The following is a 72,089-nucleotide window of genomic DNA, read 5'->3' on the forward strand; positions in this document are numbered from 1 at the left end:
TGTATATTGATGTATTCTTGTGGCATTGTATGCCTCTCGTATGTATCCCCAGCTATTATGTAATGTTGATGTAATGATATCCACCTTGCAAAAGCGTGTCAATATGCGGTTCTATCCTTGGTGGGACCTTCGAGTCTCTTTTGGATAGTATCGCATATTGGGCGTGACAGCTCGCCTCACCGGAGATGATCGAGGCCGAGCCTAACCACCTCTGCCGCTGTGTCTAGGACTGGCAAGTGACTCCGACCTCGGACAGCTCCTTCACTGTGGTCTTCCCCGACGCCCTTAGCCTGGGCCTCTGCACCCGTAGCGACGACATCACCCTCGCCCTCAACAAGCTCGTCGTCAACATCTCTGAGCCCCTGATGGACCCCAAGGCTGTGGCCGTGCTGGATACTACTTGGATCCTCATCGCTAGCCTCCCCGACATTGCTCGCTCTGAGAAGGTGATCTGCAGTATGTCCAAGCTCCTGGGTAAGGTGGTGGTGGTGGACGAACTCTCTCTCCGCAAGGAGGAGGAGGTCCGTGTCAAGGTCAAGTGCCTGGACTCCTCCACCCTCCGTGCCACCGTCCGAGTCTTCTTCAACGACCAGGGTTTCGACCTCAAGATCTACCCCGAGCCTCCCAAACACATCGGCCGCCCCCGACGCTTCACTGAGGACCACTTTGCCGGGGGAAGCGCGGACCACCGCGACGACTCCCACTACCGCCGTCCGCGCCCCTCCCGCCACGAGGACCCGGAGGACGACGATGAGCGCTCGGGCTGCAGCCGCTCCCCCTCGCCCATCCCTTCGGACCCCCCTCCGGGGCGCGGGCATTCGGGAGCGGGCCGGTTGCGGGGGTTGGCCTCCGTCGAGGTGGCCCCGGCCGCGCTGCCCGACTCCTCCCCCTCCTCTTCGGCCGAGCTCAGCGACATCTCCAGCGTCAGTCTCATTGTCCTCCCGGCATCTTCGTCGCGCTCGCCGTGCCTCTCCACCGAGGCCGCCCCGCCACCTCCGCCCCCGACGGTGGCCTCTCCGCTGCTGTCGGGCTCGCCGGCGTTGGATCCTGCCCCCCTTGGGTCTGCCCCGGCTGACCCTCCTGGGGAGGATCCTCCGTCGCCTCCCGCCTCTCCACCGGCTTCCGCTCCCGCCCCGGTGGCCGACCTGCCTGCCCCGGACCCGCCCTCCCTCGACTTGGCGGGGTCCGATGCCCTGCTGGCGCCACCGGCTCCAGCGTCCCCGCCGCGCCTGCTCCTGGTGCATTCCGCTGATGTGGCCAGCCCTGTCGCCTCCCACCCGCCTCGGTCGGTTCCGTACGTCCGCCGGGCTCGGGCCTCGTCGACTCCGGTGACTGCCTCCCGCCGCAGTGCCCGACTCGACACGGACCGCCCGGCCGGCCTCCCGGTTCCGTCCATCTCAGAGCGGGCGGAGATCCGGGCTGCGGCCCGGAACCTCGAGACAGGTGCATCCGACACCCCCTCCAGTTCATCCTTCTGCTCATTTTCTGCGCTCGAAGCGATCCCGCAGGGCCGCCTCGCCAAGGTGGCCCTAGACTCGGCTATAGTTTTCGGGGGGGAAGTGGGTCCCCCTTAGAGCAGATTGCGGCTATCCAGGCTCACGAGATCCTTGACAGGAAACTCGCCGAAACCCGGGCCCGCCTCCTCCGCACCCCGGCACCCTAGACCCCTTCTGGGCTGCCGGCCGAGGAAATCCGTGGTCGCAATCGATCCCGCACTGCCGCTCTTAGAGCCCACAGTGCTTCCACCGTCTTGGGGTCAAGCAGCCCCTCAATGGCGGTTTAGATGTGTGCCCTCTTCTGGAACATCCGCGGCTTCGGCCATGACGGCCGCCGCCGCCAGCTAGTTGAGTACATCCGTGACGAGCACATCGACATCATTGCCATCCAATAAACCATGCGCATGATTTCTTTCTTCCCAAGCTTGACAGCCTTAGCTCCCACCTGTTCGCCTGGCATTGGCTCCCTTCTAGTGGGAACAATGGCCACTCGGGTGGCATCCTCTTAGGTGTTAAGGATGCCACCTTTGAGGTGGGAGGTATGGATCGGGGCGAGTTCTTCATTAGTATGGAGATCTTCGAGCGTGCGCTCAACTTTAAATGGGAGGTCATCATCGTCTACGGACCGGCAGACCACAACCGCTCCCCGACATTCCTCGCCGAGCTGCAGCAGAAGATCTCCGCTTCCCCCCTCCCTGTTGTGGTGGGAGGTGACTTTAACCTCTTCCGCTCCCCGGATGAGAAGAACAATGACCGGGTTAATCGCCCCCGGATGCAGATGTTTAACGACTGCATCGCGGAGCTGGGCCTCCGTGAGCTCGAGCGCACGGGGGCCCGGTTCACCTGGACTAACCGCCAGGCGAACCCGACGTAGTCTGTCCTTGACCTCGTCTTAGTTTCCCCAAAATGGGAGCTCAGATGCCCCCTGGCCTTGGTTCAGGCTATTACCAGGATTGGCTCTGATCATGTTCCTCTTCTCCTCTCCTCCGCTGATGAACGCCCCCCCATCGCCCCTCGGTTCCGGTTTGAGCTCTTCTGGCTCAACCAGGCCGGGTTCCGCGAGGCTGTTGCGGCTAAGTGGACCGCCGCGTGCAATTCCCCTCACCGCGCCATGTCTGTGGTGGACTCCTGGCAGTTCTGCGCCAAGCTAGCCCGCCAATTTATGAAGGGATGGGGCGCGAACCTCGGTCGTGATATCCGTGACCGCAAGAAGGCCCTCCTGAGCGACATCCAGGCCCTGGACGCCCGTGCTGACTCGTCCGGGATCTCCCCGGATGAGTGGATGTTGAGATATGATCTCGAGGACCAGCTCTCGGTCATCTATGCTGACGAGGAGGCCTACTGGCGGTTGCGCGGCACCCAACGGTGGGTGCTTCAGGGCGACGCCAACACGGCCTACTTCCAGGCGATTGCCAATGGCCGGCGTCGTCGCAACTCCATTCACTCCCTGTGGGAAGGTGATACTGAGCTTGTTCGACCCTCGGACATCCGTGCCCACGTAGACGGCTTCTATAAAACCCTTTTCACCCCCACCACTCGGGGTGGGGCTGTGCTGGCCCCCGATACCTGGTCGGGTGCCCAGCTTGTCTCCGCCGAGGCCAACGCCGCTTTGGTGGCGCCTTTGTCGGAGGAGGATGTCCTTGCGGCGATCAATGGAATGAACCCCTCCTCGGCTCCGGGCCCGGATGGATTGCCAGTCCTGTTTTTTAAAACATTCTGGCAATCCATTAAACCGGAGGTCATGGCCCTCTTCGACGAGTTCTTCTCTGGGACCATGGACCTGGGGCGCCTGAAGTATGGGACCATTACCCTCATCCCAAAGGTTCCGGGGGCCTCGGACATCCGCCAGTTCCGCCCGATCACCGTGATTAACGTGATCTTTAGGATCCTGGCCAAAGGATACGCCAATAGGGTGACCCTTCTTGCGGACTCTGTCACCCACCCCAACCAATCCGCCTTCATTCAAGGCCGATTTATTTTGGATGGGGTGTTGGTCTTTCACGAAGTCCTCCACGAAGTCCGATCCAAGCACCACCGCACGGTGTTCCTTAAGCTCGACTTCCATAAGGCCTACGACACGGTCCAGTGGCCCTTCCTTCGGGAAGTATTGCTTCAGAAGGGCTTCGACGACCGCTGGGTGACCCGCGTTATGCAACTCGTCACCTGCGGTCGAACGACGGCCAACATTAACGGCGAGATCGGTCCCTACTTCCCCACCCTATGTGGGGTGGTCCGGGGTGACCCGTTCTCCCTGTTCCTTTTTAACATGGTTGTCGATGCCCTTGCGGTCATCCTTGATAAGGCCAAAGCCTGCGGCCATATCCGGGGCGTTGTCCCCCACCTAGTGGACGGAGGAGGGGTTTCCCTCCTCCAATACGCGGACGACACCATAGTCATGGTGGAGGGCTCCGCGTCTGACATCGCCAACCTGAAGTTCCTCCTCCTGTGCTTCCAACAGATGTCCGGCCTCACCATCAAATTCGACAAGAGCGAAGTGATGGTCCTCGGCTACCCCCCGGACGATGCTTTGTCCATTGCGGACCGGCTGAACTGCCGCCTGGGCTCCTTCCCCACGACTTACTTGGCGGTGCCCATTAGTGACGTCTCTAGACTCACCGTCGCGGATCTCCGCCCGACGGTGACTAGGATGCAACACAGGGTTGAACCCTGGAGGGGACGCTGGCTGTCGAAAGCTGCCAGGGTGATTCTAATCAACTCCTCGCTTGCCAGCCTTCTCTGGTTTCTCATGAGCTTCTACAGCCTTCATGAGACCCTCCATCAGGAGGTGGCCAAATACCAGTCGAGGTTCTTCTGGGCTGGTGAGGGCGACAAGCAGAAGTACCATATGGTGAGCTGGCCCGACATCTGCAAACCCAAAGACCAGGGTGGCCTTGTGATCCTGTCATCCCGACGCATGAACATTGCCCTCCTGACTCGATGGCTATGGCGTATTGACAATGGGGAGGGAGGCCTCTGGCTCACCATCATCCGTAATAAGTACCTCCGTGGCCAACCTCTTGCCTTTTGCCAACGTACGGGTGGATCCCAGTTCTGGCAGTCCGTGATCCAGCTTCTGCCCGTACTACGCATCGGCACATCCATCTCGGTTGGCTCCGGGGCCTCGACCTTGTTCTGGTTCGACCGCTGGCTTGGGGACTCCCCCCTGGCTGCGCGATTCCCAGAACTATTTGCCATTGCGGCTGACCCTCGGGTCTCTGTCGAGACGGCCCGTATTGACTTAGGGCGTCTCGCCTTCCGGTGCCCCTTTGGCCCCCTCGAGGTGGCCGCCTGGGACTCCCTCCTCCAAGACATCGCACTTATGCCGAATAACGTCGAGGAGGACCGGGATGTTCTTTCCTGGCGCCTCGAACCCTCTGGCCGTTTCTCCACGAAGTCCCTGTACGGCGCCATTGCTCCCTCGACGGCCCCAGAACCATTTAGCCTGATCTGGGACGTCCGACTTCCGCTGAAAATCAGGATCTTCCTGTGGCAATGGATCCGTGGACGCCTCCCCTCTAGGCTTGAAGTCCTCAAGCGTAATGGCCCGGGAGATGGGATGTGCCCCATCTGTGGCACGATTGAGGATGCTAATCACATCTTTTTCTCGTGCCACTTGGCCCAGTTCCTTTGGGCCTGCTTCCGCGAAACGGTTGGCGGACAGTGGTGTAATACCAACTTCCCCGACCTGCTTGCCGAGCTCAATGCTTCCCCTACTCGCTACCGCCATATTAGATGGTTGTGCGTTGGGGTTCTCGCCTTGACGCTTTGGAACATTCGCAATAAGCTTGTTATTCAGAAGGTGCCTCTCCGACGTGCGACTGACGCAATCTTCAAATTGTGTGGCTACCTGCAGCTTTGGCGGCCGCTTAGCCGCCCCCAGGACCGGGACGTCATCACCACCCTCCTCTCCGATCTCCGCTCGATGACGCTCCGCGTGGCTCCCCCGCTGCCGCCTCCTCCTCCTGAGCCTGAGTAGACCGCCTGGCGGCTGTATGGCGTGTGTGTTTTGGGTTTAGGGCTTGTTGTGCTGTGCCCTCAGCATTGACCCTTTCTTGTACATTTTGTTCCTGTGGACTTTCGTGTGTGTGCGCGCGTGGTTTTGTGTTGGACCTTGTTGGATGCTTGTGGTGCGGTTGGCTTTATAATATAAAGCGGGGCGAAAGCTTTTTTCGGTAATTAGGGGCACCAGCCATGCCTCAACTCTAGCAAGACAACGCGAATGTCCACCATGCCGTCCGCCCCGACAAGTCAGCCACTGATACTTCTCTGTTTAATTAGGAGTATTCCCTTTCCTTGCAAATTAGGTGTGTACATGCACTGATCTATCTCTAGTATGTTTGTCTGTTTAATTAGGAGTGTTCCCTTTTCTTACAAATTATGAAAGCCTTAATTTTTGTTTGATATATTTGACATTTTTCTACAAAACGCTATTTTCAAATATGGCACGCTATTAGCATGATATAACTTGTATAGCATTTGGAGAAGACCGACGCTAAATCTTGCAACACGCTATTTTTTTCATTGCAATTACGTGTGAGGGATTAAAAATTAGAGGGCATAGTGTACTTAACAAATTATCCTGGGGAAAATAAATTTCTACCGTAGCTGATCACCTGCACGGCTGCACGTCAACGTGTGCTGCATCTACTTCCGATCACTGGTCAGAAAGCGCCTGCGCAAGTTCATCCTGCAGCGCAAGACCCCTGTTCGAGAAGATTCAAGTTGAAGCCAAGGATTGGATTGATGTTGGCCGTAGGAGAGTTCTACACCTTGTCGAGCGACCCTTAGAACCTGATTGATGTAACTTCTCGAGCTAAACCCCTCCCTGTTCTTTTCTTCTAAGTTGTAAACCTTTATTCCTTCTAAGCGCAATGAAAAACAGTGATCCTGCCATTTCGTCAAAAAAAAAAAAGCGCCTGCGCATAGCATATGTGCTTGGTCGCGCACCTTGCATGTAAGGAGCAGACAGTCCAAGAAAGGCCAGCGCCTTCTCCTTCCTGCCCATGTCGATGTCCACCAGCAGCTCGAGGAGGGAGCTGCACCACGTCGAGGTCGACGAGCCGGGACATGCACGGGAGCTCGGTCTGCATAACGACGTAGTACGCCGTTAGAGCAACTCCAACACGCTGATTTAAATGGACACATGCTTTGTCCGCTTTTCGTTCGTTTGGGTCGGCCGCCCGCTCAGTGTCCGTTTTCTTTTTCATTTGAGTCGGCAGTGCATCCAATGCGCAGATCCATATATTTGCCCGCGCGGCCAGCTTGTCGTCGTGTTTCAACAAATATACACACATTTTGCATAGTTTCCCAAGCAAACAAATATGTATAGTTCCATAACCCAAATAAATATATCGTAGTTTACAAGCCGAATAAAAATTAAATTGTGTAAAATATATTTAAAAGAAAAATACATTTACTGGTTGTCAACATGAGCTCACATATGCTAAACCAAATCATCTTGCAGCTGAATGTGAGTTTTCCAATCACGCATTTGATGATGAAATTGGGTGAACTGTGCAAACATTGCCGCTCCTCCTCCATGCTTAGGCACAACATTGTCACCCTGGAACTGAAACTCTTGATCATATTGTGCATGATCACACAAGCAGTCATCACCCTCCCACAATGTTTTGGTGATCCAAGAGCGGGATACCGAACAATGCCCCATCGAGATTGCAGAACATCAAAGGCACGCTCGACATCCTTCCTAGCACCCTCTTGCTCCTAGGCAAATCTCTTCCTGTTCTCTCCAACAGGGTTGGGGATTGTCTTCACAATAGTCGGATGAGGAATCATCGGAGTCGCAGAGGAAATTGTGAAAAAAGAACTCGTCAGCGGAGTCCATTTGTATCTTGGGGGCAAATTGTTGAAAAGCTTGCGGGCGTCGGCGAAGAGATGCGCGTCTCCCCTGGACCAGGTAGCTGGCCTGGCGGCGTCAGGCGAGCGTGCCGTCATCAGACGAAGGAGCTCGCAGGGGGGTGACTTCGTGCTCGCGGCAACGTGGGGGTTGGGGGGGGAGCTGTGGTGGCCCGGCGGCGAGGCGGTGGACACGTCCATATACGGACGCGACCTAGGCGCATTGGTGCTCAACGTCGATGGGCATGCAGAGCTTGCACGCGTTGGCGACATGGAGTTTGGCGAGGTATACGGGATAGGGTTCTACGGTCGTGCACCGAGTAAGAGGACATCATGTGAGCCCGCCCTCCTCCTCGAGGTTGCTCCTGACGGTAGCGTTGGAGAATCTGGCCTCCCGCATCCCGCGGCTTACGCTGGCCGGGGTCGTCAAGAATGAAAATGATGAGCTGGTCGAGATCCACTTTGATGGCGAAGGAGCGGCTGTGGCGGCTGCTGCTGCGCGCCTTGCTGTTGCACCAGGGCGACGAGCATATTAGAGAGCGTTGGGGTGGGCTGGATGAGCGACAAGACGTGACCGCATGCGAAGCTCAGCGGCGGCGTGACGTGTACATGGCCACGCCGGCGCGCGAGACCCACCGCGAGCTTGAGCACGTCGGCCGCGTCGGCGATGAGTGACTGGGGCGTGGTGTAAGCTCGAGCGCTGGACTACTGCTTCGGCTACGTCTAAGAGCGCAGGCTGGCCAGCATGTGCCTCTCGTTGCATGCTTAAGGTGAAGACAACGGCGACCCGCCTCACTCTGTGTGGACTGTGGAGTACCAAAGATATGAAAGGCTCATCTTACGTGTTGAACAACGGTTGTTACCGGTTGGGTTGGTTAGCAAGCGCGTGCGGTATTAACTCGTGAAAAAACCGGCTGGGTTTTATGTACTAAAAGCGGAATTAACTAGTGAATTTTTTTTGATATAGAATTAACAAATATTCAACATGGGTATAATACCAATAAGTTGATGAAATCTATACCATCTATTGAGAGAAGAAAATGAGATCTCCTTGGATTAATTGTATATATAATATTAATTAACCAGCTCATAGTACTGTTAATGACATTAGTATAGGCCAGCTCAATGAGGGTAGAGAGTCCAGATATGTCCACCATTCTTCCAATAGAATGGTAAGTACCTAGCTAGAATGGTAAGTAGCTAATGGCTGAGAGTGAGATATATACGGATAAAAAGAAGGAAACAGGTGAACGCGCCTTAACGTTTGCATGCAATCGATCCCAACGTCGATCGACTTGCCTTTTTGCGTGAGTAAAGATTTCCTTTACATCGATGAAAGAAACTTATTGTGAAAACGAGATATGGAGCCAAAATTTTACCACATCATTTTAAGAAAGTAATGATCTACGACACACAATGTACACCAAGTTTTGCTGTAGTACAAAAAATCTGAACCAAGTTTGAATATTACACATGTGCTAAAAAAACTTGGATGCAAACGCAACAAATAATGGCTTATATTTCTTTCCTTTGAGATCTATCCAACACCAAAGATCAGAAGATCACAGCAAGGAACGCTCTTTTAGTACTCCCTCCGTCCCATAATATATGACGTTTTTTGACACTAGTGTAGTGTCAAAAAATGTCTTACATTATGGGACGGAGGGAGTACATTATAGTACTAAACAAACTAAAGGCGATTAAATCTTAAACATGGACAATATTCATCTGAATAGCGAAGAACACAGTAAGATATAGCTTAAACACAGCAAACGCTGACACGAACCAAGTTTGAATATTTCTTGCTGTCTAATCCGATCCGACTAGGCAGCAACCAGCAATACGCGCCTTGCAAGGACTGATCAGAGCCTCAAGGTCAGGTCGATAACATGCGGCTCTGCATCCTCATGGTCCATGACCGGCTGTGGCGCTGGCGCCCTCCATGACCGGCTGTGGCGCTGGCGCCCTCCATGACCGGCTGTGGCGCTGGCGCCCTCCATGACCGGCTCTCCAAAATCCCAAGGAAGTTTATCTCCACCGGAGGGCGCTCTTCATGGCGGTACTCCTCCCAGAAGAAGCGGTTCGGAGCCAATAGCCACGCCCCCACCTGCGCAAAATACAGACATGGTCAATTAGAGCAGACAGAGTCGAGACAGGGGGGGGGGGGGTCGAGACGGGCAGGGGGCTGGCTTACCGGCGCGTCCTCTTGGCGGCGGCGGCGCTTGTTGGCGCAGCGGCGAGACGACATGTGACCTCCGAGGGTCGGGACTGTTGGCCACCACTTACCGCACAAATAGCACCGGTAGCCCCCCCCCCCCCCCCCCCCCCCGGGAGCGGCGGCGGTAGAGGAGGAGGCAGCCGCCATCGGTTTGGTGCGCCGCCACTGGAGGTCATGTCGTGCGAGGGTTTTGCGCTTTTGACGAGCGCGACGACGTTGTGGCTAACTAGTTTTCTTGCCAAGATGTGGATGGATAGCTGCCTGGCAGTATGTATATATAGGTGCGGATCGCAACGGTCAGAATCGAGCGGGTATGAATCGAGCAGATATTTTTTTCCATCAGTAACTAGTTTCCTTTCTTTCTCACGCGTAAGACAAAGTTTCGATAGTGGTGACTTCATCAGTGTCGCAAGCGGGTGCACCATCGCCTGCCATCTAAAAAGCCCATGGGCACCAGGGTTGGGCGAGGGGAGTGCGTCAAGGTCCACTATCCAGGCTCCCCAGCCAGCCCACTTGAACGGGCGGAACGCACATGTGACCCTTGGGTCGCTTCCCACGTTTTAGCGATCCTAGCAATCGTTTTGATCGATCCATTTGATAGATGGATCTCAGCTCCGGAGCTCCTGGAGATGCGTACGCTTCATAAGGTTCTTCCATTCCCAACCGACTCCTCGCTCGGTCGCGCCGGCAGCCACATTGACGGCGACGACAAGGACAAGCCGGACGCCGGCCAGCACGGCAGCACCCATGCCAGGACACCCACTTGGCTACACCCAAGCACACCGACATTTCACCAGCCAATTAGCGCGAAGATGCCAATGGCCCGGGCAGGCACGCCACACGCGGTAAACAATTTCCACAGACTATAGTTGATCCTATTTTGTCCTCCGCAGTCCGTTTTTGTTTTTTGTAAACATATCTGTAAGTTGCTAAAATCATTTGGTATGAACTATGAACCCGCTTTATTATGTAATGAAGTTGTAACTGTTTGTATTCGCAAAAAAAAAAGCTGTAATTTTTTGTTAAAAAAATCTTGTAAGTTGTAACTAGTGAACCCTATGTATTTTAACTGCTATATTTTATTTTTATACATCGCCTTCTATTATATATGTCCGATAATATATGTTAGAAGTTATGAAACACATATTTATTCAATATGCGGTTGCTTGAATTACGCCATGTTAAAATGGTGCATCAGGGTGGCATTAGCTCCAGGTGCGCCGTTGGCGGTGAGGTTGAGGCCAGTATATTGTGACTCGTACAGATGCAGCACGAGAGTGTCACATCGGAAGTTTTCACCGGATATTTGATGTACCTCAACGACGAGGCCGGCGATTAAGCTATGATGAAACTTGAGTGCTTGTCCTTGGACGCGCTCATGTAGTGCGTAGTAGCTTGATCTGCATAGTGAAGAAAATAATATCCTATGAACCAAATGGCATTTCTTTTCCTATAAAAACAGAGATACATGGCACCTTATTTTATACGACTTTCTTATGATATTCATATCCTATGAATCAAACGAGACCTTAGTTGGTTGTACCTAGCAATGAAGGTGCTTACAACTCGTTCCCTTCTTCCATGAATTGCTTCAAGTTTGCTCAGACTTGTCCTTCGGTGTGAACGCCAAATATCTAGCTTTCAGTGGTTGGATCTGGCAATGGCGACATGAATGTGTTATTCCCTTTTGAGGCTTCTTTATTGAAGAAATATCACACAATTTTATGTAATGCCAAGAGAGTGGTTGGTGTTGTTTCTCGTTTATGCGCTGTCCTAGTTGTGTTTGTGGTCATGCTTTTCTTGTTCTTTTCTTGTAATAATTTGTTTGTGCGCATCCATGATATCTTGACGAGCTTTTGATATGGTGTTGGTGCTGATACTAGGCGTAATTGGTATCTTCTCGATATTACTATATTCCTTTAAAAAAAAATCATTGATATTTCAAAAATCTTGGTCATTTTAATTTCCAATTTGGTAAAGTGATACCTCAACATATGAGAATCTGAACCAGATTCAGAGAATCTTTGCTAGAATCTGACTCAAATTCATATTGTCAGCAAATTATATTCACCAAATAAACACACCTCTGTATGCCTGCGAACAAGGCAAAAAATGAAAACCATGGACAAGGCAGTTACTAAATTATTTTGCACAACTTTCTGGATTGGCGATGAAAATTGAGTGCACCGGATAGTACAATCCACATTTTCTATGTCACTTGTAATTTCTGTACAAGTTATAGGTTCAAGCCTTCAACACAACAAAGCAAGTGATGTTATTTCATCTTGATTTGTCCAACCAAGACTTATTAGCTAGTTAAATATCGTAAATGAATTCTACATGACATAATCTATCTCTATCCAAAGGAAATACTACTTGTTGTATTTTGGATCATAGGGTTGCACGCTCAATTTATATGGGACAGATTTATTTGTGAATACAACACGTGTGTGTGTGTGTGTGTGTGTGTGTGTGTGTGTGTGTGTGCACACGTGCGCACACACACACACATGAATCAGAATAACTATTGTAGGCAATTCATGTGGTCTTGTTTCTTCTAAGGTTTCCAAGACGTAATTTTACAACTAATTTATATTCTAATACATGTATAAAAACTAATAAACTAGTCATATTACTGAAATACTTTTTGAGACAAAGCTATATACATTTTTTCACAGTTTCAATCTAAATAATTGAAGTGGTATTCATAGTCAAAGTAATAAATTTCTGACAAAGGGAGATTCGAGAAAATTAACTATTTTTTACACTGGTGCGGAATCGGGCTTTAGTCCCGATTCGTAAGGACCTTTAGTCTCAATTCTGCAACCGGCACTAAAAGGTGGGGACTAAAAGTCCCCCCCCCCTTAGTCCCAGTTCAACATGACCCTGGACCAAAGGCCCACCACGTGGCACGAGCCCGTGCCGGGGGCTTGGGGATCTTTAGTCCCGATTGGTAACTTCAACCGGGACTAAAGGATTTTTTTATTTTGGTTTTGAAAAAAAATTGAATTTTGTTTCTGATTTTCAAATTTTTGAATTATTTGACGATATAATCTCTAATCTAATCACCCCTCATCACTGCTCAAGTGTGGAGCACTCATTCCAAATCGTCTAACTTCCCGGCCGGTCACGCATCCTCTCACTACTACAGCCTGAGCACGGTTAACTTCCGAGTTCTATTCCCCTAGTTTCCAAGTCTACACTTGTTGTTTTCCTGACAATACTAAGCTGTCAATCCTATTAACCCTCAGGAGTTTAGCTTGAGCATGAAGTCACACGTTTCACGGTTTGAGTTTGAAACTATTATTCTAAAAAACAATAATTATTTAGTAATACTAATATTTCTTGAATAACTAGTTTGTCCATAGTTCGACCACAGTTTGACCAGATTTGACCAAAATTCAAAAAAAACTGAAATAATTATTTAGTAACACTAATATTCTTGAATAATTATTTAGTAAGACTTATATTTCTTGAATAAGTTCTTTGACCATAGTTTGACCACAGTTTGACCACACTTTGACCAGATTTAACCAAAATTCAGAAAAACTAAAATTTGAGCATAACTTTTTTTCCTTTCAGAATTTGAGGATTCTAAAAATTTGCAAAAACGGCCTACGCCGGTCGAAATCGGAACCGGATTTTCGTGCTAAACATTTTGATATATTATACATTTTTTTTTCGACATTGTATGCAAAAGATATAGTTGTTTTACTTTTTCATAACACTTTTTTGCAAAACATGTAGAAATTTATGTTTTTAAATTTCCCTAACTAGTAGATGTAGTAACATAACTACATCTCGAAAGATTTTAATTTTTGAAGTTTTTACCATTTTCTTTTGTTTTTTTTTCAAAACTGAAAAGGCGATAAGGGGGGTTGAGTTTGAAAATTGCAGAACCCCTTTAGTCCGGGTTGGAGCCACCAACCGGGACTAAAAGGTTCAGTCCCAGTTGGTGGCTCCAACCCGGACTAAAAGTCTAACCTATAGTCCCGGTTTATGTCACAAACCGGGAATAAAGGGGCTCGTGGGGCCCCGGCCTGACGCCAGCCAGCCACCCCCCCCTTTAGTCCCGGTTTGTGACACAAGCCGGGACTATAGGTCACAAATGAACCGGGACTAATGCATAGTCGTTGGAACCGGGACTAATGGTACCATTAGTACCGGGCCATAATTGAACCAGGACTAATGAGGTGAACGTAAGGTCGTTTTTCTACTAGTGTTATATGGACGGAATACAATTCTATGTTTCTTCAGCATTGTGTGTTTTGTTAAATAATTTAAAAGAACCCTTTTGGTGTTGGGTGCAACACGTAACATCTCTTTTTTCAACCCCTTTTTACAAAATAGTCCAGAAATCTCATCAGAAATTTCCTCCTTTTTTGCGTGCATAAAAACATGAATTATAGCAATCCTGATAGTTTTGCTTAATTTCATATTCAGTAATTTGAGGCATTTTACTCCTAGGGTAATATCCTTAGAAATTAAATTTATGTAGTAATAACGAGATAACATAAGCAAGTGCCATGTTACACACTTGGGCAGTATTGTCAAACTTTTGTTATCCCTAACATTGAGGTCTTCATCGAAATAAATTATTTATGCATACATTTCATAATGCTAGGATGTTGGAGGAAATTTGCTATGAAGCTCTTTATATTTTAGGGCAATGGTCTTTGTAAAATTCTGGTACGTGTTTTTTTTCGTCTATTGGACAGTTAGGCCAAAACATTTTCTCAAACCCCATATTGTATTTTCTTTGAGTAGTCCAATACAAAATGTCAATTTCTATCTTCCTAACCAAGAAACATATTCCCGCTAAAGGTCGTATATTGGTTATTTTGGGTTTTGTGCAAATAAAAGACATCCACTATGTGTATTGTCCCTTATAAATTGAACGAGAAGTACTTTTAGATATAGAACAACAACCCATTGACAAACTATAATGTAAGAAAATTTCATCACTTTTCTTGTGAGGAAGTGGTTTATAATGACCTTTTTAAACAATTGGAACACAATCTTGTTTCTTGTAATTACAAAAAAAATACTCCTTATAAAAGTTCAGCGAGTGAGCGATAGGCTATCACATGGGACCACATCGCAGGGAAAATATCCAGTGCTCCGGCCCCTGGTATGCTACGCTGCTCCAGAACCACTTGGTGCATTAGATCTGAGTGTAAGGCTAGGATCAATTCATTAACCCTTTTATATATGCCCCCTGGAACATTTTGCTTCCTGCCCCCTGAAAGCAGTAGGTCTTCACAAAATTAGATCTATGAGCTGACAAATTGTTGTCTGAACCACGGTTTGCCACATACATGACTGCATATCAAGACCAAGAACGAACAGATTTTAAACGAAGCAAATAAAATCTCTACAATCAAAACAAATCATTCTGATTTCATTCAACTCAGGGTTAAGGAACAAGACTTTGCAAAACAAAAAAGATTTCACAGTAGTAGTAACACCTTTAGGAAGCATGTTGTCTAGTAAAGCTAACAACATACATACATACCAGATTGATAAAACACAACACAAGGTTGTCCATAGAATCGCACATATATGTAACAGCAACAAAAGCTCCTGTTTGCTGAACTAAACATGGGTACTCCTATACCTGAAAGGCACATGTTGCCTCTAATATTACATTACTCTTGTCAATTGCAAATACAGATGATTTTCCTTGATCTCACAACTACAATACCAAAAGGATCGTGTTTGTGCTCCAGAATCGCAGCCAGCCATCTGGTCGTTTTGCACATCGTCTGTGAAGCCAACACCTTCCACACCCAAATGGACTTTTCCAGATGCTACAAGGAAGCACGCCATCGGTTCAAACATCATGCTTCCCCAAAGAGTAGACTACATAAGCAATGGTTTATCCTGCATTCTGAAACATTTCCAAATTATTATGACCTGGTTACCTGAAAAGCAAATACATCCCTAGCAAAACAATGTAGTTGCAAAGTTGTGCATCATCTCGTGAAACTTCTTACTGAAGGAACAACATATACCTTCACAAAAATGGGTGGTCTGAGATACTGTCATCTTTGTCTTAGAATTAACATAGGCCTTAATATATACTAGCACTTCGGTTCGTCATGGCATGAGCTTTTGGCGATTGGGACTGCTGACATTATTTTCGTGTGTGACTGCTCCAGCTTTTGATTGGCTTTAGCTTACTAACTTCTATTACTTGTATCGCAAGATATACATTTAGAAAACCTCTAATCAACCGTCATTGGCACAAAACATAATATCACTCTGCTGCAATTGTTGTTTGCTAAAAAATATCTGTAATGGAACTTTTGATTTTATTATGAGTGCCAATAACGATAGAAATAGCATGGTCATTCTTGAAGACACTGTTTAATGTGATATCATTTAATTTTGAACAACACAAGTAGGATGCAAGGGATAAAAACAGTAATCTGCTAGGATGATGCCAAATCTGGTCCCCCCTTTTAATCAATATTGTGCTGAATTGTAGAGAGGATCAGCCACTTACCAGCCTTCGTTGCGTAGGATCCCCGTTTCCGGTGACGTGGTCGGTTCCAGCAGCGGCGGGTAGAGATTCTTCTCTGCTCCCCGTTTCCGGCGACGTGGTCTGCTCCACTGAAAAAAATAGCGCGCTATAGCGTCGCTAATAGCACGCTATAGCGTATTGAGAATTGCCTCGCTAAATATATCGGTGTACAAGCATATTTTGAGGTCGCCGCTATTTTGCTGTAGCGCGCTATTTTTTCATTGGTCTGATCTGATCCGAGCTAGTACAATTCAGCACGCGCACGGTGGTCTAATAGTCTATGCAGGATTGAGGCTAACAACAGCAGATCTGGAATAAGCTGCGGCTGCCGGCGGCCGGTGGCGATCGAAAATCATCCATGGTGGTCGTCGGCGATGGGGAAAACTGTTTTTTACGGGGCGCTGAGAAGCAATCGAATCCAGGAGAAGACGGAATGAAGGGACCTGTCCCCAATTGCAGAATAACCAGGGTGTCTTCCGTATATTTTTGCTAGAAAGAAGTGAGGCTAGTCAATCTGTCCCTAGAGTTCAGATCCAACGAACCATACTGTCTCGGAGCATCGGAGCAGATTGTGAGCCATATCACCAGATATGTACTCCCACATCGCAATCTAGCAAAAGGCAAATGAAAAGACAACAATAAGAAAATGGTCAAATATACAAGGGTCTTTTACATATGTCCCTAACTCGAACCCAGTATTCATATTTTTCCCTAATTTCGAAGCATGCTCAAATTTGCCCCTCTGTCGTGAACTCACCTTATAGAAATGCCCTTCCGTGCCATTACCGCCCGGTCCAAGGGCTTTACCCGTCAAAAAAATAGCAAAAATAAAAAATCTGAAATTTTGTGGGATCGAAGATACTGGAGTGCGCAAGGTTCGTGCAAATTTCATGGTGCTTGGACGTTCCAAGAGCCTGTGAGAAAGGAAAGAATAATCTGTATGCCCGTGAATAGTAAATTAAAAAAATAGCAACAAAAATAAAAAAAACTGAAATTTTGCCGGATCCAAGATGCTCGGGTGTGCAAGGTGCGTGCAACTTTTTGTGATCAAATGACATGCGAGGAGCTCTAGCCAAAATAACAAAATAGTGCATTTTTTGAAAGTTTTTTGAGCCAAATTTTTATTTTTTTCTCCACGAGCTCCTGCAATGTTCAAACACCAAAAAATTTCCACGCACCTTGGACACGCGAGCGTCCTCGCAAAATTTCATATTTTTTGCTATTTTTTTGAATTTATTGTTCACAGGCATACATATTAAATTATTTCCTTTCTCACGGGCTCCTGGAATGTGCAACCACCACGAAAACTTGCACGCACTCGAGTATCTTCGATCCCACAAAATTTTATATTTTTTTTATGTTTTTGCTGTTTTTTCGGACGGTCAAAGCCCTTTGACCGGACGGTAACGACATGGAAGGGCATTTCTATAAGGTGACTTAACGGCAGAGGGGGCAAATTTGAGCATGCTTCAAAATTAGGGGCAAATATGAGAGGTGGTTCGGTTAGGGAAAGAAATGCAAATGGACCAATATACAAACATATTTAACTTATTCTGAGTTAGAAGTATTCGCGAAATATTACTATGACTTAGATCATGTTTTACTTGGCCCCCAGTTCATTAAGAAATCGTGTGAATCTTAAGAAGGAACATAAATGGGGGCGGATAGAGGCCTGGAGGTATTGGGGTTGCAACCCTTGCATAAGATCAAAAAACTCTTCACCTAATTAAACTGTAAGTGTTTAAACTTATTCAGGCCAAATCATACCCTAACACTTTTGTCCTTAATACACATATGTGGTCGTATAGTTATAAACCCATAAATTTTCAAATCACCTTGATGAGTCTTCAAGAATAAATTTATAAATTTATTCAGATCCCGATAACCAATGTTGGTCATAGCTTAGTTCACAAGCATCAAGGCAATCTATTTTCTACTGGGGAGAAGAGCACAATTCACGAGGTTTGAAAAACAGGATGGTACCATGAATACTTTGAAAATCTTTCGCTTGGACGATCTCTAGGAGAACTCTTCCCTTAGGAAGCGTGCATTAGAATTCTCTATAACACATTGCGAATGAGTGTTGTATGTATGTTTTACCTGGGTTGGTCTAATTCTCATCTTTTGTTTTCAACTGCACTTTTGCTAGTACTAGTGCGGTGTGGTTTGTGTTGGGTATTAGATCGGATCACTTTGCATCTAATCTTTATCCTGCTAGAGACGATGGTAACATTACCCTAAGATTTGATTTTTTATAGTAAGATTTAATATTATTTTTTAGTATTCATCAACCTGTGCATTTGCACTAGCCCAGTATAAAGTCCAAAAAAAATTGTACTTGCATTTTTCAGAACATGAAATATGTACTGAAAAATTAAGTCTACCAATTCATCATATATAGCAAACATGAATAATATTCCATCAATAGTTCATAATTACAAAATTTAATACACGTAAACAATTTGAAACCCTATTATGTTCTTTTAGTATTAGGTTCAGTGATTGAACTATGTTGTGCTTATTCTATAAGAGGTTTTGCAAAATTAGCCATAAAAGTATGAAAATATAGGTCAAACAAACACTAACATAGAGGAAGTGAGCAAGGAAAATGGGATTATGAAAATTCAGCACAATATCATACACAACCTTAATCGTGTATAACATATAATATTGCTAACCATAATTGTCGAAGAGGCTACCATTGGTGTCCATTTGCTTTAGGGTTATGCTGCATAATGATCTTTCATTCCATTTGTGAATTCGAGAAATAAATTGTACCCCCATCTCTCTCCCTCCCCTACTAACTTCACTAGCATGAGTAACATCTATGCTCCACTGCCAACCTTGTCTCCCACTCATCATCTAGTTGAAATTTGAAGGGAGGGGCTGTGTTGTTTTGATCACCAAATTAGCCTCTGTTACTATGTAATTTGTACCAATTAAATACACTATTCAAGTTAGATGGCTACTAACAAAAATGCCATCTCATACAAAAGGCCACACAAATGTTACTTCACACAAAGTCCCAAACAGAGTGATATTTCACACAAAAGTGTCATTTCATCACAAAGTGTCATTTCACCAAAGGTGTGAATCTATTATATGCTAGAAGTACTTAATGGGTAACCAGAAAAAAATATGCTAGAAAATCCCGTAAAAATCTGAAACATCCAACCATTAGTTAAACTATGATGATGCGACAAATCGGGATGTGATCAAATGAAGTATTCCTCTTGTTGGCCAGCAAAAAATCCCGGTAATACAATACGTGGATGACACCATCATAGTGCGACCCTATAGGAAGTTAACCATGTGCATGACGCAGATTTTGCTGGATTAAGCAGACTCGGTTGGATGAGGATAAAGTTCCAAAGTCAACACTAGTGCCTATCAACCTTGATCAACCTGAATTGTAAGAAATGGGGAGATCTTTCGGTGCGTGATAGGGACCATGCCATTCACATACATTGGGTTGCCGATGGGCACCACCGAATCTGCTGTGAATGATCTGATGCCTCTGATTGGCAAAGTGGAACGGAAGCTCTCCTCTACTCTCTACAAGGCCTCTTATGGATGTAAACTGGCGTTGGTTGACTGTGTGATGACATCCATTGCGGTTTATGTTATGTACTCGATCAAAATCCCACCTAAGATCTTGGCACACCTAGATAAACTGTGTAGGCTTTGTCTTTGGTGGAAGAAGACTGAGTCTGCATAATCTAGCAAAATGGTATGCAAAGCTAAACTAGAGGTGGTGCAGAATTGTTGATACCAATACTTCAAATATTGCCTTCCTAATGAAGTTTCTTGACAAGTTCTACAATCACCACGATGTTCCATGGGTAGAGCTTGTCTGGTCCACATACTGTGCTAGCTCTGTCCCTCGTGCATCTGGGATGTGCGGGTCATTCTAGCATGCAGAGATATTGCACCTCATTACTATCTATTGGGGAATTCTTCTGTAATCATTGGTGATGGGACGTCAACTCTCTTTGGTAAAGATCTTTGGTGCGGTAAAATCCTAGCAGAAACCCGCCCGTGAGCATTCTCATATGCTTCAGCCGTAGACGTCGCGGTTGAGATTTGCTCCAGTTGGATTCTTTGCACGATGGCTTTCATTTTCCATTGACAGTCCAAGCACACTAAGAGGCCTCATAGTTGCAGGCCATTGCTATGAATTATCAGATTGACACGTCGAATGATATGTGTAGACCTATGATTGGTGACACAAATACACCTCAGTGGAATTGTATCAGTTTTACCTCAGGGATGTGGTGACCGACAACTTTTTTAAATGGATTTCGGAGTCTAAATTCACCATGAAGTTGATGGTGTTCGATTGGCTACTTCTATCAAACATGCTGAACACAAGGAACATGGTTTGCCGCAGGCACTATGTGGTGGCCCCCGACACTCAACGTCCTGGCGATTTCATTCTATGCCGGCAATAATGTGAAGAGATGCTTGAACATGTCTACCTAATTCTTGACTTATTTCGCAAAGAAATGTCTTCTTCACTTTCCCGTTCTACAAAAACTGTCGGGATACACTCAATATATCCTGGAGTGTGAGGATCAACATGTCTGAATGGTTATCGAATGCTAAGAGAGACTAGGCCGAACCCATGTTCATGGAACCTTCGTTGTCTTGGCATGGTCGATTTGGAAGGAGCAGAACAAATTTTTATTCCAAAAGATCATTTACTCCATACATGCTAGCTAAAGAGGTCTAAGGAGGATTTCGGACTGTGTAGGCATAGATTCACGCCTAGGCTGAGTCATTTCATTTCTTCCTTTGTACAAGGCCTCCCATAGCTCCCTACTTCACTTTTGAAACATCTTGGTGTAAATACTATAACATGTGACACATTCTCTTTTTACAAAAAGAAGATTGTAGGAATCTCTCCTACAGTCATTTCATGCTTTAAAAAATTAGTTCAAACTAACTAGGAAATTAAAGTTGATGGATCTCCCAAATGGTCTATTGACATGAGATCCCAAAAAATACCCACCAATACCCTAAGATTAAATTTCCCCATAACCCTTTGTTCTTTCTAGCTGCTCCTTCATCTCTCCCGATTCAACCTCCTCTATGTGAGAAAAAAAGTAATTTCTCTGTAGGGTAATCTCTAAACCTCTAGCCAGAGCTGCCACTACTATTCCAGCCTCTACATAGCCCCTATTCTTACCTTTACATCGCCCATGAATACTATGAGCCTTCGCGATCGCCGATAGTTGACCAACTTCTCGATTGCCAAACTCACGCCATAATCTATTGTTGTAATCTCGTCATTCCTAGGTATGTAAAACTCACCTCTTCCTTTACTTAATCAGTAAGTCTCAACGCGCGGTCCCGAGAGGGGGCTCGGATCTCTGTGCTTTCTGTGTTAGTCCCAAGATCAATAGCTGACACACACAGTTGACGATCGAATACCAAGAATACATCACATATCATAATATTACATCGCAGTTCCAATGTTTTACAACACACACCTGCTTAGATCATGGCCTAGCTTACAGTACAAGCATGTAGCGGATATGATATCCTAGTCTTGTGTCATCCGTCCACCAACAGGCAAGATTTGAGTATAGCATCGTAAACCTACTTCGTATCTCTCATTCGATATGGAAATCATGGAACAGTATACATTGTACCAATGAGGGTCCTACATTGAATGTATTCGCAAGCTTCAACCAGGTAGTAAGCCAAACTCAGTTATGCATTTGGGTAAGTGGTGTTCAAGGCTCTTTGTAGAAAATAGTTTTATCCAACTTTTAATAGGTTGTCTACTCTAATAACTGGACATACTATCTCTCACAGTCATCTTGGACAACCATTTCACACGATTATCCATAATGCATATGAATAAATGGTCCACCATCTCACACGGCTACCATAGACCAATCTCCATAGGTAATTCCCCTGATCTCACATCAGGCACCTGGGTTGGTCAATTGCTCCCTTGGTTCAACAACCCGTCAAATTTCAATTAAGATGAGGTGATGAGATCAAGCTGATAGTTCTCAGTGGAGTTGCTCGAAAGTTGTCCGTAATCGAGGACACGACTAATCATGATCTGTTTTATACACTGCATAGGTTTTCACAAACTCATTGCAACCAAGATCAGTAAAGATATATTTTAATTTATTTTGTTTTTATTTGTTATTTATTTATTTCTTTTTTCCTTTCTTATTTCTCTTTTTATTTTATGACAATGTTATACTAGCTGATGTGTACCTTTTCGGGGTTCATCAACTTTTAAAAACTAGATAATTCCCCGCGCATTGCTGCGGGATACCATGAGAGTTTTACTTTATTCGACGGGTATAGTCTAGAGGACATGTTGATCCACATTATATGGATCCATGTTAATAAGGATTTAGCAAAAATATCGTGTTTGCTCCAATGTAACATCGTCAAACAAAACAAATAAACTCCATCTGGTTATTCAGTCATTAGTACATTGCAATAGGAAACAAAATAAGGTAATATAAATGGCACCAAAAGGTTCACTATCAAATGCAATATAGGTTGGGGTAAGAGCAAGTAGTGAGCAACCACCGAATACCATGTTGAAATGTACAATGCGAGATTTTTTCTTATATTTAGATAGCTTGAAGGGAAAATCCTAAGTGTTTCATATGCAACTTTCTTGTATTAATTAATGTCAGAAAGGAAGGATGGACACAAAGTAAAAAATCATCGGTTTTTGTTATAACATTTACCTTCAAATTATGCATATGAGATGATTCTAAATTGAAGGTGGGCAAACTATGGATGGCAAAACATAATAAACAAAAGTTCAAAATTACGTCACAAATGCACAAATACAAAGCATGAATGAATATTAACAATATGTTTTATAGGAAAGTGCTGAAAAGAAGAACATGAGATCAATTGTATGTAAAGTAAATTAACAAAATATGAAGGATAATGACAAATTCGTGCCTTGTGATCCTTCAAACATGTAGTGTTTTCCCAAGTGTAAGAGACAATAGAATGTAATTTGTTTCACCAAAATAAGACTATAATTGTACTTTTCCAAAGGATAACATAATGTAGGTATCGTAGATTCCACATGATGGTTAAAACAATATCATTACTTAGAGCATTGCATACCCTGACTAAAAATAACAAACATAATGAGCAAGATATAAAACACAGGCAACAAATTTCATGTTTAGTTCTGTATAATATAATGAGTACACAATCTGAAAGGAAGCGAATGTGTCACTTGGGCTGCTAACAACATACTATAAATAAATAATGTGAGGGCACTCAAAGCGATATTTGTACAGTTAACAAAAGGAAAGATAGTCTCTCGGCTGGGTCTCTCAAGAAAATGCAATGATTTTTTTTTGGTAATGAAGAAAATGCAATAGTTGACAATCCATGATGTAATCTATTGAACTTACCTTCTAAATTATGAACCACCTGGCCTCCATAACAGTTGATGGGATTAGAGAGTTGTTTCGGTAGTGGAAACATGTGGTAGTAGTGGATCAACGGTAGTAATCCTGTGAGTCTTTGGAGTGGTGTTACCGCGGCTATGGCCAGCACATGTTCACTCTGTTGTAACACTTTTTTCTCTATCTTAATATAACAAATTATCGAAAGACGGTACACCCTCACCTCTATCACATGTTGCTGCTTCATTTTTCTAGATGATTAGAGGATGCACAGGTGACAGAGTCGAATCTTGAGATCTCATGTGGGGGGTCCGAAGATGGTAGCCTTAGCACGATGGTAACATGACAGAGAGGGGACGTGATGTTTACCCAGGTTCAGACCCACTCGAAGAGGTAAAACCTTCATGTTTTGTATGTATTTATTATGGATGGGGTACAGAGTACAGGTTGATCTACCTTGAGATCGTATGTGTATGAGTATATCCTTCTCTACGGACTAGCTCCTCATCTTATATAGATGCTGGGGTATCTAGGATTACACATAGGTTAGTTACATTTTAAGATAAACATGCCAAAGGGTGCATTCATGCCTTGGAGTACGCGCCAAGTCTTTGGAAGATTCCATCTCGAATACTTCATGAGGCTTGACGAATGTGGACCACTGGTTGGTTGTGTGGGGTGCTTGGCCTAGCCAATGTCTGAGAGCTGACGTGGTTAGCACCCTGTGATAGCCTGGCTTATTAGGGATGATAGACTACTCATATCAATAAGGATTTCCTTCTTTTCCGGGAGCCCATTCGAAAAGAACTCTAAAGTTAAGCGTGCTCAGCTTGGAGTAGTTTCAGAATGGGTGACCGACCGGGAAGTTGCTCCCGGGTGCGCACGAGCGAGGACAAAGTGCGCAGAAAAGACTAGTATTGATCTGTGGGGCCAGTGTAGATCCCGCCAGGAGTAACGACCACGGGCGGGTGTGTCCGGGGCGTTACAAGTTAGTATCAGAGCCGACCCTCACGGTTACACGGATGTTTGTGGACAGGTGCGCGGTCATGTTGTTCATGACGTTTGTGACCCGTCGTGGCACACAGCATGGCACATGTACCGGACTGGATACACAGACGTATGTGCCAAGAGGGAACGTTCCTATGGTCCGCTGAGTGGGGGTGTATGTGATAGCCTGGCTTATTAGGGATGATAGACTACTCATATCAATAAGGAATTCCTTCTTTTCCGGGAGCCCATTCGGAAAGAACTCCAAAGTTAAACGTGCTCAGCTTGGAGTAGTTTCAGGATGGGTGACCGACCAGGAAGTTGCTTTCGGGTGCGCACGAGTGAGGACAAAGTGCGCAGAAAAGACTAGTATTGATCTGTGGGGCCAGTTTAGATCCCGCCAGGAGTAACGACCACCGGCGGGTGTGTCCGGAGCGTTACACACACCCCTATCTAGGACAACATCAAGAGGTTGATATGTTTTCATAGGCCCATTGTTGCCGACAAATTTAAAACATCATTGACCTGGCCAAAGTGTGAACCAATTCAAAATTTGAATACCTCGATCGAGTGGGAGAACTCAAAAATTCGGGACCATAGTGAATTAAAAGAATTAGATGAGAGAACTCCTTGAGAAATTGTTGACCTGGTCAAAATTGGATGACCCAATTTTAAATTGAAGACCTCAGTGAACCAATGAAAAAATAGTGTGATATTTCGACGTTATAGTGTTGCTGCGGCGTATCTGGAATGGCCAAGTTACATTTTAGCAAATGTATTCGCTACAGCGTTGTTCGCGCTATAGCGCACTATTTCGCCGCTAAACGAAACAGCGTTGTGGTGTTTTCTCGTGTACTACACAACAGCCCATCTGGCATCGCCGCACAGCCTTATGCCTGGTATTTTGTTCCACTCTTGCCGCCCTAGTTTCCGTCATACCGGTGTTATGTCCCTTGATTTTGCGTCCCTTACGCGGTTGGGTGATTTATGGGACCACCTTGACAGTTCGCTTTGAATAAAACTTTTCCAGCAAGGCCCAACCTTGGTTTTACATTTGCCTCACCTAGCCTTTTTCCCTTGGGAGTCGCGCATCCCGAGGGTCATCTTTATTTTAACCCCCCCTCGGGCCAGTGCTTCTCTAAGTGTTGGTCCGAACCGAGCAGCCTGCGGGGCCACCTCGGGGAAACTTGAGGGCTGGTTTTACTCGTAGCTTGACTTATCCGGTGTTGCCCTGAGAACGAGATATGTGCAGCTCCTATCGGGATGTCGGCGCACCGAGCGGCTTTGCTGGTCTTGTTTTACCATTGTCGAAATGTCTTGTAACCGGGATTCCGAGACTGATCGGGTCTTCCCGGGAGAAGGATTATCCTTCGTTGACCGTGAGAGCTTATAATGGGCTAAGTTGGGACACCCCTGCAGGGTATTATCTTTCGAAAGCCGTGCCCGCGGTTATGTGGCAGATGGGAATTTGTTAATGTCCGGTTGTAGAGAACTTGACACTTGACTTAATGAAAAACGCAGCAACCGCGTGTGTAGCCGTGATGGTCTCTTCTCGGCGGAGTCCGGGAAGTGAAGACGGTTTATGGGTTATGTTTGACGTAAGTAGGAGTTCAGGATCACTTCTTGATCATTGCTAGTTTCACGACCGTTCCGTTGCTTCTCTTCTCGCTCTTCTTTGCGTAAGTTAGCCACCATACATGCTTAGTCGCTGCTGCAACCTCACCACTTTACCCCTTCCTTACCCATTAAGTTTTGCTAGTCTTGATACCCATGGTAATGGGATTGCTGAGTCCTCGTGGCTCATAGTTTACTACAACACCAGTTGCAGGTACAGGTTTTTGCGATGATCATGATGCGAGAGCGATGTTTACTTGTTTTGGAGTTCTTCTGCTTCTTCTTCGATCAGGGATAGGTTCCAGGTCGGTAGCCTGGGCTAGCAGGGTGGATGTCGTTTGAGTTTCTGTTTATGTTTCATCCATAGTCGAATGTTATTCTCATGTATATTGATGTATTCTTGTGGCATTGTATGCCTCTCGTATGTATCCCCAGCTATTATGTAATGTTGATGTAATGATATCCACCTTGCAAAAGCGTGTCAATATGCGGTTCTATCCTTGGTGGGACCTTCGAGTCTCTTTCGGATAGTATCGCATATTGGGCGTGACAGGTCGCCTCACTGGAGATGATCGAGGCCGAGCTTAACCACCTCTGTCGCCGTGTCTGGGACTGGCAAGTGACTCCGACCTCGGACAGCTCCTTCACTATGGTCTTCCCCGACGCCCTTAGCCTGGGCCTCTGCACCCGTAGCGACGACATCACCCTCGCCCTCCACAAGCTCGTCGTCAACATCTCTGAGCCGCTGATGGACCCCAAGGCTGTGGCCGTGCTGGATACTGCTTGGATCCTCATCGCTGGCCTCCCCGACATTGCTCGCTCTGAGAAGGTGATCCGCAGTATGTCCAAGCTCCTGGGCAAGGTGGTGGTGGTGGACGAGCTCTCTCTCCGCAAGGAGGAGCAGGTCCGTGTCAAGGTCAAGTGCCTGGACTCCTCCACCCTCTGTGCCACCGTCCGAGTCTTCTTCAATGACCAGGGTTTCAACCTCAAGATCTACCCCGAGCCTCCCAACCACATCGGCCGCCCCCGACGCTTCACCGAGGACCACTTTGCCGGGGGAAGCGCGGACCACCGCGACGACTCCCACTACCGCCGTCCGCGCCCCTCCCGCCACGAGGACCCGGAGGACGACGATGAGCGCTCGGGCCGCAGCCGCTCCCCCTCGCCCGTCCCTTCGGACCCCCCTCCGGGACGCGGGCATTCGGGAGCGAGCCGGTCGCGGGGGTTGGCCTCCGTCGAGGCGGCCCCCGCCGCGCTGCCCGACTCCTCCCCCTCCTGTTCAGCCGAGCTCAGCGACATCTCGAGCGTCAGTCTCCTCGTCCTCCCGGCATCTTCGCCGTGCTCGCCGTGCCTCTCCACCGAGGCCGCCCCGCCACCTCCGCCCCCGACGGTGGCCTCTCCGTTGCTGTCGGGCTCGCCGGCGTTGGATCCCGCCCCCCTTGGGTCTGCCCCGGCTGACCCTCCTGGGGAGGATCCTCCGTCACCTCCCGCCTCTCCACCGGCTTCCGCTCCCGCCCCGGTGGCCGACCTGCCTGCCCCGGACCCGCCCGCCCCCGACTTGGCGGGGTCCGATGCCCTGCTGGCGCCACCGGCTCCAGCGTCCCCGCCGCGCCTGCTCCTGGTGGCCTCCGCTGATGTGGCCACCCCTGTCGCCTCCCACCCACCTCGGTCGGTTCCGTATGTCCGCCGGGCCGGGCCTCGTCGACTCCGGTGACTGCCTCCCGCCGCAGTGCCCGACTCGACGCGGACCGCCCGGCCGGCCTCCCAGTTCCGTCCATCTCAGAGCGGGCGGAGATCCGAGCTGCGGCCCGGAACCTCGAGACAGGTGCGTCCGACACCCCCTTCAGTTCTTCCGTCTGCTCATTTTCTGCGCTCGAAGCGATCCCGCAGGGCCGCCTCGCCAAGGTGGCCCTAGACTCGGCTATAGTTTTCATGGGGGGAGTGGGTCCCCCCTTAGAGTAGATTGCGGCTATCCAGGCTCGCGAGATCCTTGACGGGAAACTCGCCAAAACCCGGGCCCGCCTCCTCCACACCCCGGCACCCCAGACCCCTTCTGGGCTGCCGGCCGAGGAAATCCGTGGTCGCACTCGATCCCGCACTGCCGCTCTTAGAGCCCACAGTGCTTCCACCGTCTTGGGGTCAAGCAGCCCCTCAATGGCGGTTTAGATGTGTGCCCTCTTCTGGAACATCCGCGGCTTCGGCCATGACGGCCGCCGCCGCCAGCTAGTTGAGTACATCCGTGATGAGCACATCGACATCATTGCCATCCAAAAAACCATGCACATGGATTTCTATCTTCCCGAGCTTGACAGCCTTAGCTCCGACCTGTTCACCTGGCATTGGCTCCCTTCTAGTGGGAACAATGGCCACTCGGGTGGCATCCTCTTAGGTGTTAAGGATGCCACCTTTGAGGTGGGAGGTATGGATCGGGGCGAGTTCTTCATTAGTATGGAGATCTTCGAGCGTGCGCTCAACTTTAAATGGGAGGTCATCATCGTCTACGGACCGGCAAACCACAGCCGCTCCCCGACCTTCCTCGCCGAGCTGCAGCAGAAGATCTCCGCTTCCCCCCTCCCTGTTGTGGTGGGAGGTGACTTTAACCTCATCCGCTCCCCGGATGAGAAGAACAATGACCGGGTTAATCGCCCCCGGATGCAGATGTTTAACGACTGCATCGCGGAGCTGGGCCTCCGTGAGCTCGAGCGCACGGGGGCCCGGTTCACCTGGACTAACCGCCAGGCGAACCCGACGCATTCTGTCCTTGACCGCGTCTTAGTTTCCCCGGAATGGGAGCTCAGATGCCCCTAGCCTCGGTTCAGGCTATTACCAGGATTGGCTCTGATCATGTTCCTCTTCTCCTCTCCTCTGCTGATGAACGCCTCCCCATCCCCCTTCGGTTCCGGTTTGAGCTCTTCTGGCTCAATCAGGCCGGGTTCCGCGAGGCTGTTGCGGCTAAGTGGACCGCCGCGCGCAATTCCCCTCACCGCCCCATGTCTGTGGTGGACTCCTGGCAGTTCTGCGCCAAGCTAGCCCGCCAATTTATGAAGGGATGGGGTGCGAACCTCGGTCGTGATATCCGTGACCGCAAGAAGGCCCTCCTGAGCGCCATCCAGGCCCTGGACGCCCGTGCTGACTCGTCCGGGATCTCCCCGGATGAGTGGATGTTGAGATATGATCTCGAGGACCAGCTCTCGGTCATCTATGCTGACGAGGAGGCCTACTGGCGGTTGCGCGGCACCCAACGGTCGGTGCTTCAGGGCGACGCCAACACGGCCTACTTCCAGGCGATTGCCAACGGCCGGCGTCGTCGCAACTCCATTCACTCCCTGTGGGAAGGTGATACTCAGCTTGTTCGACCCTCGGACATCCGTGCCCACGTAGACGGCTTCTATAAAGCCCTTTTCACCCCCACCCCTCGGGGTGGGGCTGTGCTGGCCCCCGATACCTGGTCGGGTGCCCAGCTTGTCTCCGCCGAGGCCAACGCCGCTTTGGTGGCGCCTTTGTCGGAGGAGGAGGTCCTTGCGGCGATCAATGGAATGAACCCCTCCTCGGCTCCGGGCCTGGATGGATTGCCAGTCCTGTTTTTTAAAACATTCTGGCAATCCATTAAACCGGAGGTCATGGCCCTCTTCGACGAGTTCTTCTCTGGGACCATGGACATGGGGCGCCTGAACTATGGGACCATTACCCTCATCCCAAAGGTTCCGGGGGCCTCGGACATCCGCCAGTTCCGCCCGATCACCGTGATTAACGTGATCTTCAGGATCCTGGCCAAAGGATACGCCAATAGGGTGACCCTTCTTGCGGACTCTGTCACCCACCCCAACCAATCCGCCTTCATTCAAGGCCGATTTATTTTGGATGGGGTGTTGGGCTTTCACGAAGTCCTCCACGAAGTCCGATCCAAGCACCACCGTGCGGTGTTCCTTAAGCTCGACTTCCATAAGGCCTACGACACGGTCCACTGGCCCTTCCTTCGGGAAGTATTGCTTCAGAAGGGCTTCGACGACCGCTGGGTGACCCGCGTTATGCAACTCGTCACCTGCGGTCGAACGGCAGTCAACATTAACGGCGAGATCGGTCCCTACTTCCCCACCCTATGTGGGGTGCGCCAGGGTGACCCGTTCTCCCCGTTCCTTTTTAACATGGTTGTCGATGCCCTTGCGGTCATCCTTGATAAGGCCAAAGCCTGCAGCCATATCCGGGGCGTTGTCCCCCACCTAGTGGACGGAGGAGGGGTTTCCCTCCTCCAATACGCGGACGACACCATAGTCATGGTGGAGGGCTCCGCGTCCGACATCGCCAACCTGAAGTTCCTCCTCCTGTGCTTCCAACAGATGTCCGGCCTCACCATCAACTTCGACAAGTGCGAAGTGATGGTCCTCGGCTACCCCCCGGACGATGCTTTGTCCATTGCGGACCGGCTGAACTGCCGCCTGGGCTCCTTCCCCACGACTTACTTGGGGGTGCCCATTAATGACTCCAGACTCACCGTCGCGGATCTCCGCCCGACAGTGACTAGGATGCAGCACAGGGTTGAACCCTGGAGGGGACGCTGGTTGTCGAAAGCTGCCAGGGTGATTCTAATCAACTCCTCGCTTGCCAGCCTTCTCTGGTTTCTCATGAGCTTCTATAGCCTTCATGAGACCCTCCATCAGGAGGTGGCCAAATACCAGTCGAGGTTCTTCTGGGCTGGTGAGGGCGACAAGCAGAAGTACCATATGGTGAGCTGGCCCGACATCTGCAAACCCAAAGACCAGGGTGGCCTTGGGATCCTGTCATCCCGACGCATGAACATTGCCCTCCTGACCCGATGGCTGTGGCGTATTGACAATGGGGAGGGAGGCCTCTGGCTCACCATCATCCGTAATAAGTACCTCCGTGGCCAACCTCTTGCCTTTTGCCAACGTACGGGTGGATCCCAGTTCTGGCAGTCCGTGATCCAGCTTTTGCCCGTACTACGCATCGGCACATCCATCTCGGTTGGCTCCGGGGCCTCGACCTTGTTCTGGTTCGACCGCTGGCTTGGGGACTCCCCCCTGGCTGCGCGATTCCCAGAACTATTTGCCATTGCGGCTGACCCTCGGGTCTCTGTCGAGACGGCCCGTATTGACTTAGGGCGTCTCGCCTTCCGGCGCCCCTTTGGCCCCCTCGAGGTGGCCGCCTGGGACTCCCTCCTCCAAGACATCGCACTTATGCCGAATAACGTCGAGGAGGACCGGGATGTTCTTTCCTGGCGCCTTGAGCCCTCTGGCCGTTTCTCCACGAAGTATCTGTACGGTGCCATTGCTCCCTCGACGGCCCCGGAACCATTTAGCCTGATCTGGGACATCCGACTTCCGCTGAAAATCAGGACATTCCTATGGCAATGGATCCGTGGACGCCTCCCCTCTAGGCTTGAAGTCCTCAAGCGTAATGGCCCGGGTGATGGGATGTGCCCCATCTGTGGCACGATTGAGGATGCTAACCACATCTTTTTCTCGTGCCACTCGGCCCAGTTCCTTTGGGCCTGCTTCCGCGAACGGTTGGCGGACAGTGGTGTAATACCAACTTCCCCGACCTGCTTGCCGAGCTCAACGCTTCCCCTACTCGCTACCGCCATATTAGATGGTTGTGCGTTGGGGTTCTCGCCTGGACGCTTTGGAACATTCGCAATAAGCTTGTTATTCAGAAGGTGCCTCTCCGACGTGCGACTGACGCAATCTTCAAATTGTGTGGCTACCTGCAGCTTTGGCAGCCGCTTAGCCGCCCCCAGGACCGGGACGTCATCACCACCCTCCTCTCCGATCTCTGCTCGATGACGCTCCGCGTGGCTCCCCCGCTGCCGCCTCCTCCTCCTGAGCCTGACTCGACCGCCTGGCGGCTGTATGGCGTGTGTGTTTTGGGTTTAGGCTTGTTGTGCTGTGCCCTCAGCAGTAACCCTTTCTTGTACATTTTGTTCCTGTGGACTTTCGTGTGTGTGTGGTTTTGTGTTGGACCTTGTTGGATGCTTGTGGTGCGGTTGGCTTTATAATATAAAGCAGGGCGAAAGCCTTTTTCGGTAATTAGGGGCACCAGCCATGCCTCAACTCTAGCAAGACAACGCGAGTGTCCACCATGCCGTCCGCGCCGACAAGTCAGCCACTGATACTTCTCTGTTTAATTAGGAGTATTCCCTTTCCTTGCAAATTAGGTGTGTACATGCACTGATCTATCTCTCGTATGTTTGTCTGTTTAATTAGGAGTGTTCCCTTTCCTTACAAATTATGAAAGCCTTAATTTTTGTTTGATATATTTGACATTTTTCTACAAAACGCTATTTTCAAATATGGCACGCTATTAGCATGATATAACTTGTATAGCATTTGGAGAAGACCGACCCTAAATCTTGCAACACGCTATTTTTTCATTGCAATTACGTGTGAGGGATTAAAAATTAGAGGGCATAGTGTACTTAACAAATTATCCTGGGGAAAATAAATTTCTACCGCAGTTGATCACCTGCACGGCTGCACGTCAACGTGTGCTGCATCTACTTCCGTTCACTGGTCAGAAAGCGCCTGCGCAAGTTCATCCTGCAGCGCAAGACCCCTGTTCGAGAAGATTCAAGTTGAAGCCAAGAATTGGATTGATGTTGGCCGTAGGAGAGTTCTACACCTTGTCAAGCGACCCTTAAAACCTGATTGATGTAACTTCTCGAGCTAAACCCCTCCCTGTTCTTTTCTTCTAAGTTGTAAACCTTTATTCCTTCTAAGCGCAATGAAAAACAGTGATCCTGCCTTTTCGTCAAAAAAAAAAAATGCGCCTGCGCATAGCATATGTGCTTGGTCGCGCACCTTGCATGTAAGGAGCAGACAGTCGAAGAAAGGCCAGCGCCTTCTCCTTCCTGCCCATGTCGATGTCCACCAGCAGCTCGAGGAGGGAGCTGCACCACGTCGAGGTCGACGAGCCGGGACATGCACGGGAGCTCGGTCTGCATAACGACGTAGTACGCCGTTAGTGCAACTCCAACACGCTGATTTAAATGGACACATGCTTTGTCCGCTTTTCGTTCGTTTGGGTCGGCCGCCCGCTCAGTGTCCGTTTTCTTTTTCATTTGAGTCGGCGGTGCATCCAATGCGCAGATCCATATATTTGCCCGCGCGGCCAGCTTGTCGTCGTGTTTCAACCAATATACACACATTTTGCATAGTTTCCCAAGCAAACAAATATGTATAGTTCCATAACCCAAATAAATATATCGTAGTTTACAAGCCGAATAAAAATTAAATTGTGTAAAATATATTTAAAAGAAAGATACATTTACTGGTTGCCAACATGAGCTCACATATGCTAAACAAAATCATCTTGCAGCTGAATGTGAGTTTTCCAATCACGCATTTGATGATGAAATTGGGTGAACTGTGCAAACATTGCCGCTCCTCCTCCATGCTCAGGCACAACATTGTCACCCTGGAACTGAAACTCTTGATCATATTGTGCATGATCACACAAGCAGTCATCACCCTCCCACAATGTTTTGGTGATCCAAGAGCGGGATACCGAACGATGCCCCATCGAGATTGCAGAACATCAAAGGCACGCTCGACATCCTTCCTAGCACCCTCTTGCTCCTAGGCAAATCTCTTCCTGTTCTCTCCAACAGGGTTGGGGATTGTCTTCACAATAGTCGGATGAGGAATCATCGGAGTCGCAGAGGAAATTGTGAAAAAAGAACTCGTCAGCGGAGTCCATTTGTACCTTGGGGGCAAATTGTTGAAAAGCTTGCGGGCGTCGGCGAAGAGATGCGCGTCTCCCCTGGACCAGGTAGCTGGCCTGGCGGCGTCAGGCTAGCGTGCCATCATCAGACGAAGGAGCTCGCAGGGGGGTGACTTCGTGCTCGCGGCAACGTGGGGGTTGTGGGGGGGGGGGGGGGGGGGAGCTGTGGTGGCCCGGCGGCGAGGCGGTGGACACGTCCATATACGGACGCGACCTAGGCGCATTGGTGCCCAACGTCGATGGGCATGCAGAGCTTGCACGCGTTGGCGACATGGAGTTTGGCGAGGTATACGGGATAGGGTTCTACGGTCGTGCACCGAGTAAGAGGACATCATGTGAGCGCGCCCTCCTCCTCGAGGTTGCTCCTGACGGTAGCGTTGGAGAATCTGGCCTCCCGCATCCCGCGGCTTACGCTGGCCGGGGTCGTCAAGAATGAAAATGATGAGCTGGTCGAGATCCACTTTGATGGCGAAGGAGCGGCTGTGGCGGCTGCTGCTGCGCGCCTTGCTGTTGCACCAGGGCGACGAGCATATTAGAGAGCGTTGGGGTGGGCTGGATGAGCGACAAGACGTGACCGCATGCGAAGCTCAGCGGCGGCGTGACGTGTACATGGCCACGCCGGCGCGCGAGACCCACCGCGAGCTTGAGCACGTCGGCCGCGTCGGCGATGAGTGACTGGGGCGTGGTGTAAGCTCGAGCGCTGGACTACTGCTTCGGCTACGTCTAAGAGCGCAGGCTGGCCAGCATGTGCCTCTCGTTGCATGCTTAAGGTGAAGACAACGGCGACCCGCCTCACTCTGTGTGGACTGTGGAGTACCAAAGATATGAAAGGCTCATCTTACGTGTTGAACAACTGTTGTTACCGGTTGGGTTGGTTAGCAAGCGCGTGCGGTATTAACTCGTGAAAAAACCGGCTGTGTTTTATGTACTAAAAGCGGAATTAACTAGTGAATTTTTTTTGATATAGAATTAACAAATATTCAACATGGGTATAATACCAATAAGTTGATGAAATCTATACCATCTATTGAGAGAAGAAAATGAGATCTCCTTGGATTAATTGTATATATAATATTAATTAACCAGCTCATAGTACTGTTAATGACATTAGTATAGGCCAGCTCAATGAGGGTAGAGAGAGTCCAGATATGTCCACCATTCTTCCAATAGAATGGTAAGTACCTAGCTAGAATGGTAAGTAGCTAATGGCTGAGAGTGAGATATATACGGATAAAAAGAAGGAAACAGGTGAACGCGCCTTAACGTTTGCATGCAATCGATCCCAACGTCGATCGACTTGCCTTTTTGCGTGAGTAAAGATTTCCTTTACATCGATGAAAGAAACTTATTGTGAAAACGAGATATGGAGCCAAAATTTTACCGCATCATTTTAAGAAAGTAATGATCTACGACAGACAATGTACACCAAGTTTTGCTGTAGTACAAAAAATCTGAACCAAGTTTGAATATTACACATGTGCTAAAAAAACTTGGATGCAAACGCAACAAATAATGGCTTATATTTCTTCCCTTTGAGATCTATCCAACACCAAAGATCAGAAGATCACAGCAAGGAACGCTCTTTTAGTACTCCCTCCGTCTCATAATATATGACGTTTTTTGACACTAGTGTAGTGTCAAAAAATGTCTTACATTATGGGACAGAGGGAGTACATTATAGTACTAAACAAACTAAAGGCGATTAAATCTTAAACATGGACAATATTCATCTGAATAGCGAAGAACACAGTAAGATATAGCTTAAACATAGCAAACGCTGACACGAACCAAGTTTGAATATTTCTTGCTGTCTAATCCGATCCAACTAGGCAGCAACCAGCAATACGCGCCTTGCAAGGACTGATCAGAGCCTCAAGGTCAGGTCGATAACATGCGGCTCTGCATCCTCATGGTCCATGACCGGCTGTGGCGCTGGCGCCCTCCATGACCGGCTCTCCAAAATCCCAAGGAAGTTTATCTCCACCGGAGGGCGCTCTTCATGGCGGTACTCCTCCCAGAAGAAGCGGTTCGGAGCCAATAGCCATGCCCCCACCTGCGCAAAATACAGACATGGTCAATTAGAGCAGACAGAGTCGAGTCAGGGGGGGGAGGGGTCGAGACGGGCAGGGGGCTGGCTTACCGGCGCGTCCTCTTGGCGGCGGCGGCGCTTGTTGGCGCAGCGGCGAGATGACATGTGACCTCCGAGGGTCGGGACTGTTGGCCACCACTTACCGCACAAATAGCACCGGTAGCCCCCCCCCCTTGGGAGCGGCGGCGGTAGAGGAGGAGGCAGCCGCCATCGGTTTGGTGCGCCGCCGCTGGAGGTCATGTCGTGCGAGGGTTTTGCGCTTTTGACGAGCGCGACGACGTTGTGGCTAAGTAGTTTTCTTGCCAAGATGTGGATGGATAGCTGCCTGGCAGTATGTATATATAGGTGCGGATCGCAACGGTCAGAATCGAGCGGGTATGAATCGAGCAGGTATTTTTTTCCATCAGTATCTAGTTTCCTTTTTTTCTCACGCGTAAGACAAAGTTTCGATAGTGATGACTTCATCAGTGTCGCAAGCGGGTGCACCATCGCATGCCATCTAAAAAGCCCATGGGCACCAGGGTTGGGCGAGGGGAGTGCGTCAGGGTCCACTATCCAGGCTCCCCAGCCAGCCCACTTGAACGGGCGGAACGCACATGTGACCCTTGGGTCGCTTCCCACGTTTTAGCGATCCTAGCAATCGTTTTGATCGATCCATTTGATAGATCGATCTCAGCTCCGGAGGTCCTGGAGATGCGTACGCTTAATAAGGTTCTTCCATTCCCAACCGACTCCTCGCTCGGTCGGGCCGGCAGCCACATTGACGGCGACGACAAGGACAAGCCGGACGCCGGCCAGCACGGCAGCACCCATGCCAGGACACCCACTTGGCCACACCCAAGCACACCGACATTTCACCAGCCAATTAGCGCGAAGATGCCAATGGCCCGGGCAGGCACGCCACACGCGGTAAACAATTTCCACAGACTATAGTTGATCCTATTTTGTCCTCCGCAGTCCGTTTTTGTTTTTTGTAAACATATCTGTAAGTTGCTAAAATCATTTGGTATGAACTATGAACCCGCTTTATTATGTAATGAAGTTGTAAGTTGTAACTGTTTGTATTCGCAAAAAAAAAAAACTGTAATTTTTTGTGAAAAAAATCTTGTAAGTTGTAACTAGTGAACCCTATGTATTTTAACTGCTATATTTTATTTTTATACATCGCCTTCTATTATATATGTCCGATAATATATGTTAGAAGTTATGAAACACATATTTATTCAATATGCGGTTGCTTGAATTACGCCATGTTAAAATGGTGCATCAGGGTGGCATTAGCTCCAGGTGCGCCGTTGGCGGTGAGGTTGAGGCCAGTATATTGTGACTCGTACAGATGCAGCACGAGAGTGTCACATCGGAAGTTTTCACCGGATATTTGATGTACCTCAACGACGAGGCCGGCGATTAAGCTATGATGAAACTTGAGTGCTTGTCCTTGGACGCGCTCATGTAGTGCGTAGTAGCTTGATCTGCATAGTGAATAAAATAATATCCTATGAACCAAATGGCATTTCTTTTTCTATAGAAACAGAGATACATGGCACCTTATTTTATACAACTTTCTTATGATATTCATATCCTATGAATCAAACGAGACCTTAGTTGGTTGTACCTAGCAATGGAGGTGCTTACAACTCGTTCCCTTCTTCCATGAATTGCTTCAAGTTTGCTCAGACTTGTCCTTCGGTGTGAACGCCAAATATCTAGCTTTCAGTGGTGGAATCTGGCAATGGCGACACGAATGTGTTATTCCCTTTCGAGGCTTCTTTATTGAAGAAATATCACACAGTTTTATGTAATGCCAAGAGAGTGGTTGGTGTTGTTTCTCGTTTATGCGCTGTCCTAGTTGTGTTTGTGGTCATGCTTTTCTTGTTCTTTTCTTGTAATAATTTGTTTGTGCGCATCCATGATATCTTGACGAGCTTTTGATATGGTGTTGGTGCTGATACTAGGCGTAATTGGTATCTTCTCGATATTACTATATTCCTTTTAAAAAAAATCATTGATATTTCAAAAATCTTGGTCATTTTAATTTCCAATTTGGTAAAGTGATACCTCAACATATGAGAATCTGAACCAGATTCAGAGAATCTTTGCTAGAATCTGACTCAAATTCATATTGTCAGCAAATTATATTCACCAAATAAACACACCTCTGTATGCCTGCGAACAAGGCAAAAAATGAAAACCATGGACAAGGCAGTTACTAAATTATTTTGCACAACTTTCTGGATTGGCGATGAAAATTGAGTGCACCGGATAGTACAATCCACATTTTCTATGTCACTTGTAATTTCTGTACAAGTTATAGGTTCAAGCCTTCAACACAACAAAGCAAGTGATGTTATTTCATCTTGATTTGTCCAACCAAGACTTATTAGCTAGTTAAATATCGTAAATGAATTCTACATGACATAATCTATCTCTATCCAAAGGAAATACTACTTGTTGTATTTTGGATCATAGGGTTGCACGCTCAATTTATATGGGACAGATTTATTTGTGAATACAACACGTGTGTGTGTGTGTGCGTGCACACACACACACACATGAATCAGAATAAGTATTGTAGGCAATTCATGTGGTCTTGTTTCTTCTAAGGTTTCCAAGACGTAATTTTACAACTAATTTATATTCTAATACATGTATAAAAACTAATAAACTAGTCATATTACTGAAATACTTTTTGAGACAAAGCTATATACATTTTTTCACAGTTTCAATCTAAATAATTGAAGTGGTATTCATAGTCAAAGTAATAAATTTCTGACAAATGGAGATTCGAGAAAATTAACTATTTTTTACACTGGTGCGGAATCGGGCTTTAGTCCCGATTCGTAAGGACCTTTAGTCTCAATTCTGCAACCGGCACTAAAAGGTGGGGACTAAAAGTCCCCCCCCCCCTAGTCCCAGTTCAACACGACCCAGGACCAAAGGCCCACCACGTGGCACGAACCCGGGCCGGGGGCTTGGGGATTTTTAGTCCCGATTGGTAACATCAACCGGGACTAAAGGATTTTTTTTATTTTGGTTTTAAAAAAATTGAATTTTGTTTCTGATTTTCAAATTTTTGAATTATTTGACGATATAATCTCTAATCTAATCACCCCTCATCACTGCTCAAGTGTGGAGCACTAATTCCAAATCGTCTAACTTCCCGGCCGGTCACGCATCCCTCACTACTACAGCCTGAGCACGGTTAACTTCCCAATTCTATTCCCCTAGTTTCCAAGTCTACACTTGTTGTTTTTCTGACAATACTAAGCTGTCAATCCTATTAACCCTCAGGAGTTTAGCTTGAGCATGAAGTCACACGTTTCACCGTTTATGTTTGAAACTATTATTCTAAAAATTTTTTTTAGTAACACTAATATTTCTTGAATAACTAGTTTGTCCATAGTTCGACCACAGTTTGACCAGATTTGACCAAAATTCAAAAAAAAACTGAAATAATTATTTAGTAACACTAATATTCTTGAATAATTATTTAGTAAGACTAATATTTCTGGAATAAGTTGTTTGACCATAGTTTGACCACAGTTTGACCACACTTTGACCAGATTTAAGCAAAATTCAGAAAAACTGAAATTTGAGCATAACATTTTTTCCTTTCAGAATTTGAGGATTCTAAAAATTTGCAAAACGGCCTACGCCGGTCGAAATCGGAACCGGATTTTCGTGCTAAACATTTTGATATATTATACATTTTTTTTCCGACATTGTATGCAAAAGATATAGTTGTTTTACTTTTTCATAACACTTTTTTGCAAAACATGTAGAAATTTATGTTTTTAAATTTCCCTAACTAGTAGATGTAGTAACATAACTACATCTCGAAGGATTTTAATTTTTGAAGTTTTTACCATTTTCTTTTGTTTTTTTTTTCAAAACAGAAAAGGCGATACAGGGGGGTTGAGTTTGAAAATTGCGGAACCTCTTTAGTCCGGGTTGGAGCCACCAACCGGGACTAAAAGGTTAGACCCGTTTAGTCCCAGTTGGTGGCTCCAACCTGGACTAAAAGTCTAACCTATAGTCCCGGTTTATGTCACAAACCGGGACTAAAGGGGCTCGTGGGGCCCCGGCCTGACGCCAGCCTGCCACCACCCCTTTAGTCCCGGTTTGTGACACAAACCGGGACTATAGGTCACAAATGAACCGGGACTAATGCATAGTCGTTGGAACCGGGACTAATGGTACCATTAGTACCGGGCCGTAATTGAACCAGGACTAATGAGGTGAACGTAAGGTCGTTTTTCTACTAGTGTTATATGGACGGAATACAATTCTATGTTTCTTCAGCATTGTGTGTTTTGTTAAATAATTTAGAAGAACCCTTTTGGTGTTGGGTGCAACACGTAACATCTCTTTTTTCAACCCCTTTTTACAAAATAGTCCAGAAATCTCATCAGAAATTTCCTCCTTTTTTGCGTGCATAAAAACATGAATTATAGCAATCCTGATAGTTTTGCTTAATTTCATATTCAGTAATTTGAGGCATTTTACTCCTAGGGTAATATCCTTAGAACTTCAATTTATGTAGTAATAACGAGATAACATAAGCAAGTGCCATGTTACACACTTGGGCAGTATTGTCAAACTTTTGTTATCCCTAACATTGAGGTCTTCATCGAAATAAATTATTTATGCATAAATTTCATAATGCTAGGATCTTGGAGGAAATTTGCTATGAAGCTCTTTATATTTTAGGGCAATGGTCTTTGTAAAATTCTGGTACGTGTTTTTTTTCCGTCTATTGGACAGTTAGGCCAAAACATTTTCTCAAACCCCATATTGTATTTTCTTTGAGTAGTCCAATACAAAATGTCAATTTCTATCTTCCTAACCAAGAAACATATTCCCGCTAAAGGACGTATATTGGTTATTTTTGGTTTTGTGCAAATAAAAGACATCCACTATGTGTATTGTCCCTTATAAATTGAACGAGAAGTACTTTTAGATATAGAACAACAACCCATTGACAAACTATAATGTAAGAAAATTTCATCACTTTTCTTGTGAGGAAGTGATTTATAATGACCTTTTTAAACAATTGGAACACAATCTTGTTTCTTGTAATTACAAAAAAAATACTCCTTATAAAAGTTCAGCGAGTGAGCGATAGGCTATCACATGGGACCACATCGCAGGGAAAATATCCAGTGCTCCGGCCCCTGGTATGCTACGCTGTTCCAGAACCACTTGGTGCATTAGATCTGAGTGTAAGGCTAGGATCAATTCATTAACCCTTTTACATATGCCCCCTGGAACATTTTGCTTCCTGCCCCCTGAAAGCAGTAGGTCTTCACAAAATTAGATCTATGAGCTGACAAATTGTTGTCTGAACCATGGTTTGCCACATACATGACTGCATATATATCAAGACCAAGAACGAACAGATTTTAAACGAAGCAAATAAAGTCTCTACAATCAAAACAAATCATTCTGATTTCATTCAACTCAGGGTTAAGGAACAAGACTTTGCAAAACAAAAAAGATTTCAAAGTAGTAGTAACACCTTTAGGAAGCATGTTGTCTAGTAAAGCTAACAACATACATACATACCAGATTGATAAAACACAACACAAGGTTGTCCATAGAATCGCACATATATGTAACAGCAACTCAAGTTCCTGTTTGCTGAACTAAACATGGGTACTCCTATACCTGAAAGGCACATGTTGCCTCTAATATTACATTACTCTTGTCAATTGCAAATACAGATGATTTTCCTTGATCTCACAACTACAATACCAAAAGGATCGTGTTTGTGCTCCAGAATCGCAGCCAGCCATCTGGTCGTTTTGCACATCGTCTGTGAAGCCAACACCTTCCACACCCAAATGGATTTTTCCAGATGCTACAAGGAAGCACGCCATCGGTTCAAACATCATGCTTCCCCAAAGAGTAGACTACATAAGCAATGGTTTATCCTGCATTCTGAAACATTTCCAAATTATTATGACCTGGTTACCTGAAAAGCAAATACATCCCTAGCAAAACAATGTAGTTGCAAAGTTGTGCATCATCTCGTGAAACTTCGTACTGAAGGAACAACATATACCTTCACAAAAATGGGTGGTCTGAGACACTGTCATCTTTGTCTTAGAATTAACATAGGCCTTAATATATACTAGCACTTCGGTTCGTCATGGCATGAGCTTTTGGCGATTGGGACTGCTGACATTATTTTCGTGTGTAACTGCTCCAGCTTTCGATTGGCTTTAGCTTACTAACTTCTATTACTTGTATCGCAAGATATACATTTAGAAAACCTCTAATCAACCGTCATTGGCACAAAATATAATATCACTCTCCTGCAATTGTTGTTTGCTAAAAATATCTGTAATGGAACTTTTGATTTTATTATGAGTGCCAATAACGATAGAAATAGCATGGTCATTCTTGAAGACACTGTTTAGTGTGATATCATTTAATTTTGAACAACACAAGTAGGATGCAAGGGATAAAAACAGTAATCTGCTAGGATGATGCCAAATCTGGTCCCCCCTTTTAATCAATATTGTGCTGAATTGTAGAGAGGATCAGCCACTTACCAGCCTTCGTTGCGTAGGATCCCCGTTTCCGGCGACGTGGTCGGTTCCAGCACCGGCGGGGAGAGATTCTTCTCTGCTCCCCGTTTCCGGCGACGTGGTCTGATCTGATCCGAGCTAGTACAATTCAGCACGCGCACGGTGGTCTAATAGTCTATGCAGGTTTGAGGCTAACAACAGCAGATCAGGAATAAGCTGCGGCTGCCGGCGGCCGGTGGTGATCGAAAATCATCCATGGTGGTCGTCGGCGATGGGGAAAACTGTTTTTTACGGGGCGCTGAGAAGCGATCGATTCCAGGAGAAGACGGAATGAAGGGACCTGTCCCCAATTGCAGAATAACCAGGGTGTCTTCCATATATTTTTGCTAGAAAGAAGTGAGGCTAGTCAATCTGTCCCTAGAGTTCAAATCCAACGAACCATACTGTCTCGGAGTATTGGAGCAGATTGTGAGCCATATCACCAGATATGTACTCCCACATCGCAATCTAGCAAAAGGCAAATGAAAAGACAACAATAAGAAAATAGTCAAATATACAAGGGTCTTTTACATATGTCCCTAACTCAAACCCAGTACTCATATTTTCCCCTAATTTCGAAGCATGCTCAAATTTGCCCCTCTGTCGTGAACTCACCTTATAGAAATGCCCTTCCGTGCCATTACCGCCCGGTCAAAGGGCTTTTACCCGTCCAAAAAAATAGCAAAAAAATAAAAAAAATCTGAAATTTTGTGGGATCGAAGATACTGGAGAGTGCGCAAGGTTCGTGCAAATTTCATGGTGCTTGGACGTTCCAAGAGCCTGTGAGAAAGGAAAGAATAATCTGTATGCCCGTGAATAGTAAATTAAAAAAATAGCAACAAAAATAAAAAAACTGAAATTTTGCCGGATCCAAGATGCTCGGGTGTGCAAGGTGCGTGCAACTTTTTGTGATCAAATGACATGCGAGGAGCTCTAGCCAAAATAACAAAATGGTGCATTTTTTGAAAGTTTTTTTTAGCCAAATTTTTATTTTTTTCTCCACAAGGTCCTGCAATGTTCAAACACCAAAAAATTTCCACGCACCTTGGACACGCGAGCGTCTTTGATCTCGCAAAATTTCATATTTTTTGCTATTTTTTTCGAATTTATTGTTCACAGGCATACATATTAAATTATTTCCTTTCTCACGGGCTCCTGGAATATGCAACCACCATGAAAACTTGCACGCACTCGAGTATCTTCGATCCCACAAAATTTTATATTTTTTTATGTTTTTGCTGTTTTTTCGGACGGTCAAAGCCCTTTGACCGGACGGTAACGACATGGAAGGGCATTTCTATAAGGTGACTTAACGGCAGAGGGGGCAAATTTGAGCATGCTTCAAAATTATGGGCAAATATGAGAGGTGGTTCGGTTAGGGAAAGAAATGCAAATGGACCAATATACAAACATATTTAACTTATTCTGAGTTAGAAGTATTCGCGAAATATTACTATGACTTAGATCATGTTTTACTTGGCCCCCAGTTCATTAAGAAATCGTGTGAATCTCAAGAAGGAACATAAATGGGGGCGGATAGAGGCCTGAAGGTATTGGGGTTGCAACCCTTGCGTAAGATCAAAAAACTCTTCATCTAATTAAAATGTAAGTGTTTAAACTTATTCAGGCCAAATCATACCCTAACACTTTTGTCCTTAATACACATATGTGGTCGTATAGTTATAAACCCATAAATTTTCAAATCACCTTGATGAGTCTTCAAGAATAAATTTATAAATTTATTCAGATCCCTATAACCAATGTTGGTCATAGCTTAGTTCACAAGCATCAAGGCAATCTATTTTCTACTGGGGAGAAGAGCACAATTCACGAGGTTCGAAAAACAGGATGGTACCATGAATACTTTGAAAATCTTTCGCTTGGAGGATCTCTAGGAGAACTCTTCCCATAGGAAGCGTGCATTAGAATTCTCTATAACACATTGCGAATGAGTGTTGTATGTATGTTTTACCTGGGTTGGTCTAATTCTCATCATTTGTTTTCAACTGCACTTTTGCTAGTACTAGTGCGGTGTGGTTTGTGTTGGGTATTAGATCAGATCACTTTGCATCTAATCTTTATCCTGCTAGAGACGATGGTAAGATTACCTTAAGATTTGATTTTTTATAGTAAGATTTAATATTATTTTTTAGTATTCATCAACCTGAGCATTTGCACTAGCCCAGTATAAAGTCCAAAAAAATTTGTACTTGCATTTTTCAGAACATGAAATATGTACTGAAAAATTAAGTCTACCAATTCATCATATATGGCAAACATGAATAATATTCCATCAATAGTTCATAATTACAAAATTTAATACACGTAAACAATTTGAAACCCTATTATGTTCTTTTAGTATTAGGTTCAGTGATTGAACTATGTTGTGCTTATTCTATAAGAGGTTTTGCAAAATTAGCCATAAAAGTATGAAAATATAGGTCAAACAAACACTAACATAAAGGAAGTGAGCAAGGAAAATGGGATTATGAAAATTCAGCACAATATCATACACAACCTTAATCGTGTATAACATATAATATTGCTAACCATAATTGTCGAAGAGGCTACCATTGGTGTCCATTTGCTTTAGGGTCTATGCTGCATAATGATCTTTCATTCCATTTGTGAATTCGAGAAATAAATTGTACCCCCATCTCTCTCCCTCCCCTACTAACTTCACTAGCATGAGTAACATCTATGCTCCACTCCCAACCTTGTCTCCCACTCATCATCTAGTTGAAATTTGAAGGGAGGGGCTGTGTTGTTTTGATCACCAAATTAGCCTCTGTTACTATGTAATTTGTACCAATTAAATACACTATTCAAGTTAGATGGCTAGTAAAAAAATGCCATCTCATACAAAAGGCCACACAAATGTTATTTCACACAAAGTCCCAAACAGAGTGATATTTCACACAAAAGTGTCATTTCATCACAAAGTGTCATTTCACCAAAGGTGTGAATCTATTATATGCTAGAAGTACTTAATGGGTAACCAGAAAAAAAATATGCTAGAAAATCCCGTAAAAATCTGAAACATCCAACCATTAGTTAAACTATGATGATGCGACAAATCGGGATGTGATCAAATGAAGTATTCCTCTTGTTGGCCAGCAAAAAATCCCGGTAATACAATACGTGGATGACACCATCATAGTGCGACCCTATAGGAAGTTAACCATGTGCATGACGCAGATTTTGCTGGATTAAGCAGACTCGGTTGGTTGAGGATAAAGTTCCAAAGTCAACACTAGTGCCTATCAACCTTGATCAACCTGAATTGTAAGAAATGGCGGAGATCTTTCGGTGCTTGATAGGGACCATGCCATTCACATACATTGGGTTGCCGATGGGCACCACCGAATCTACTGTGAATGATCTGATGCCTCTGATTGCCAAAGTGGAACGGAAGCTCTCCTCTACTCTCTACAAGGCCTCTTATGGATGTAAACTGGCGTTGGTTGACTGTGTGATGACATCCATTGCGGTTTATGTTATGTACTCGATCAAAATCCCACCTAAGATCTTGGCACACCTAGATAAACTGTGTAGGCTTTGTCTTTGGTGGAAGAAGACTGAGTCTGCATAATCCAGCAAAATGGTATGTGTCGTGGAATATGTGTCCGGCTTAAAGAAAACCATGCTTCGTAGAATCCTCCGGTTTAACTGTGGTAAGGCCGTAGATAACCAACTTATTCTGAATGCCCCTGCGACTTAAATAACCCACTGTACCTGAGTATATATCATTAGTCCCCTTCCTAAGCCGCCACCTTAGTTTCGAACTGTAGATCTCCGGCTTATAATTAACCCGGACATTTTGCCTTTTTATCATAGACTGCCAACTTTTACCATGCCTCCTAAGGCTCCCATCACTTGCAACTGGATGAGGTCCAACGTCACCAACGAGACCCTAGCCAATTTTTTTAAGTCCGGATATCTGCCTAAGAAGGAAGTCATGTCCTACCGTGCCCCTGACCCGTCAGAAGAGAGACCACAGCCAAAGGACGGGGAGGTAGTGATTTTCGCGGATCATATGAGCCGGGGCTTCGCACCGCCCGGCTCAAAGTTTTTTAGGGACGTGCTCAACTTCTTCGACTTGCGGCCTCAAGATATAGGACCCAACTCAGTATCCAACATTTGCAATTTTCAAGTCTTCTGCGAGGTTTACCTTGGAGAAGAACCTAGTCTGCTGCTCTTCAGAGAGCTTTTTTACTTAAACCGCCAGAACGAGTGCGCCAATGGGCCAAGTTTGGAATTAGGTGGTATCTCCATCCAGCGTCGTAGGGACTGCCTTTTCCCTTACGCAGAGCCACCGAGCCACCCAAAGGACTGGAACATGACTTGGTTCTACTGCCAAGATACATCCCCGGCTGATGAAAGCCCGCTGCCCGGCTTTCGCCCAACACGTCTGGAGCCGACTCACCCACTGTCAGACAAGCTGACTCAAGCGGAGCGCCAGCCTCTGCTTCCCACTATCAACAAAATCAAGGATCTCCTGGGCAACGGTCTGAACGGAATCGACCTGGTCCGGGTCTGGATCTCATGGCGGGTGATTCCATTGAGCCGCCGCCCCGGCTTAATGTGTGAGTACACAGGACAAAAGGATGACCCTCAGAGACACAGCCGCAATGATCTTCCAGAAGACGTGGCAGAGGAGGAGACCAAGGCTCTTTTAAACGAGAGCCTGGCAGACTGCGGAAGGACCGGGTTAGCCCCCTTCTGCAAGACCAATCCAGCCCCAGCGGTAAGCCGCTGAGTTTAACCTTTTACTTTCGTCTGCATATAACCTTCATCTGAACCGTTTTAAAAATTCATCATTGCATTTTTTAGGCTGATGATAAGTTCTGGCGGGTCAAATATGACCATGAGGCGGCCAAGAAGGCCAGGAAGGCGAAGAAAGCCGCCAAGAAAGCCGCCCCTCGCAAAAAAGGAAGCAGGCCTACTGCTTCGGAGCTGATGCAATTAAGCGACAGCTCCGAGTCAGAGGTGACCCCTAAGCCTTTAAATTCTTGATGTATCTGTTGTCTGTTGCTGTCCGCCTTATCAACACTTGCTCATTGACAGGATGACACCGGCGCCAGTAACCCGGTGGTTGAAGAGGTAATGTCACTTTCCTCCGACTCGGAGCCCTTGCCACAGCTGAAAGTCCGAAGGGTAACCCGGAAAGTAAGCTTTTCACATCCTTTAGCTTACCAAGACCCTCAATTTATTTTGAAGCGACAGGTTCATGAAAGCCGGCGTCACACCCGGACCAACAAGGACACCGACCTCTCCGCCGGGTTACCCGACGCAACAAGGAAGCGTTGAACTGAGGTTTTTCTCACTTGTACCCTTTTCATCCGTTGGCGGGTGTTATCCGTCAGCCACTCAATTCTTCTGACTCCAATTATCAGGAGACCTCCCCTTCTTCGGGCGACTCTATGCAGTCGAGTTTTCCAACTTTCAAGACCGCACCCGGGTAATGACAACCATCTTACATTATATTTGTCTATACTTACTCTTTGTGTGCTTAACACTTCTGTCCTTTCAGTGCCCAGGCAAAACTCACCAAAAGAGCAAAGAAGACCAGATCAGCCGGAGTGCCGGATTTGCCTGAACCGGAGGTGACGACTCAAGAACCGCCAGCTGCCTCCGCCCCCGAAGCCACCACTCCAATGGACACGGCCCCTGAAGCCACTGCCCCAACCACCAAGGCAACGACCGAAGCTTCGGTTAACCCGGAGGCCTCCGGCTCAGCTCCACTAGCAGACGACCCGGACGTGGTAATCACCCGGACGGAGTTTGTTGAGCCGGGGAGACCGACCGTGTTGGCCAAGTGCTCCGCTAAGGGGGAGTTACTGCAGCCCCACCGGGCGAATCTGGACGTCTCCAACTACACCAACCTGAGCATTGGAGAGCTCGTCTCTGGCTACATCAGCCAAGTACACAAGAGCCGGGACGCCGAGGTCGCCATGGTAAACCAGATCCAGCAAAAATCTGAGGTATCCTTCTGCTATCTTCTTGCATAGTTACCTTTGCCATGCTAGCCCCCAAGTCGACGACTTATGATTGAATATGTTGTAGACTTAGGTTCCGGCTTACTCAATTAAGCCGGTAGTATGTAGAGAGATACGTTCAATATGCATTAGCCCCCAAGTGCCAAGTGTCTTTGTTTGGAAAACGCTTGGGACTTATCTAATGACTGTTAATAACCCGGAAATTTATGCAGGCTATTGGCAAGAAGCTAGAGGCGGACCTTGCGGATCTCAAGAGCCGGCTGAAGACGCAGGAGATGGAGACCCGGAAGGCAAACACCAAGTTTGTATCCAGCATCGCCTCTCAAGAGAAGCTGAAGACAGAATTGATGCTGAGCGGAAAGCCTGGGCCGAAGAAAAGGCCGCACTGGTGACCCGGGCGGAACAGGCGGAGAAGGCTCTCTCTGAGAAGACCGCCGAGCTCTCCGGCCTAAAGCGCCAGGTTTCCCAAATGGTGGCCGCCATCTTCGGTAAGTCGCCTCACCGGCTTTCATCAATGTTAGAATGTTTATATCTCATGATTCATCCTTGTCGCCGACTTACCTGATTCTGTTAAACAGGTCCCAGAAGTGCCATCCTCAACCAGAGCGTGGTCACCAAGCTAAAGGCCATGTATACCCTGGTGGAGCAGCTCTACACCGGGTCACAGCGTGCCTTAGCTGTGGTGGCCCTATCCAACGAGGTGCCGACTCACCTGGCAGAAGTCCTGCGCCGGCTCGCCGTTCTGCCTCAGCGGATCCAAGAGCTGCGACGGGCTTCTGCGAGAGCCGGAGCGATCGCCGCGGTGAGCCGGGCCAAGGCATTCCTGCCGGAGTTAGACCCGGCGGACATCGCCCTTGGCTATCCAAGCCTGAAGGAAGACGGCTCAGCTTTCGATCAGAAGGACTTCGCGGCGTGTGTGAAGGCTGTACGCCCAGTGGCCACCCTCATCGGGAACGACACAGATCTGACCAAGTACCAGCCGGGTTATGACGCAGGGAATCAGAGGATTCCAACCCCTCGCTATGAAGCCCTCAACCTGATCCCGCCGGCTCGTCAGCACACCTTCACCCCGGAGATTGACCCGGCCGGGTTAATTGACGAGGAAGCCCAATTCGAGGCTCTCAGCGGCATCGACTGGAAGTCATCAACCTTCCAGGTCTTGGGATCAGCCGGAGGAGAGGATAGGAACGAGCCGGAGACTTCCACTCAGCGGGCATCGTAACTCGGCTGGCGGTTTACCAAACAATGCTCCACCCTTTTTAGACTTGATGAGTTTTGTAATAGAGTAGGTGCAACAGTCTATCTCTGCCGTACCATCGTGCACGTATTGAATGCCAAGGTCGTTTGAAGTTGTCTCCTTGATGTTTCTCCGGGTCATAATCATCCCTTTGCTTTTCTCAACCTCAAAGAGGTGCCTGTAAGCATCCTGCATAGAAAGGCAAATCACAAGTCTCGAGGCGGCTTACCGCCCTGAGAATCAGGTGTTTTGGACAGATAACCCAGAATATGAATCAAAAAAGACTGGCCCTCAATTATATCCTTAACACAACCGGAATAACACACTTAGCGGCCTGTAAGCATACTTCCGGTTTAGATAACCCGGGTAACAAGTTTGGTATCTTAACTCCGATTTACCTGTCTTAATGGCACCCATGGTGTTCAACTAACACTGTAAACCAAAGTTAAGCCGGCAAAGTGAGACCCGGCCGTACACATCTTGACATAATCAGAGTAGACTTGTGATAAAGCAGAAGAACTTAGGGGCTTCCGGTTCGAATACGACCAGAAAACCCGGCCCAAAGGGGTTAAGCTAAGATTCGGATACGATCACATAGCCCCCAGTGCGTGTGGCGATGCCGATCAAGAGGGTACCGACAGCTATGTTCTCTTTGGTTCGAATACGACCCATGTTTGAACAGGAAGCCCCCAAGTGATTTTAAGAATTGTTTAACGACGCTGATTCGAATACGATCCACGTCGGTTCTCAGAGGGGTTAAACTATGATTCAAATATGACCAAAGGTAACTTCCCAATGAGCTCGGCACTTTGCCAATCATGTGGGTATCGACAGCTATGTTCTCTTTGGTTCGAATATGACCCATGTTTGAACAGGAAGCCCCCAAGTGACTTTACTGCTTACGGCTAAATTCGAATACGATCATAAGCCGGATCCTCCTTTAAGCCATCATGTAATCTTACAATAAGAACAACACGTGTATATTTGGAGGAGAAAAAATGACAGAGGTCCTGCTTTATTGCTTATCATAATATATACATGGCTGAGAGAAGTATGTACACCACGAGAGCCGGTGGCTCAAGTGTAGTAAGGCCAAAGCTGAGCTATGTTCCACGGCCGACGGGTCTCCTCCTCCGACTTACGTGAATCTTTATGTTCCCGAATGTCAATGAGGTAATATGACCCGTTGTGCAAGTTCTTGCTGACCACAAAGGGCCCTTCCCAAGGCGGGGATAACTTGTGTGCATCTGTTTGATCCTGGATGAGCCGGAGCACGAGATCACCCTCCTGGAAGACCCGGGATTTAACCCGGCGGCTATGATAACGGCGCAGGTCTTGTTGGTAAATTGCTGAACGGGCTGCTGCCACATCACGCTGTTCGTCCAACAAGTCAAGAGCATCCTGGCGCGCCTGTTCATTTTCCGCCTCAACGTAAGCCGCCACTCGAGGTGAATCATGACGGATGTCACTGAGGAGGACTGCCTCTGCCCCATAAACCATGAAGAAAGGTGTAAAACCTGTAGACCTGTTAGGAGTAGTGTTGATGCTGCATAACACGGAGGGCAACTCCTCCACCCAACAACCCGGCGTCCGTTGCAAAGGGACCAAAAGCCGGGGCTTGATACCCTTCAAAATCTCCTGATTGGCTCTCTCAGCTTGACCATTGGATTGAGGATGAGCCACTAAGGAAACATCAAGTCGGATATGCTCTCGTTGACAAAACTCCTCCATGGCGCCTTTGGAGAGATTGGTGCCGTTGTCAGTTATAATGCTGTGTGGAAAACCAAAGCGAAAGATCACCTTTTTCATAAACTGAACCGCCGTGGCTGCATCACATTTGCTAACTGGCTCTGCTTCAACCCACTTGGTAAACTTGTCAACTGCCACCAAGAGATGGGTCTTCTTATCCTTGGACCTTTTAAAAGGCCCAACCATATCAAGCCCCCATACCGCAAAGGGCCAAGTGATTGGGATCATCCTCAGCTCTTGAGCCGGCACATGAGCCCGTCGTGAGAACCTCTGGCAACCATCACATTTACTGACCAAGTCCTCTGCATCAGCATGCGCCGCCAACCAATAAAAACCATGACGAAAAGCCTTGGCCACAAGAGACTTTGAGCCGGCGTGATGGCCACAATCCCCTTCATGGATCTCACGCAAGATCTCTTGACCTTCCTCAGGGGAGACACAACGCTGAAATGCTCCCGTAACACTGCGATGATGGAGCTCGCCATCAATAACAATCATTGACTTGGCCCGCCGGGTTATTTGCCTGGCCAAAGTTTCATCCTCAGGTAACTCGCCCCGGGTCATGTAAGCCAGATATGGCATTATCCAGTCTGGTATGATATGGAGAGCCGCCACCAGTCGTGCCTCCGGGTCAGGGACCGCCAAGTCTTCCTCCGTAGGCAACTTAACCGAAGGGCTATACAGGACATCCTGGAAAGTGTTAGGCGGCACCGGCTTTCGCTGAGAGCCTAGCCGGCTTAGGGCATCAGCCGCCTCGTTCTTCCTGCGATCAATGTGCTCTACTTGGTAGCCCTGAAAGTGCCCAGCAATGGCATCAACTTCGCGGCGATAAGCCGCCATTAGAGGGTCCTTAGAGTCCCACTTGCCTGATACTTGTTGAGCCACCAAGTCTGAGTCACCGAAGCATCTTACCCTGCTCAAGCTCATTTCCTTAGCCATCCGAAGACCGTGGAGCAAGGCCTCGTACTCCGCCGCATTGTTAGTGCAAGGAAACATCAACTGTAGCACATAATGGAACTTGTCACCTTTAGGGGAAGCTAATACAACGCCAGCCCCCGAGCCCTCCAACTGCCTGGACCCATCGAAGTGAATAGTCCAATATGTGTTATCCGGCTTTTGCTCAGGCACTTGTGACTCTGTCCAATCATTGATGAAATCCACCAAGGCCTTAGATTTAACAGCAGTGCGTGGCACATATTTGAGACCATGAGGTCCAAGTTCTATAGCCCACTTAGCAATTCTCCCTATGGCCTCTCTGTTTTGGATGATGTCACCAAGGGGGGGCAGAGCTGACCACAGTGATGGGATGACCCTGAAAATAATGCTTAAGTTTCCGGCTCGCCATGAACACACCATACAGAAGCTTCTGCCAATGCGGGTACCGCTGCTTGGACTCAATGAGCACCTCGCTGACATAATAGACCGGCCGCTGAACCGGATGTTCCTTACCCTCCTCCTTGCGCTCTACCACAATAGCCACACTGACGGCTCGTGCGTTTGCCGCCACATACAGTAGCAAGGGCTCCTTATCAACCGGAGCAGCAAGGACTGGGGGCTCTGCCAGCTGCTTCTTCAAATCCTCAAAGGCGGTATTAGCTGCATCATTCCAGACAAAGTCATCAGTTTTCTTCATCAACTGATATAAGGGCATGGCCTTCTCACCCAAACGGCTTATAAACCGGCTTAAAGCACCAATGCGACCCGCCAAGCGCTGAACGTCATTTATACACGCCGGCTTATCCAGGGAAGTGATGGCCTTGATCTTCTCCGGGTTAGCCTCAATGCCTCTGTCAGAAACCAAGAAGCCCAAGAGTTTGCCTGCAGGAACACCAAAGACACACTTGGCCGGGTTAAGCATCATCTTATAGACCCGGAGATTATCAAAGGTTTCCCTTAAATCATCTATCAGGGTTTCCTCTTTTATGGACTTAACCACAATATCGTCCACGTAAGCGTGAACATTACGCCCAATCTGTTTATGAAGACAGTTCTGTACACAACGCTGGTAATTCGCCTGTGCACACTTGAGTCCAAAGGGCATGGATACATAGCAGAAGGCTCCAAAGGGAGTGATGAACATTGTCTTCTCCTGGTCCTTAACTGCCATCTTAATCTGATGATAACCGGAATAAGCATCCAAGAAACTTAAACGTGCACAACCTGCCGTAGCATCAATGATTTGATCAATACGGGGGAGGGCAAAAGGATCAGCCGGACACGCCTTGTTCACGTCCGTGTAGTCTACACCATCCGCCAGGTGCCGTTCTTCTTGAGTACGAGCACCGGGTTAGCCAACCATTCTGGGTGAAAGACTTCAACGATAAACCCGGCCGCCAAGAGCCGGGCCACCTCTTCACCAATAGCTTTCCGCCTCTCTTCATTAAACCGCCGAAGGAACTGTCTGACCGGCTTAAATTTAGGATCAACATTGAGAGTATGCTCAGCGAGTTCTCTAGGTACACCTGGCATGTCAGAAGGTTTCCATGCGAAGATATCCCTATTCTCACGGATGAACTCGATGAGCGCGCCTTCCTATTTTGGATCCAGATTTGCACTGATGCTAAACTGCTGAGATGAATCACCTGGAACAAAATCAACAAGTTTAGTCTCATCAGCTGATTTAAATTTCATTGCCGGCTCTTGTTCTGTAGTTGGCTTTTTCAGAGAGGTCATATCTGTTGGGTCAACATTGTCCTTGTAAAACTTCAACTCCTCTGTAGCACACATAGATTCTACATAAGCCGCATCGCCTTCCTCACACTCCAGAGCCACTTTCCGGCTGCCGTGAACCATAATGGTCCCATTGTGACCCGGCATCTTGAGCTGTAAGTACACATAACACGGCCGTGCCATGAACTTGGCGTAAGCCGGCCATCCAAATATAGCATGGTATGGACTTCTTATCTTGACCACCTCAAAGGTCAATTTCTCCACCCTGTAGTTGTTCTCATCACCAAAAGCCACTTCCAATTCGATCTTGCCGACTGGATAGGCCGACTTACCAGGTACCACACCATGGAAGATAGTGTTTGACTGGCTGAGGTTCTTATCAACCAACCACATACGGTGAAAAGTCTCATAATAGAGGATGTTGATGCTGCTGCCTCCATCCATGAGCACCTTCGTGAACTTATATCCTCCCACTTGAGGAGCCACCACTAAGGCCAAATGGCCCGGGTTATCCACCCGGGGAGGGTGATCCTCCCTACTCCACACTATAGGCTGCTCAGACCACCGCAAGTAGCGTGGGACCGCCGGCTCAACAGCATTCACAGCCCTCTTGTGAAGCTTCTGATCTCGCTTGCACAAACTAGTGGTAAACACATGATACTGTCCACCGCTAAGCTGCTTTGGATTGGTCTGATAACCCCCCTGCTGCTGTTGATGACCCTGGCCAGACTATTGATTAAAGCCCCCTTGACCGCTCTGAGGACCAGAATTTGAGCCGCCCCCCGGGCCATGAAAGCCGCCGGTGCCTGAGCCGCTGGCACCTGAGCCGCCGCCCGGGCCATTGTAGTTTTTAAAGGCCTTCATGATTGCACAATCCTTCCATAGATGAGTCGCTGGCTTCTCTCTAGAGCCGTGCCTCGGACAAGGCTCATTCAACAGCTGCTCCAGTGAAGGTCCTGACCCGCCGCCTCGGGGAGGGGGCCTCCCCTTGCGTCGCTGGTTATTGCCTTGTGCGCTGGCGTTGGCCACAAACTCTAGGCTGCCGTCTGCCTTGCGCTTGCCTCCTCCTTGGTTCCCCGGGTTAAACTGAGGACCCTTGCCATTGTCGTTCTTCTTTCCCTTCCCTGTCCTTTCATCATCTGAAGGGGGATCCTTGGTACCATCAGAATCGGCGTACTTGACAAGAGCTGCCATTAGTGTACCCATATCACTGCAGTCGCGCTTAAGACGCCCGAGTTTCATCTTCAGGGGCACAAAACGACAATTCTGCTCCAGCATTAAAACCGCTGAGCCGGCATCCATCTTGTCTGACGAATGTATGATCTCCTTAACTCGGCGAACCCAATGTGTCGTGGACTCACCCTCCTGCTGCTTACAGTTAGTCAAATCCACAATTGACATAGACTGCCTACAAGTATCTTTGAAGTTTTGAACGAACCGGGCTTTCAGCTCAGCCCAAGACCCAATGGAATTCGGTGGTAGCCCTTTCAACCAAGTGCGGGCAGTCCCATCTAACATCATGGTGAAATACTTGGCCATGGTCGCCTCACTGACCTCCAGTAGCTCCATAGCCATCTCATAACTCTCGATCCAAGCTGCGGGTTGTAAGTCAGCTGTGTAGTTAGGCACCTTCCTAGGGCCCTTGAAGTCCTTAGGTAGACGTTCATTACGGATAGCTGGCACTAAACAAGGGACACCCCCGGTCCTGGTAGGGATACCCACATCAATGGAAGTCGTCGGATAAGCCGGGGGGGGGGGTCTGGTAAGCCGTTAATTGAGGTACTTGCTCCGCCTCTTGCCGCGCTTGGTCTGCTGCGTAAAAGGCTCCATTATGAGCCGGGCCATGGCCAGGGGGCGGGTCATGGCGTCGGACGTTACTTGAGCCGGTTGCTGAGACCATGTGCCGGCTGTAACTCGGGCTCTGGCCTGGACGAGGGGTCGAGTGGATCCTATCCCGGCTGTAGGAGTACGCCTCTTGCTGCGCCAGTGCTGTCTGAAGGAGTTCTCTAACCCGACGGGTTTCAATAGCCGCCGGAGAGTCGCCGTCAACTGGTAGAGCCGCCAGCCGTGCTGCCGCAGCGACCATGTTCTCCAGCGGGTTATTATAATGGCCCAGGGGTATTGGCACATACTGAGGCGGGGCAGGGGGCACCTGGGGAGGCCCCATCACTCGTGGCTGAATAAGGGGTCCAGACCCGGGCGCTACGACCCCTGGCGGGTTACTAGACCCTGCACCTGGCGTGTTGAAGAGGTTACGTGGATCGTAAACCGGAGGGAGTCGAGATTGGGCCTTTTGATGCCTCCTTCTCATGACCTCATTGGCCGCGTTCTGATCCATCGTGAGTTGGAAGGACTGTGCCTGAATCAGCTGAGTTTGGGCATCGAGAGCCGCCCTCTCCGCGGCCAGCCTGATCCCTTCCGCTGCAAGATCCTCTTTAGCTTTCATTAGATCCAATTTTAACTGTGCCACCTCTGCATCATGATGAGCTTGATCTGCCGGGTCAACCATGGCGGTTAGCAGGGCCGTCATCTTGTCCGTGAGATCCATCAGCACCTGAGCCGGAGAAGGCACCGGGCTTCCCGGTCCAGCAGCGGGGTTCTGGACAGGCTGCGCACCAGCCATAAAAACCCCAACCTGACTTGGCGGCTCAAATAGGTCCGGAATACTGTCACCATCGGAACAGCCCATGAGCCTACCGTCTTGAAGTTGATACAACGAGTTCGACTCATCGGTGGCCGACTCGCCATCAGAGCCGGCGGCCGCCTCATCACGAGACCCGGATGGATCAGAGGGCCCTCCATGGATGCATCCCACAAAAGCGCGCCTTAAGGCAGGCCGGGCCCGGGCGGGTCGTGCGCGCTGAGCCGTTTCGATGAGATCGGCGCGGAGATCCGGCTCTGGGCCCGGCTCGCCAATCTTGCCAATGAAAACATGAATTCCGCCGAAGGGGACCCGGTACCCGTACTCAATTGAGCCGGCGTCGGGGCCCCAGTTTGCATCATCGATGTAGAGCTTGCCGCGACGACTCTTGGTCATCCGGCCCACAGCATATCCCTTGAGCCCTTCGAAGCTGCCCTTCAAGAACTCAAATCCACCGTGCGCTGGCCCCACGGTGGGCGCCAACTGTCGTGGAATCGTCATGGCAGATGTCCTTGAGCTAGGACTTAGTCGTGGAGCCATCGCAACTAGGAAGCTTGAAGGGGTTAATGCGGGACAAGGAACACGAGGGTTTATACTGGTTCGGCCCCTTATGGTGAAGGTAAAAGCCTACGTCCAGTTTGAGGTGGTATTGATTAGGGTTACGATCACCAGGGAGCTTAAACTGCTATGCCCGACTCTCGATGAGATTGTTCTTGTCCCTAAACCGCTGCCGGGTCGTCCCTTTATATAGGGAGGCTGACTCCCCGCAGCCCTTAGAGTCCCGGCCGGCTCATAAGAGTGTCTGGCTCGGACTCTCAACTATACTTGCCTTACATTACAAGTTACCATAATAATGATTATAACTACGGGCCTTAAGCCAACCCCTGGTCTTAAGCCCATCTCTGGCCCATCATCTTCAAGCTTAGCTCCGGGCTTCTGGCAACGACCATATGAGTAACCCGGCCCCTCCTGGCGGGTGACTCTAAGGTCTATATCCTCAACAGTATGCAAAGCTAAACTAGAGGTGGTTCAGAATTGTTGATACCAATACTTCAAATATTGCCTTCCTAATGAAGTTTCTTGACAAGTTCTACAATCACCACGATGTTCCATGGGTAGAGCTTGTCTGGTCCACATACTATGCTAGCTCTGTCCCTCGTGCATCTGGGATGTGCGGGTCATTCTAGCATGCAGAGATATTGCACAAACTAGCAATCCCTAGATCCAGCTGTATCCATCCGTCAACACATAACCAAGAAATCTTCGGAAATCGTTTACCTCAACCTTCGAAAAACATCCGTTATACAAGTTATGGCAATACTCCCGAACTCCCGCCCCAGTACTGGGTGGCGTCGAGGTGATCTCACCAACAACTGCATAAAAGAGATTTCGATGTCGGCGAAACTCAGGTATTCCAGAACTGCAGCGATAAAATTGTGACGACAACACCTCGGAGCTCAACTCCCCGGGACACTGCCACAACCCCTAAATGTCAGGAGGCACCAAGAACAATGTTCTCGTCACAAAACCATCGGAACGATTCCAAAATACCCGCGTGATCCTAAATTTTTTTAGTGAAATTTGAGGAGAGAATAGTCAAAACTTCTACGTCAGGAGACCTCACCAGAGCGACGAAGGGACTGAGGAGTAAAAAGAATCCTACTCTCCGATATATATAATCCTAAGACTCAAAACATTTTTGTTCTAGACTCAACAACGCCAGCGATTCGATCAAGCAGGGGGCTCCTAAGTCGGGGATGGCTCTGATTACCAACTTGTAACGCCCACGATGCGGCTATATCTCCCACGTGTCGAGGCACGACTTAGAGGCATAACCGCATAGTGGTTTTGTCGCAAGAAGGGTCATCTTCACACAATCCCATGTAATGAACAAGAATGGGATAAAGAGTTGGCTTACAATCGCCACTTCACACAATACATAAATATCATTCATACATCATCCAAAAATACAATCATATATAGATCGACTACGGTCAAGATCCAGATGAAAATAAGACAACCCCAAATGCTAGATCCCCGATCGTCCCAACTGGGCTCCACTACTGATCATCAGGAAAAGTCACATAGTAACGACCACGTTCCTCGTCGAACTCCCACTTGAGATCGACCCCATCATCTGCACTGGCATCGTCGGCACCTGCAACTGTTTTGGTAGAATCTGTGAGTCACGGGGACTCAGCAATCTCACACCCGCGAGATCAAGACTATTTAAGCTTATAGGAAAGGAGGGTGCAATGAGGTGGAGCTGCAGCGGCAATAAGCATATATGGTGGCTAACTTGCGCAAATGAGAGCGAGAAGAGAAGCAACGGAACGGTCGTCATCTAGCAATGACCAAGAAGTGATCCTGAACTCCTACTTACGTCATACATAACACAGACCGTGTTCACTTCCCGGACTCCGCCGAGAAGAGACCATCACGGCTACACACGCAGTTGATGTATTTTAATTGGGTCAAGTGACAAGTTCTCTACAACCGGACATTAACAAATTCCCATCTGCCTCATAACCGCGGGCACGGCTTTCGAAAGATAATACCCTGCAGGGGTGTCCCAACTTAGCCCATCATAAGCTCTCACGGTCAACGAAGGATAAACCTTCTCCCGGAAAGACCCGATCAGTCTCGGAATCCCGGTTTACAAGACATCTCGACAATGGTAAAACAAGACCAGCAAAGCCGCCCGAATGTGCCGACAAATCCCGATAGGAGCTGCACATATCTCGTTCTCAGGGCACACCGGATTGTCCAAGCTTCCGATAGGCCAGCCCAGAGTTGCCCCTGGTGGCCACCGGCGACTGACAGTTTGGACCAATACTCAGAGGAGCACTGGCCCGGGGGTTTAAAATAAAGATGACCCTCGGGCTCTAGAAAACCCGGGGGAAAAAGGTATAGGTCGCAAATGGTAAAACCAAGGTTGGGCCTTGCTGGAGGAGTTTTATTCAAGGTGAACTGTCAAGGGGGTCCCATAAATCACCCGACCGCATAAGGAACGCAAACTCAAGGAACATAATCCCGGTATATCAGTAACTAGGGCGGCAAGAGTGGAACAAAACACCAGGCATAAGGCCGAGCCTTCCACCATTTACCAAAATATATAGATGCATTAATTAAATAAGAGATATTGTGATATCCCAACATATCCATGTTCCAACATGGAACAAACTTCAACTTCACCTGCAACTAGCAACGCTATAAGAAGGGCTGAGCAAAAGCGATAACTTAGCCAAACAACGGTTGCTAGGAAAGGATGGTTAGGGGCTGACATGGGAAAATGGGAGACATGATATAGCAAGTGATAGGTAACGAGCATGGCAATAGAGCGAACAACTAGCATAGCAAAGATAGAAGTGATTTCAAGGGGTGGTCATCTTGCCTGCAAGGTTCTCAGAGTTGTCGAAAGCTTGATCCTCGTAAGCGTACTCAACAGGTTCCTCGTTCACGAACTCGTCTCCCGGCTCTACCCAAGACAAGAACACAAACAAACAGAACCACAATCAACCACGAGAAATGCACAAGCAACATGATGCAAAACATGCATGATACGCAAGATATGATATGCGATGCATATGCGTGCTCCGGAAGGAAAATGATGAATAAGGCAGTAACTTGGCAAACCAAGTATGCCACTGGAAAGATGAGATGATTTCGGTCAAAATCGATATAAAGATCACCGGAAACGGATGCACGGTTTGCAAATGGCAAGCAAAACAAGAATGACACGAATTTGCGATTAACAGCATGATAGCACTTAAGATGCAACAAGTAACAATGCGACAGCATCCCAACATAGCAACAAAGCACATGGCAGTAATCTACAGGAGATGCTTGACAAAATATGAACACTGAGCTACGGCTAGATCACAACATATCAAGCTCAAACAAGCATGGCAAAAGTGCAAAAGATAACAGGATCACAGACTTGGTGAAAAACTGGACATGGCAGAAAACAGCATCAGGTAGCAATGTTCAGAGCAGGAAATCAATATGCTACAGGTACTTAACATAGTAAAACAAGGCATGGAAGTATTATACTAAATTCATATGACAAAAGTCCCTTACTGACCATAAGCCAAAAAGGAACAGAAGATATGATGGCAAGCATGTAAAATTAGCAAGTTTCGTTATCAGGTTTCAGACTTAGCAGAAAACAGAGCATGGCAGAAACAATAATATGTAGGCCTCTTTGTGAGCTTGAAGCACTCACTACAGAGCAATGCATGACAAACCAAGCATACCTAAAGCAAGATGGCATGTTTATGAAGCTATCCATGGTAAGAACAAAAACATAGCATGTACGGATCAACTACAATAAGCTTGGCAAAATTGCATATCATGTTAAGAATCTGCCAGAAATATTTTATAGCAAAAGTAGAGCACGATTGAGTCATGCTATGGCACTCCATAATTGCAAACAAGGGCAGGAATGGATCAACTACAACTATAGCTACAAAACATCCTTACTGAACATCTCCAAAATATGCATGGATCTCTCTGTAGCATCAAGTTTACATGGCAACAATATAACAGCAGACAAAGACTTAGAGAAATCACCAAGTCCCTGAAATCAGAAACATTATGGAGCCTACTTTGCATGCTTGTGCTAGTCACCACAGAGATCACAAAAATACAAGTACTACACCACTGGAAAGATGGCATGGCATACTTCAAAACACATGTAGAGCTCATGCTCATAAGATGCACAGAATAAATGATACAAAAATGACAAATCTCCAAGTTCTGATAAGAACCAGAGAATAACAGCAACTAGCCCTCTTCCAACAGAGATTTGGGCATGAAGATGACCTCTAATGAACATGGTACAATTGAACAAAATGAAGAGCATCACGAGGCGAACAATTTGACATATTACACGCACGAATCGGAGCTACATGCAAAGAGTTATAGCATCACGAACAAGTGCACATGCTGTAGATATTTGAGGACTTGGAGAAATTAGGGGGGCTCGGGGAAAAAGTCATACATACGGGATCCGATGGGATCTGGCCAGGCTCGTGCTCGGGTGCTCGCCGGGGCGGCGGAGCAGCTCGCCGGCGGGAGGAGAGAAGAGGCCGGAGAGGGGATGTGGCCGGCGATGGAGGAGGCGCCGGCGGCAAGGGGCACGGCTCCGGGCGGCGCGACGGCGGCCCCCACTGGTGCGGCGGCGCGGCGAAGGGCGGCGGGGCCCCGGGCGGCGGCGGTCGGCGGCCGGGCGCGGGAGGCGGCGGTGCGGGGTACCGCGGCGGCGGGGTGGAGGCGCGCCGGAGGCGGCGAGGGTGCGCGGGCCCGCGGGCCGGCGGCAGCGCGGGGACGCTGCCACGTGGCGGCTTCTCACTGGTGCGGACGCGGCGGCGCGACGTGTCCGGCGGCGCGGAGGGATTTTTTAGGATTTGGACTGCGGTTGAATTTCGGGGGTCTCACATATAAATAGGTAGAGGGAGCTAGGAGGCTCCAAATGAGGTGCGGTTTTCGCCCACACGATCGTGATCGAACGATCTAGAGCATGGAAGAGAGTTTGGTGGGTTTTGGGCTGGTTTTTAGGGGGGGTTTTGCTGGACACTCAAATGGACTTTGCGGATGTCCGGTTAACCGTTGGAGTACCAAACGACCTCCAAATGGAACGAAACTTGACCGGTGGTCTCCTGGTGGTATAATAAGGCCACTTGACAAGCCTCGGTCCATTTCGAGAAAGTTTGACACCCGCACACGAAAGAAAACAAGAGGGGTGCACCGGAGGAGATAGGAGCGCCGGATTGCAAAACGGACAACGGGGAAAATGCTCGGATGCATGAGACGAACACGTATGCAAATGCAATGCACATGATGACATGATATGAAAATGCACGACATGACAAAATGCAAAACAAAAGACAAAACCCGACCACGGAGGGAATATCATAACACATAGCCGAAAATGGCAAGAGTCGGAGTTACAAATATGGCAAGTTACATCCGGGGTGTTACAACCTATGATTGGTGACACAAATACACCTCAGCGGAATTGTATCAGTTTTACCTCAGGGATGTGGTGACCGACAACTTTTTCAAATGGATTTCGGAGTCTAAATTCACCATGAAGTTGATGGTGTTCGATTGGCTACTTCTATCAAACATGTTGAACACAAAGAACATGGTTTGCCGCAGGCACTATGTGGTGGCCCCCGACACTCAACGTCCTGGCGATTTCATTCTATGCCAGCAACAATGTGAAGAGATGCTTGAACATGTCTACCTAATTCTTGACTTATTTCGCAAAGAAATGTCTTCTTCACTTTCCCGTTCTACAAAAACTGTCGGGATACACTCAATATATCCTAGAGTGCGAGGATCAACATGTCTGAATGGTTATCGAATGCTAAGAGAGACTAGGCCGAACCCATGTTCATGGAACCTTCGTTGTCATGGCATGGTCGATTTGGAAGGAGCGGAACAAATTTTTATTCCAAAAGATCATTTACTCCATACATGCTAGCTAAAGAGGTCTAAGGAGGATTTCGGACTGCGTAGGCATAGATTCACGCCTAGGCTGAGTTATTTCATTTCTTCCTTGGTACAAGGCCTCCCATAGCTCCCTACTTCACTTTTGAAACATCTTGGTGTAAATACTATAACATGTGACACATTCTCTTTTTACAAAAAAAAGACTATAGGAATCTCTCCTACAGTCATTTCATGCTTTAAAAAATTAGTTAAAAACTAACTAGGAAATTAAAGTTGATGGATCTCCCAAATGGTCTATTGGCATGAGAGTCCCAAAAAATACCCACCAATACCCTAAGATTAAATTTCCCCATAACCTTTGTTCTTTCTAGCTGCTCCTTCATCTCTCCCGATTCAACCTCCTCTATGTGAGAAAAAAGTAATTTCTCTGTAGGGTAATCTCTAAACCTCTAGCCAGAGCTGCCACTACTATTCCAGCCTCTACATAGCCCCTATTCTTACCTTTACATCGCCCATGAATACTATGAGCCGTCGCGATCGCCGATAGTTGACCAACTTCTCGATTGCCAAACTCACGCCATAATCTGTTGTTGTAATATCGTCATTCCTAGGTATGTAAAACTCACCTCTTCCTTTACTTAATCAGTAAGTCTCAACGCGCGGTCCCGAGAGGGGGCCCGGATCTCTGTGCTTTCTGTGTTAGTCCCAAGATCAATAGCTGACACACACAGTTGACGATCGAATACCAAGAATACATCACATATCATAATATTACATCGCAGTTCCAATGTTTTACAACACACATCTACTTAGATCATGGCCTAGCTTACAGTACAAGCATGCAACGGATATTATATCCTAGTCTTGTGTCATCCGTCCACCAACAGGCAAGATTTGAGTATAGCATCGTAAACCTACTTCGTATCTCTCCTTCGATATGGAAATCATGGAACAGTATACATTATACCAATGAGGGTCCTACATTGAATGTATTCGCAAGCTTCAACCAGGTAGTAAGCCAAACCTGGTAGAAAATAGTTTTATCCAACTTTTAATAGGTTGTCTACTCTAATAACTGGACATACTATCTCTCACAGTCATGTTGGACAACCATCTCACACGATTATCCATATTGCATATGAATAAATGGGCCACCATCTCACACGGCTGCCATAGACCAATCTCCATGGGTAATTCCCCTGATCTCACATCAGGCACCTCGGTTGGTCAATTGCTCCCTTGGTTCAACAACCCATCAAATTTCAATTAAGATGAGGTGATGAGATCAAGCTGACAGTTCTCAGTGGAGTTGCTCGAAAGTTGTTCGTAATCGAGGACACGACTAATCATGATCTGTTTTATACACTGCATAGGTTTTCACAAACTCATTGCAACCAAGATCAGTAAAGATATATTTTAATTTATTTTGTTTTTATTTGTTATTTATTTATTTCTTTTTTCCTTTCTTATTTCTCTTTTTATTTTATGACAATGTTATACTAGCTGATGTGTACCTTTTCGGGGTTCATCAACTTTTAAAAACTAGTTAATTCCCCGCGCATTGCTGCGGGATACCATGAGAGTTTTAGTTTATTCGACGGGTATAGTCTAGAGGACATGTTGATCCACATTATATGGATCCATGTTAATAAGGATTTAGCAAAAATATCTTGTTTGCTCCAATGTAACATCGTCAAACAAAACAAATAAACTCCATCTGGTTATTCAGTCATTAGTACATTGCAATAGGAAACAAAATAAGGTAATATAAATGGCACCAAAAGGTTCACTATCAAATGCAATATAGGTTGGGGTAAGAGCAAGTAGTGAGCAACCACCGAATACCATGTTGAAATGTACAATGCGAGATTTTTTCTTATATTTAGATAGCTTGAAGGGAAAATCCTAAGTGTTTCATATGCAACTTTCTTGTATTAATTAATGTCAGAAAGGAATGATGGACACAAAGTAAAAAATCATCGGTTTTTGTTATAACATTTACCTTCAAATTATGCAAATGAGATGATTCTGAATTGTAGGTGGGCAAACTATGGATGGCAAAACATAATAAACAAAAGTTCAAAATTACGTCACAAATGCACAAATACAAAGCATGAATGAATATTAACAATATGTTTTATAGGAAAGTGCTGAAAAGAAGAACATGAGATCAATTGTATGTAAAGTAAATTAACAAAATATGAAGGATAATGACAAATTCGTGCCTTGTGATCCTTCAAACATGTAGTGTTTTCCCAAGTGTAAGAGACAATAGAATGTAATTTGTTTCACCAAAATAAGACTATAATTTTACTTTTCCAAAGGATAACATAATGTAGGTATCGTAGATTCCACATGATGGTTAAAATAATATCATTACTTAGAGCATTGCATACCCTGACTAAAAATAACAAACATAATGAGCAAGATATAAAACACAGGCAACAAATTTCATGTTTAGTTCTGTATAATATAATGAGTACACAATCTGGAAGGAGGCGAATGTGTCACTTGGGCTGCTAACAACATACTATAAATAATTAATGTGAGGGCACTCAAAGCGATATTGGTACAGTTAACAAAAGGAAAGATAGTCTCTCGGCTGGGTCTCTCAAGAAAATGCAATGATTTTTTTCGGTAATGAAGAAAATGCAATAGTTGACAATCCATGATGTAATCTATTGAACTTACCTTCTAAATTATGAACCACCTGGCCTCCATAACAGTTGATGGGATTAGAGAGTTGTTTCGGTAGTGGAAACATGTGGTAGTAGTGGATCAACGATAGTAATCCTGTGAGTCTTTGGAGTGGTGTTACCGCGGCAATGGCCAGCACATGTTCACTCTGTTGTAACACTTTTTTCTCTATCTTAATATAACAAATTATCGAAAGACGGTACACCCTCACCTCTATCACATGTTGCCTCTTCTTTTTTCTAGATGATTAGAGGATGCACGGGTGACAGAGTCGAATCTTGAGATCTCATGTGGGGGGTCCGAAGCTGGTAGCCTTGGCACGATGGTAACATGACAGAGAGGGGACGTGATGTTTACCCAGGTTCAGACCCACTCGAAGAGGTAAAACCTTCATGTTTTGTATGTATTTATTATGGATGGGGTACAGAGTACATGTTGATCTACCTTGAGATCGTATGTGTATGAGTATATCCTTCTCTACGGACTATGCTCCTCATCTTATATAGATGCTGGGGTACCTAGGATTACACATAGGTTAGTTACATTTTAAGATAAACATGCCAAAGGGTGCATTCATGCCTTGGAGTATGCGCCAAGTCTTTGGAAGATTCCCTCTCGAATACTTCATGAGGCTTGACGAATGTGGACCGCTGGTTGGTTGTTTGGGGTGCTTGGCCTAGCCAATGTCTAAGAGCTGACGTGGTTAGCACCCTGTGATAGCCTGGCTTATTTGGGATGATAGACTACTCATATCAATAAGGATTTCCTTCTTTTCCGGGAGCCCATTCGAAAAGAACTCTAAAGTTAAGCGTGCTCAGCTTGGAGTAATTTCAGAATGGGTGACCGACCGGGAAGTTGCTCCCGGGTGCGCACGAGCGAGGACAAAGCGCGCAGAAAAGACTAGTATTGATATGTGGGCCCAGTCTAGATCTCACCGGGAGTAACGACCACGGGCGGGTGTGTCCGGGGCGTTACAAGTTAGTATCAGAGCCGACCCTCACGGTTACACGGATGTTTGTGGACAGGTGCGCGGTCATGTTGTTCACGAAGTTTGTGACCCGTCGTGGCACACAGCATGGCACATGTACCGGACTGGATACACAGACATATGTGCCAAGAGGGAACGTTCCTGTGGTCCTCTGAGTGGGGGTGTATGTGATAGCCTGGCTTATTAGGGATGATAGACTACTCATATCAATAAGGAATTCCTTCTTTTTCGGGAGCCCATTCGGAAAGAACTTCAAAGTTAAGCGTGCTCAGCTTGGAGTAGTTTCAGGATGGGTGACCGACCGGGAAGTTGCTTCCGGGTGCGCACGAGCGAGGACAAAGTGCGCAGAAAAGACTAGTATTGATCTGTGGGGCCAGTTTAGATCCCTCCAGGAGTAACGACCACCGACGGGTGTGTCCGGGGCGTTACACACACCCCTATCTAGGACAACATCAAGAGGTTGATATGTTTTCATAGGCCCATTGTTGCCGACAAATTTAAAACATCATTGACCTGGCCAAAGTGTGAACCAATTCAAAATTTGAATACCTCAATCGAATGGGAGAACTCAAAAATTCGGGACCATAGTGAATTCAAAGAATTAAATGAGAGAACTCCTTGAGAAATTGTTGACCTGGTCAAAATTGGATGACCCAATTTTAAATTGAAGACCTCAGTGAACCAATGAAAAAATAGTGTGATATTTCGACGTTATAGTGTTGCTGCGGCGTATCTGGAATGGCCAAGTTACATTTTAGCAAATGTATTCGCTACAGCGTTGTTCGCGCTATAGCGCACTATTTCGCCGCTAAACGAAACAGCGTTGTGGTGTTTTCTCGTGTACTACACAACAGCCCATCAGGCATCGCCGCACGGCCTCGACCCAACTGACTCTCTCTCTCCCTCTCATACTTGAACGCAACGCATACAACCTAACCTAGCCAAATAGTTCCCCAATTTTCTACTAGGTCGTGACCGAGGGCGGCGGCATTTTTGACTCGTGGGTGAAGGCAGCGGCAGCGGTTTGTAAGTGGCAACAACTTCTCTTCATCCCTCTCCAAGTAGCGCCCCTGGCCATGCCTCCAACTCTAGCAAGACTACGCCAATGTCCACCACGCCACTGGCGTTGACAAGTCAGCCAGTGATGCTTCTCTGTTTCATTAGGAGTGTTCTCTTTCCTTGCAAATTAGGAGTGTACATGCTTTGATCCTAGCTTTTGTATGCTTGTCTGTTTAATTAGGAGTGTTCCCTTTCCTTGCAAATTATAAAAGCCTTATTTTTTCTGATGTATTTGACATTTTTCTATAAAATATTATTTCAATTATAGCACGCTATAACTTGTATAACATTTTGAAAAGGCCGACGCTAAATTTTGTAGCATGCTAATTTTTCATTGCAATTAACTGTGAGAGCTTAAAAATTAAGAAGCATAGTGTAGTTAATAGATTATCTCTGGGAAAAGAAATTTCTACCACATTTGATCACCTGCACGGCTGCACGTGAACGTGTGCTGCATCTACTTCACGATCACCGGCAAGAAAACGCATGCGCTGCGCGTATGCTTGGTCGCGCAGCTTGCATTTAAGGTGTAAACCGTCAAGGAAAGGCCAGCGCCTTCTCCTTCGTTTCCTTGTCGACGTCCACCAGCAGCTCGAGGAGGGAGCTGCGAATAAGTAATTTTACCGATGCCTGTATTTCCAAAAACTATTTCACACGCTTCAGAAAACAGATTTTGCTCATTTTATAATTTTTTTTTGAAATAATCAGTTACATCTGTTTGAAATAACTAGTGTCGCATTTTTGAATTAACAAGTTTCACATATTTCACACTGAAATGTGTTTCATATGCATGAAAAAAATTCAAAAAAGTGGTTTCAATTATTTCAATAACTGATTCCAATTATTTCAAATAAGTAAAATTGAAATGAGTGAAATTAAAATTTTGATAGATTGAAATAGCAAAAATTAAAGTAGTTTAAATATATTCAAAATTGTTCTTGTTCTAAAGATAATATGATCAAGAATTTTAATATATAAAAAATTGAATAATAGAACATTACTACTAAAGATATTGACCATCTAAAATTTCAAACAAAGATAAAATACATGGATTTGTTTGAGGGAGAGAAGAGATGTGATGCATGCATGTGTACCACTCAGTTAAAAAAGTACTACTGCGCTATCCTGACATTGATTTAAACTACAATCAGAAATACAAAAGATTCTTTGCACGTGCATTCATAAACACATGCATATGGTCCCATAACTTTACATATGGCAGCACCTCGTTGGTAGCAAGACCACAGGTAGGTACCGGTAAAAATGAGTTTGCGGAGGGAGCTGCACCACACCGAGGTCAACGAGTCGGGACGCTGCGAGCTCGAGTACGCCGTTACTAGCGCTGCCTTGGTAGCCCGAGGCGAGACATGTTAATGACTAATGCATCCTCTCGTATTGTACAGCTGCTGCTCGCTCATTCCTGACATGTTACGTTTGCTTTAGGCTACTCCGTACTACTTTCCGTCGAAGTAGGTGCACAAGTTCACGTAGCGAAACGCACGAGAGGAGGTGAAGGACACATGTTGATTCATCTTGGAGATGCATATATGTACGCACGTTGCTTCCGATGTGTGCTGGCGAGAAACACAGAACAGCTCTGACCCATGAGAGACACGTCCATATACGGACGCGACCTAGGCGCATTAATTGGTGCCCAACGTCGATGGCCAAGCAGAGCTTGCACGCGTTGGCGACATGGGGTTTGGCGAGGCATACGGGATAGGGTTCATCTGGAATATAGTCTATTTTAGGCAGCCTAATAACTATTTCAGAAATTCTTAATAAATTCTAAAGGCCCACTTAGCCCATTTATGCAAGGCAAGGGATACTACTAAAGTTTAGTCCCACATTGCTAATTTAGTGGGAGTTGAACCTCCTTATAAGGGATGTTCTTACCTCACTTGTATGAGCATGAGAACAACAGGGATATCCACGCGCGCTCCTCCTCCGCCGCCACGCCTCGTCACGACGAAGTCACTCAGGAGCGCTCCGCGCGACTACTGGCTTCTTCATCACGGACTCCGACGACTTCTTCCCCGACGTCGACTACCTTAGCAAACGACATGGCTGTTGTCCCTTCTTTGCTCTAGTTTCTTCCCTACATATGTTAGGTTCTACTTCATATATGCAACTTCATCTAGTGTCTGTTCTAGATGTGTTTAGTTCAAGTTCATATATGCAGATGCTATTTACCTTCTCTCTGTCAGATAGCATGACTTGCTTTATCTCTGCTATATTAGTCATGCTTTATTTAGTATTTCCGTTAATAAAATCCTTTGGTAAATTGTTCATATTTCCAACAATCCAAAAACCTTATTATAGGCAATTTACCCCGAGTGCTTTTGCTGCTTCCATGAGACTTCCTATGTTTGAGGGTATCGACTATAAGAGGTGGCGCGTGAGAGCAGTCTTATGGTTTGAAACCATGAGTTGCTATGAGGCCACTCTTGGCAGACCTGAAGGAGAACTTGATGCTCAACATGCACAAGCTTTTCAGAAAATGGATACTCTGTTTAAGGCTGCTTTCTTGAGTGTTCTTGGTGAGAACATAGTTGATGCTTATGCGTCAATTGATAATGGAAAAGATATGTGGGACGCACTCGAGGCCAAGTTTGGGGTCTCGGATGCCGGCACTGAGCTGTACATCATCGAGCAATTCTATGATTATAGGATGACTGAAGAACGCTCCGTGGTTGAGCAAGCTCATGAAATACAGTCATTTGCTAGAGAACTTGAGCACTTCAACTGCATGCTACCGGACAAGTTTGTTGCCGGGGTTATCATCACTAAGCTTCCTGCTTCGTGGAGGAACTTTGCTACCTTACTGAAGCATAAGAGACAGGAGTTTTCCGTTCCGGATCTCATTGGTACTCTTGATGTGGAAGAAAAGGCGAGAGCAAAGGACACACGTGCTCGAGGTATTGAGGGAGGATCTAGTGCCAATCTGGTACAGAAGAAGAACTTCCAGCCCCACAAGTTCAAGAACAAGGGCAAGTTTGATGGTAAGGCAAAGTTTGATGGGAAGAATAAGGTTGTGCAACACACGAACTTCAAAAAGAAGAATGACAAGAAGAAAGGTGTTTGTCATGTGTGTGGGGATCCTGATCATTAGGCTCCTAGTTGCCCTAATCGCTATGACAAGCGTCATCCTGGAAAAGGCGACAAGACCGCTAATGTTGTCACTGGAGACACTGCCATGAAGGATGCTGGGTATGGTATATTTCCCACTATTCTTTCAGTATGTCATTCTCCTGACTGGTTGATTGACACGGGTGCTAATTTGCATGTATGCGGTGATATATCCATGTTTTCGTCTTATCGGACCGCAGGGACTTCAACTGTGCTGATGGGCAACGGTTCAAGTGCTTCTGTTCGTGGTGTTGGCACGGTCGATCTGAAGTTTACTTCGGGGAAGATCGTGCGGCTGAAGAACGTGCATTATGTCCCCTCCGTCAATAAAAATCTTGTTAGTGGATCTCTTCTGTGTAGAGATGGCTACAAGCTTGTCTTTGAGTCGAATAAATTTGTAATATCCAAGTATGGAACCTTTGTTGGTAAAGGCTATGAGTCAGGAGGCCTGTTTCGTTTATCCTTGTCAGATGTTTGCAATAAAATTGATAATCATGTTTGCAACAATAGTAAATCAAATGTGTGGCATTCACGTCTTTGTCGTGTTAACTTTGTTTGCATGTCGCGACTAGCGAAGTTGAACTTAATCCCTAGTTTCACCACTGTTAAGGGATCTAAGTGTCAAGTTTGTGTGCAAGCTAAGCAACCTCGTAAGTCTCACACGACTGCGGAAACGAGAAATCTTGCACCACTAGAGCTCATACATTCAGATCTATGTGAAATGAATGGTGTTTTGACAAAAGGTGGAAAGAAATATTTCATGACGTTAATTGACGACTCCACTAGATACTCCCGTGTGTATCTTCTGAAATCTAAGGATGAGGCTTTGAACTTTTTCGAGATCTATAAAGCTGAAGTGAAAAACCAACTTGATCGAAAAATCAAGAGGCTTAGGTCCGACCATGGTGGAGAGTATTTTTCCAATGAATTTGATGCTTTTTGTGCGGAACATGGTAT

The 72,089-nt window shown here is 46.9% G+C and overlaps 1 protein-coding gene across 1 annotated transcript; it reads left to right on the forward strand.

The window, feature by feature from the left end:
* Positions 1-28,272: 28,272 nt before the first annotated feature.
* On the forward strand, positions 28,273-28,914 carry LOC141026111 (uncharacterized). Its single transcript, XM_073502081.1, has one exon. The coding sequence runs from the start codon at positions 28,273-28,275 to the stop codon at positions 28,912-28,914; it is 642 nt and encodes a 213-aa protein (XP_073358182.1).
* The last annotated feature ends 43,175 nt before the right edge of the window (positions 28,915-72,089 follow it).

This window comes from Aegilops tauschii, chromosome 6 (genome assembly GCF_002575655.3).
Source record: "Aegilops tauschii subsp. strangulata cultivar AL8/78 chromosome 6, Aet v6.0, whole genome shotgun sequence".
Lineage (NCBI taxonomy): Eukaryota > Viridiplantae > Streptophyta > Magnoliopsida > Poales > Poaceae > Aegilops > Aegilops tauschii.

Excerpts from the sequence above, each read along its gene's own strand:
- LOC141026111 (XM_073502081.1), top strand. The coding sequence starts at position 28,273 with ATGTGTGCCCTCTTCTGGAACATCCGCGGCTTCGGCCATGACGGCCGC.